Below are 72,089 nucleotides of genomic sequence, written 5' to 3'. Positions count from 1 at the left end.
ACAGCATAAAACCTCCCAAGATCCTAATGTGTGTAGTGATTCTGATATTCATCTACTAACCAGAAGCATTCAATAATATTCATTTAATTCCTTCATCATTTCATAATCTGAATAAATCCATGCCTTATTTGAACTTGATATACAACATTGGATTTGAGCTGTGCATTAAGCTGCGATTAAATTTCTATTTAAAACATTTGTCTTTGGTCTCCCTCAGAGTGTGTCTGTGTGTGTTTGTGTATGCACACACACTAACTCTGGTTTAATGACTCTGGAAGCTGTTTATCAGTGAAGGGTATACAATTCTCTGTTGTCAGTACTGTCCAAAAAAACACCCGGACAAAGAACACACACACACTCATATAGATGACGACGCTCTCTAAATTGTCCTTCACACGGCTCCCCCTGTATATTGACTGTGTGTCTTTTTTCTCAAGCTGACGTTATTGTCAAATTGTTTCTCAAACGGGACACAATTGAAAAGGCGGACAGTTGTTCAATGGCTCGAGTTCTACCATTGATTACCAATAGGGCCGTCTATTCGTCTGTCGGCTGGGGGAACGGATAGAAACTCTGCTCTGCGCTCGTCCCACCATCACCCGCCTTTTATTTCAACACACACATACACAGGTGCACCAGCATATACACACAAACACAGGTAGACACACACACACACACACACACACACACACACACACACACACACATCCCCTGTCATTTAAATATTGCCCCTGTCCCAGCACATTCTATTACTTGATACAGTATGATACCCACAGATCAATTGAAGCCAAGGAGACACCACACACACGTACACACACACACGCACACACACACCAGGCTGTGTGTAGCCTGCAGGCAGATGGTATCTGCAGTAGACGCTTGTTATTCTCAACAACTCTGATATGGAGATCATTAGCACAAGGAAAACACTAAAATACGTTGAAGCACCCGAAGCGTATAGACGAGATAAAACTTTTTACCTTAGAAATCAGCATATTAAAGCAGCCATGTGTGATTTTTATCTGTCATATATTGCTGTTAAATGATTGAACACACATGCTACAGCTAAAAACAACAGATATAGAGATTGTTTGGATGTGAAGAACATTTTAAAATGGGTGGAATATGACAAAAGAAAATTGCCTGCATAGAATATCTCCCATGATATTTCCCTTAACTTACATATTTAAAAATGTTGCTTTGCTTTCACACTTGTAGAATATGTTGCCATACTACATTTGTGACAGTTCTCTCTTAATTCCAGTACACAATTACAGAACAGTACCATTGTTATAATGTGCAAAGATGTCCTTGGAGGAGCCTGTCAGTAAATGTATGAATATAACTCGTGTACACAAGTATAGATGAGCAAATATGCAATATGACTTTCAGAGTGGAGGGTCATTAAGGATTAGGTGCCAGCAGAGGGCAAGGCAAGTTTTCAGTGATTTCATTTTTTACTTTCATATGTTCAGTCTGTTCAAACCAGTTGAAAAGGTGCAGATTTAGAAGCAAGCCTGCCTCATTTATGTGATTTTAACAGATCTTGTATTATATGTAGTATCAGCTGGACTGGATCTATGTGCATGTCTAGGGCCTCAGTGCTACGAGGGAGCATGGACAGAGGAGAGAACAAATGCCTATTTTGTAATAATGTTTAACATACAAATTGAAAAACATATTCTAGATATATATTATAAAAAATATATAAAATCTAGAAAAAATAAAAATAAACAAATCTCCTGTCTGCTGGCTTTATTTTTCTCATAAGACTTATTAATTGCATATGAATACCGAAATATAAATTGTTTAGCAAAAAGATATCCCAAAATAAATCAATGAATATAATAATAATCACGTAGGATTTTCTTTTTTTGTTGTTGTTGTTTTACTGTATCTTTAGCTGTGTTTATTTTCTGTGTTTTTGTTGAGCTGTCTTGCTGCAAAGAAAAGTTTTGAACTGGACTTGGACTGCAACGTGTGACATGCCCATAAACATTCAGTGATTGTTTGCACTTCCTGTAAAAGAAGCAAATTAACCAGTTACCAAAAGTTATCTAAAAGTAACATAAAGGGAAGAAAAGAGAGGATGATGATGGTAGAAAAAAAGGGAATGAAAGACGACAACTGAGGTGAAGAAGACGAGGATGAACATTATTTTTCTCCTTCTCTGTCCCTTTCTCCTTGGTGGCTCTTTCCAACAGTAAATAAATTAGACAATGGAAGTGTGTGTGTGTGTGTGTGTGTGTGTGTGTGTGTGTGTGTGTGTGTGTGTGTGTCTGACAGAGAGAGAGAGAGAGAGAGAGAGAGAGAGAGAGAGAGAGAGGAACACAGTGAGATCCAGATACATTAGGAGGCCCACAGTGTGTGTGTATATGTTTGTACTTGCAGCGCTCTCCTCTGTTCCTCCCTCTCTCTCTGTGTTTGTGAGTGTGTGTGAACGAGACAGTATCTGAGGGAGCGTGCGGTGCTAGATTGATGTGTACCGCCGGCGTGGCCGTTTCTGCTGAGAACGGCCACACTCCTCTGCCTAATGATGCCACATCCATCCTGGAGCGCCGAGTTGCTACGCGGGTAGGTGTGTGTGTGTGTGTGTGTGTGTGTGTGTGTCCACGAGGCGTCTATCCTGGGGGCTACAACGCAGCACCTTACACAGCCTCTGATCACTCTTTATTTGGCACTGAGCATGTGTGTGTCCATATGCGTGTGTGTGAGTGTGAGAGTGAAGGGTCCTATGCGCCCATTAATATTAAATATAGATACCCTTGTCAGTGAATTACATCCTCTGATCCCATATTCTCCTCTCAGGGAGGAGAGGTGAGGAGGGAGGAGACACAGGAGGTGAAGGAAGGGAGAGATAAAGTGGAGAGGAGGACAAGAGGTGAACTGGGGAAGGGAGAGGGATGGAGGTAGAGAGGGGGTGAGGAATGGTGATAGCATGGGAGGAGAGAGGGGGAGTAAGGAGAGAGGGAAGGGGGTGAGGGTGTAGAGGAGAAGCAGGAAAGGGCATGATGAGGAGTTTAAATGGGGGGGAGAGGAGTTGGAAGTCAGGGAAGGGAGGATTATCGAAGACTTGTCTTGTTAAGAGTGGCTCATAAATGTTTAACTTGACCAGAGTAAGTGAGAGGAAAGAAGATCAAGAAAAGGAGGAAGAAGAAGACGAAGTGATGAGATGGAGTTTAACGATATAGACTTGAAGAGAAGGAAGTGGATGCAGAGGTAAAGAGATGTAAAAGAGGGAGGGTACTGGAGGAAATCTGGGGAAAGAGGGACTACAGAGGGGACTAAGGGGTTTAGGGATGGATAGAGGGAGGGAGGAGGGGGCAGCTGATTGATTGTGCCGAGTGTTGGAGACTTGAGGAAAGAGGGATGAGGAGAGGGGGAAAGGGAAAAGAAAACAGAGGAGTGAATCCATCACTTGGAGGGAAGAAAAGAGAGGAAGGCACTGGCATGGAAAGACGGAAAAAGAGAGGTGGAGAAGAGCAGAAAGAGCGAAAAAAGATCGTAAGAATAAAGAAACAACATGAGGTGGAGGTGAGGGGAAGAGAGACAGACCAGACGGGTGGAGATGAAGAGAGACATCATCAGACGCGGAGATTTGTCGGATGAAGACGTCGGAGAGCGAGAAGTGATTGAGCGATGACGGATGGAGGAAAAACAACGGCGTGAACGGCGGCAGCTTTGACCTGTCATCTGTCTGTAACGAAGGAGAGGAGGGAGGAAGAGAGGAAAGGAGGAGTGACAGTTTGATTTTCCTAGCCGGGGCGTTCATTCCCATATTCCCTGGCAAGCTCTCACCTGATGGAAAGATGGCAGAAAATCAATAGTCCATGTGCGTAATGGAGTAATGACTCTGAGTGTATGTGTGTGTGTGTGTGTGGATAATGATAAGTGTGTGTGTATCTGCCCGATCCCTAAGCAATCACACACAGCTTAAGCCAGTCCCAAGGGGTGGGGGCCACTTTAACTAACAACTTCATTACTGCAGCCACACACACACACACACACACACACACACACACATTGAAGCATGCCCTAACACAAACACTGTTGATCACAGGCAGTTTTACAATGTGACTTCTGTCATTTGAGTTTTATTTTGAAATGACCTCACTGAGTGTTTTATATTGAAATATTTGATTTGAACCTTCATGTACAGAGTTGTCTCCACTAAGTGCAGTCACCAGAATAAAACACATACAATTCTTGTCATATCACGCTCATACTACATGTGTATGAGCTGACTTTCGTACGAAGTGGAGGGGACGGCGTCGTGAAAGAGAAGCAAGACAGCTGCCAAGCAAGAGACCGTTGGTTGAAATGGCGTCTCAACATTCGGAAGCAGGAAACCACTGAAGCCGGAACAGGAGGTTTATTTGCCAAACCCTAAACAGGCCTTATCACAGCGCTGTCGCGACAAAACCAAAGCAGAACCGAAAGTAACACAAAGTTGTGACATGAAGCGCCGTGGAGTGACAACACATCTGTGATCTGCAGAAACGCACATACAAAGATTTATTGTGACAACTGGGCTGACTCGCCGCGATTCACAGCTGTACTTTGGTGATGGGAATACTGCTTTAAAAAAATTTGATATTTCTTATTGGGCTTCAAATTCAGTCCAGGTGTATCAGCTTGGTGTCCCTTTGTGTGTGTGTGTGTGTGTGTCTGCATGTGTTTATCCAAACAGCTCTCAAAGTGTTTCCAGTCTCTGCCAAGTTTTTCTGAGGCTGTGAAAACATTCCCAGTTCTGGGAGCGCGAGGCCCTGGCATACACACACACGCAGAGATGCACCTCAATCAACCAATTAGGTCATCAAGGGGATCTCTCATCACAAAAACAGGCTCACTGCCATGTCCAAATGATGGGGTGCTGACGTGCAAACACACAAACGCGCGCACAAACACATCCGTGATCCTCGTTTGGCTCCAAACTCAAGAGACACTGATCCACAGTGCACACACAGTTGCATACACACCACCCCTCCCAGAAACACACACACACACACACACACACACACACACACACACACACAATTCAAACACACACGTGGCCCCAAACTCATTATGGGCCCACTGATCAAAAAGAATGATGCTCCACTTAACTATCTACCAGAGGAGGATGGAGAGAAAAGAGGAATTTGGACAAAAGGCGGCCCGATGTGGCTCGGCGGCGGCACAGACCGGCAGCTCATGGCGGCAGCCCCCTCTGTTTACTAGCGGCTAATTAATTCGCCACATATGCTGAGAACATCTGTCGCTAGTGACCTGCCGGGAGAGCAGAGGACGCACTGCTGCGACGGCCCGCTTCCCCCCACTCTCATTAGCACACACACATACAGTTTCATACACCCACAGACGCACGTACACATAGACGTGGATGAATGTATGTGCTTGCGTGTGCAGACACGCATAGCTTCACATACATGTAACTATGTTGAGACACATATGCAAAGTTAGATCTGTCATTAGTTCAGGACTTGTTTCCCTGCAAGAATTAGATTTAAAGGGTTGAACAACTCAAAACACATGACGGGACTGACTGAGGTGCATTTTGGTGCTGTTATCTACAAAATGAATAATGACTAAAAATGCTTGAACATGTACTTTATGTCATGAATGTAAAACTTTATTATAACTCCAGACTTAATCACAGATTTTGGGTAAGATTTCAAAAGCTTACCTCAACAAGCAGGTCCTGATTCTTTTTTTTTTTTTTTTTTTCTCAAGCTGTGTTTTTGGGATATTTATCCAAAAGGCATAACAACACTGCAGAGAAAGTATAAAAAGGAATTTCTTCTTCCAGAAACCAAACAAAGTAATATTGGTATTCTGCATAGGCATTCATCAAGGAGTAGTCAGTTGAAGGGCAGCCAACTTTCAAAGTTGTCAAAAATCTATCAGATGTGGGCAGATATTAGTGTAGAGGCAGATTCAAGGACTTTCAATGACACTGAGAGTTTTCACTGATTTTATCTTAATATCTAACACAAAATATAGAAAATAAATAAAACACCCGACAAAAATGTTGATCACAAAATAATATTTCTATGATTAAATACTCACATAGGTCACTTTTGTCTGTGTGTATTTGGAGAGTTGCAGCCAGAGATGAAGCACAATAAACACACACTCATCACTGAAAACACATTTATACAAGCTGTGCGGGTCTGTATGGAGGTAAAGATAAAATGTGTTTTATTATTTTGTTAGTTCACTTTAAAAGGCTCATTCAAATAGCAAATACCACAGTTAAATTGAGCAAAGTAAAATAAACAGACGAAATCTTGAAACATAATTTGGAACCACATTTTGTTCTATGCTTACAGGTGACATTGAGTTTGTGTTTAATTGTTTCTACATAGAATTTAAGTGTATGTCTCTGCATCTGTAATCCAGTCTCTACAGTGTTGAATCAAAGTCCCAGTCTATTCCACACCTTCAGTACAGTTTAACACACTTTTTGTCTGCTGCTCTGTCCTTCATGCCGCACTGTGCCGGAGCCAAAGTTGGCGAAATAAAAAAAGTGAAGCCCTGCGAGTGTGTAAACCGCAGCACCAGCAGAAAAACTCCCACCAGCCAATCAGATTCATTAACCTCTACTATCCCACAATCCCCCCGGGGGGACCTACACAGACAAAGACAAACCCTCTTCCCCTTGTGTCCTGTGCGTCCCCCTCCTTCTCCCCCTCCTTCTCCCCCTCTTTCCTCCGCCACACCCCTGAACACCCACCCGGTGCCTCCCCACCCTGCCTTGAGTGCCACCCAATACAGGAACAACTACAGACAACTTAATCAAAGTGAGAGAACTTATCACGACAAAATAAAGGATAGCTGATACTTCATGCCATGATTAATTCCATATAATGATATCTGAATTTCATGTTATTTATGTAAAGGCAGTTTAATCTGTCTCTGTTAATCTGCTGAGGAATCAATTAAAGCATTAACCTGCTCTCTGGGTTCCCCCTCACCTTCAGCTCCACTGAAGGCCTCTAATGCAGCCAGCCAGTCAGTGAACCAATCAGTCAGTCAATGACTCTCGCCGTCAACCGACTACCGAACGAGTCAACAAGTCAGCCACTCGGTGAGGAGGCCGACGGAGCATCCAGTCAGTCAAGCAGCCGTGCAGCCGGTGAGCCCCCCACCTGTCCCTGCTAATTTGGTGAGGAATCAATTAAGGCTGTGTTTGCTGAGTTCTCCTTGCCTTCAGCTCATCTGCTCCTCTCTAATGCAATTGTCCTGTGTGCTGCGTGCAGAGCGGCATAATAAAGTGATAAGGCTAATCAGGTTGGCTGCTCCTCTCCTCTCCCCATACGCACACTACACTTATTCTATTAGATGTGTAATGAGATTCTGCACTCCATCAACACGATGCCGCTATGTGTGTGTGCGTGTGTGTGCATGAGGAAAAGTGTGTGTGTGTGTGAAAGTATAAAAGTGTGTGTGTGTTTGAGCGGGAGAGCTTCTGTTCTTGCGGAGGAAATTTGCTCCATTTACATTCTATCATTAGCTTGAAACAAATGTGCCCTTGAGCTTAGCGCCCCTGTCTCTCTCGGCTGCAAACACTTTACTTTGGCAGGCGATCATAGTAACATGCTCGTGCACGGACAGACGCACACAGACACACACTCGCGTGAGAGAGACACTCCGGCGTATAATCGAATACAGAAAAAGCACAAACACACACTTAAATGAAACTAACGGCACAAAGTATTACTCAAATGAACTTGTAATGCTGCATGTGCGGGTGTGAGATCATTAGCTCGGGAATCATCTGACTTTTCATTATGTGAACGCACGCACGTAAGCAAATGCCCACTCAAACACACACACATTTTCACTTCTATCCATCCATCCATCCGTTCATTTATCCATCCATCTAACAACCACATCTCACCTATCACATACACACACCAGTCCATTCAAAACACCGCCCCACACACACACACACACACACACACACACACACACACACACTTGCACCCCCCATCCAGACAAGCAGAGAGTGATGGTCGAATAGATGTAGAGGACACGGGGCTCTATGATGTGTAGAACAGTTCTGGTCAATGGGCCAGATAATGAGTTGCCATAAACAGCAGCAGTCTTCCACTGTCCAGCTCAGCTCATTACCGTAGCTAGCATATGTAATCAGTGTGTTGCTGGGGCGTGTCTTAATGTACTCTACTCTGCTGTTTCTCAAAGACAGGGCTGGGCCCACAGGGTGGGTCATGAGAAGGTAAGAATGGATCAGTGGATCATCCTCGGGAAACACTGGTGATTGGTATTCAGTGCTGCGAACACCAGCAGAGTTATGGAGAAGGAGCCTTCTCAGTTCCTATAGATCTAATTTAGGCTAAATAAGCTACTAAAGAGCACATTATGTGGTGTGACTCAATCTGAATTGCAAAATGGGCTCCATATTAAAGTCCTTGTAGTAAGTGTTAGTTAATACAACACATCCTTACACCTTAATGACTGAGTAGGTCAATTGTTGGCACCTCCCAAAGCGACATGACGAGTGCATTGAAACAGACATGTAGCGCACCTTTGTCGTACGGTCACAGGTGGGTTAGGTTTACGCAAGAAAATTACTTGTTCAGGTTTAGAAAAACTTTGTGGTCAGAGTTCAAGTTACTATGCTACCTCTGTAACTCCAGTTACAAACGCAATACTCTACCTAATTAATTTGCTTCACAGCATGTATGTGACGTCACTTCACTACATTAGTAAGTTAAGAGAAACTCACTGTTGACTTCTCTCGACCGTCCATCCCGACCTTCTTCCTTCCAGGGATTTTTCACTCTTAATACTACTTCTCCTAACATCCTCCTTTGCAGATGTAATAATAACTACAACCACTAGAGTCTGTCGCCTAAAAACAAACGTATTTGGGTCGTAAAAAGCTGCTTTCATTTTTGACCTATATTGGCGTTTTTCTCACACCCGTTAATAGGTAATAATGCCCTTGTAAGATGCTCATTAGTACTAATAAGACTATATAAACATCTATCATGTCATCAAAAACATGTTTATTGTTATACGACAATAAAGAAGCACTTTAAACCTCTACTCAGCATTTTTTGTTACTTTTAGATTAACACATTTATTTATTATTTATTTTATACTTTATTATGCATTCATTAGCAGTTAACTACACACTCATTAACATGAAAGGGAGAACAGCGTTAGCGTTAATAGATACTTGATGTTACGTATTAAATAATAAAATGATTACATCTTAACTAACGTTTATAACATGAACCATAGACATCTATTTTTTTATAAAATACAAACTAAATTGAAAACAGTGTTGACGCATGAAGCCAATATGGCTGCTCGAGAAAAAACGTAAAGCCTCAGCTTATATATTCCCTCTTTAGTGGTTGACTTCATTAACATAAATCAGTGGGAAGACAAAACAACAGAGGGTATACTGTATATGGGTATTTTGGAGGCCAGAAAGCTGTCACAGAGACATAATTAGAAAACACACACACACACACACCGCCTCACACACACATACAAACACAATATCAAGCTGTGCACATCCTCATTAACTCCTCGAGTATGATAAAACACGATTCTCTCTCATCCCACCCAAGATTCCATAAAGAGGAGATAGTATTTCAAGCCGCCGACACTAAATCTCTAATTATAACTTTATTTGAAGAAAACAAGGGAGCACTTAATAAGCAAATGAGAGTGATAATAACTTGGAATATGGATTGGACCTAACAGACTAGATTATAGGGGGTGAACCCCTGCTGAGAGTGAGAGAGGGAAAGAGAGCGGGAGAGAGAGAGCTGTAAATAATGTGACAGAACGAGTAAATTGTGAGGCTAAATACTCAAAGCTGTAATTATGGCTTTTCTTTGAACAGACAGAGATGAGTGAGTGTGAGGATGATCGGATAAAAAAAGTCCTCCCTCATTTGCGCACATTCATGCACAGCAGACACTTGTTCTGAATCTCTATTCTGCTGCTCACTTCTCCTGTGTCGGTCTCAGGATCTCATCGTGTTCTGTGAGCCCAGATTTTAATAAGAGACAGTGCATAGATGTTTTTCCTGGTTTGATTTAAGCTCATTTTTAGGAGACCTCTACTGATTCTCCAGGTGAAGAGCAGTTTACTCATCATGAGGAGGACTACTGAGTGGAAACAGTTGCTCTGGCAAAGCTAAATTTGTCAAGTCTCATAAAATAACCTCAAGATGTCATCAGGGTTATCCTGGCTTAGAGAGCTTTACATTTTTAAGAGAAAGCCTGGTAAGGACTGTGGGTGTGGAGGCTCAGTCACGCCTTTACGCACAACATTAGATCTATCCGTTTCAACCTATATAACCGTCACTGCCAACATACTGCCATCACCATCTCCTTTTCCTTTGTTACTGTTTTTTTTTTTTTATCCTGCACATTTACCCACGTGGCGTTAGGTGTGCACATTTTGTTTTAATCTTTGCTCAAAGACACATGGGGCCATTTGAAGGCAAATTGTTATTCATTTCGACGGCCTGACAAAATGGCAAAGACCTCAAACCCGCAACATCATTAAATAATGTCATGTGTCTGAACCCACTGAGCTGTCTGAGATAATACCGATCCTATCTAATCTCGTGGTATGAGTCAGTCTGGTTGTAGTTACGAATCGGTGGTGCTGTTATGACTTTTCAACCCCAATTTAACACGCGATCCCGGCTCTCACCAAGGTCTCTCCCTCCCTCTTTGTCTATCACACTCACTCTCACTTCTTCGCTTTCTCACCGTAACCCTCCTTTCATTCCCCTCCGTCTTCCGTCTGTTTCCACGCTGCTCTCAAATCTCTTTAGATTTGTCTGCAGCTACAGGATATGAAATTGACTTGTAAAGAGGAGACAAGTATTCACAGAGGGTTTTGCCATTCAAGGTTGATTTCATTTTATTCGCTATCAGGGCTGTCTGTCTGTTTGCATGTTAAAGATATGAGCTGGGTGTGCGTATGTGTGTGTGTGTGTGTGTGTTGCTCTGCGCTTTGTGTCTCTGCCATTCAGCCAGCTGTACATGTGTCACACAATCTCACTTTCTTTACATGGTTATATTTGACATATGCTTAACGGGGGCCAGGGGGATCGCTTGCAGCACTGTGTGCTTATGCAGGTGTGTGTCTGTGTGTGTGTGTGTGTCCCTGAACAGCAGTCTGGTGCTCCTGTACCAATCCAATGAAGTTGTCTGAGAATGACAGCTTCATTATCTTGTATGAAAGTGGGACAAATGGAGGCTTGTCTCTCTATCACTCTGAGTGTAAGTATGGGGAGCTGAAAACACACACACACACACACACACACACGCACACACGCACACAGGCAAACAAACACACACATTTCCTTTTTCTTACTTGTAATTATTTGCTAACTTGAGGGTTTGTGGTCCAATGTCTATCTCATGCCGTCTTCAGATGAGCGTGTGTATGTGTTGTGAGTGTGTGTGTTGGCAGCTGGGATGGGTAAATGATGACTGTGGCTAAATGTTGATCACTGGGAGATGCTCTGTTGTTCTGAAATGAGGTGGTAGGGGAGATGTGTGTGTGTGTGTGTGCGTGTTTTGGGGGGTCGCTGGCAGATGTCAAACAGTTGAAGCCTCACACAGACGTGCTGACAACTCTCTTAGTAACTGGGCACCTTAGGGGGGCCAGACAGGTGTGTGTGTGTGTGTGTGTGTGTGTGTGTGAGAGAGAGCGAGAGAGCGAGAGAGAGAGAGAGGAAACAGACGTGACCTACCCCCCTCCATCCCTTCCCATCTGCATCCTGACATCTGACAGGGGCATCACACCAGGCCAATCCACCTATTCATGTCTATGTGTGTATGTGAGTGTGTGTGTGTGTGTGTGTGTGTGTGTGTGCATGTGTGTCATATCCAATAGAAAGGTAATAGTATGTAAATGACCCCACATATGTCATCCATGAGAAGATATGGATGGACACACACACACACTTTTCCCCCCTCTCTATTACACCCACCCACATACACACACTTTATGCCCTCAGGGTTGGGGGGTCTCGGCCCCTGTCTGATTTCTTTGGGTCAGTTTCTCACACTTCTGACAGGGTCACACACCTCTCCTCTCATTATTAACCTGCAGTAAAACGCCACGCGGCCAAACATTGAGTGCACATATCGGTGTGTGTGATTTAGAGAGAGGGAGAGAGTGTGTGTGTGTGTGTGTGTGTGTGTGTGTGGAGGGGAAAAATGACAAACTGTTCATGTGTACGTGGGATGGAGATTGAGACGGAGAAACTGAGGTGTGTGTAGGAGTGTATGGAGAGACAGATAGAGTCACTTGATTGTGTGTGTGTGTGTGTGTGTGTGTGTGTCCTCAGGGCATTACCTATCACATTAGCGATATGACAGACTGCCCAGCCTCCTCTCTCATTTCCTGTCAATCAAGCCCCGTACATCACATTCAGCCAACAATACCTCACTTTAAAGAGAAAAATCAGCCAATTACAGCTTTAACATGCGGCCCCGGTGCTTCAGGACAGTTTAATGTACATCTATGAACATTCAGCACCTCTTAGTAGCCTTTACCCCCACAGCTCCCATCTGCAGCCTTAACCCTGCAGCCATTTCCAGTCCAGGCAGCTTCCACTTTAATTTGCTTATAATGTTATGCAAGATTCCCCCGAGGGAGAGGAAGAATCATAAATATTTTGTGAAGAATAAAGGATGCAGTGAATATATAAGTTGTCACCTGTTATGGAGGCTTTTGTACAGATTGCAAACCGATCCAGGCAACAGACACAAGGGGATCAAAGTGACATGAAAACATATTGCGGAGAGAATAGAAACGAGAAGTGTGCAGGACCGTACTTTGCTCCCATGATTCACAGTGTGCTGCTAGATTTATAAAAAATTAAATCCCCTCTAAATTCCATCACAGTTACTGACAGGATTATAGTGTTGTGTGTGTGTATGTGTGATGTGACAGGTGATGAGAGAGTCCTGCTCTGTGGTCACTGCTGATACACAATAGGATTACAGCCGACACTACCTGTGTGTGCGTGTGTGTGTGAGTGGAGCAGTGACCAATGGCAGAGGCTCCTGCATGATAAACAGTGACTTCATCCGTCTTTGGTCCCTCTTTCTTCGTCTTTATCTATCACTCCATCTATCTCTCCAACCATCTGGACCCTCTGTCCATCCCCCCCACCACCACCACCACCACACCCCAACCCATCAGCCAGTCATCTCCTCTAACACACACACAAACACACGTGTGCATACATGTTGAGTGCTTCACATGAGTGAATATTCTACATATGTACTATTTTAATGGATCAATCTGCAGTTTATTAATTATTTGATTAATGTATTTGTTTAGTCAATAAAATGTCTAAAAAATTATAATTTTCATTTACTCTCATAAATGACAACAAAAAGCAGCCAATCCTCATATTTAAGAAGTTCATATAGCTGATTATCAGACAAAGACTTGACTACCTGTCAACTTCATACTCAACACACACAGTGGGCAGCATGTCACCAGACTAACCGCAAACTGCTATAAGCTTTAGTTGCAGTAAACTAGTTAGCTCGATTAGCCATGTATCCAGTGGTCCAGACAGGGGGCTATTTAACCAAAAATACAATCTGCCTGTTATGTTTACCAAATGATTTGAGTGTTTTGTGACTTAGATATGAACATTTTTCCTCCTCATGTTGAAAAAAAAAATAATTTAAGGGGCATTGTGTATAAACAGAAACATATTCCATAGCATTCAAACCTATTTTCTAGTGGTAGAGACTGTTGAGCGGAAACACATTAAACTGAGAGTGTGCAGAACAAGTTGGATAAGGTGCAGCTGTACAGGGATGCACATATAAAAGTAACGCCTCCCTCTCTCAAGGCAAAAGTGCCACTGCACGCCCAACCAAGAACAAATCAAGCCATGTGTTCACGAATGTGTAACACCATAATTAGTGTGAGCATGCATTGTTTCCATATATTGTTATGAAGACAATGTCTGCACATGTATGAAAGTGTAGCGAGGTGTGTGTGTGTTTGTGTGGGTGTGTGTCTGTGGCCCCCCAGGCTCACTCCATCAACCTCCCCTCACCACCAGCTGTCTCCCCTCATTTACATACTCTCTCCTCCCACTAATGGAATTAGCCACAAGTTTCCTGAGGTGAGGCAACACACACACACACACACACACACACACGCTCACAGAGACCTATAGACACAAGTGTGTGTACTGTATGTGTGTGCGTACAAGTTTGCTGGTGATGTGTGTGTATGTGTGTATTGGGGATGGGCTGCGAAGGTCAACCAGAAGACGCACAAAGATTGCGGCACAGCCCAAAACTACTCTGGCAAGACGGTGAGTAACTAAATACAGTGATTATCAGAGCTTCACTCCTTCATGATACCTTCCAGTGAAGAGCTTTCTGAGACCAGTAAGCCTAAAAAAACTTCATAAAAAACCCTCTGACAAATTACTCATTTCAGTAGAGGGTTACACTGGCCGTCTCTCTCACTCTAATGTTTTCATACCTCAAAGCCATGTTGATCCCCTGCTATAGTTTGCTGTAAATATTTATGTTCTCTGCCTCTTACAGCTCTGTCACTCTCCTACTTTCACTCATCTCAGTCAGGGCTCCTCACTGACCACACAAAGATGGAAAAACCCTTCCACTGAAGTCAGGACAGCAGAGGCACTGCTCATCTTTCTGCAGCATGCTGAAAACTCTTCATTTTCCCACACCCAAACATGCCTTGCTCGCTCTTGCTAACGTGTCATCTCATTTCATTTCATCCCATGCTTTACATGCAGTTTGAATGTACTTAGTCCTTTTCCATGGAGGACATAACCCAACAGGATGTTTCAGTCTCAGTGTCTCTGGTTCAGTGAAAAAACAAAGATCCAACAGTTGAAACAAGTGTTTCAATAGTGGTCTGTATTTGTGTGACTGAAGAAGATTAAACAGCATGCCCATAATTTCAAATGTTGTCCTTAATCAGCATAATTAGTTACAAATGAGCTAAAAAGTTGACTAGCAAAAAGAAAAAAATTGTCATACGCAATTATCAACTCTGTCGTCATACGATGCCCTCACACCACGTGGGCTAAAATCACATATACTGAAGACCATTTCAAAAGCGTTTAAGTGAATCCTTGGAAGATAAGACTGTTGGACCTATAAAGAAGATGTGGTTGCTTGATGGAGCTGAATGTGAACTGATTCAAACGTCGGCTTCCTTACCATGACCTTGAGAAAGTTTCATAGGTCCCAGTTAACATGCTCCCTCTGCCTTTGTTCCTCCTTCTCTTTGCCTTTTCCTCTGCCCCTCACCACCAAGGCGCTCAGTTTCCTTTTGTTTTGTCCTCCATCTCTCCGTCAGCAGGTCCCGTCCATCAATACAGAACTGTCAGTCACTGCAGTGACAATTGGCAGCTGTCGATACAGTGAACAGGGCCACCGGTCTGTATATGGGCTTCAGCTCCTAAAATGCTATGAGCTGCCAATACATAAACACACACGCACACAAGTACATGCACTGCTAAACATACACAGAAGAACACACAAACACACACACACACACACACACACACACACACACACACACACACACACACCTTATTCTCTTTGCATCCTCATCACACTGAATCATCGCTGACACAGGAAAATTTGGCTTGGTAGCAACGAGATCAGATCAGATGAGGAAACAAAGAACCACCTTCTGACTATTCAATCTTTGGCAGCACACGCACACACGCACGCACGCACACACGCATGCACGCACGCACACACACACACAATGTCTTACCGATGAAGGTCTATGAGTCACTGACACACGGCTCCCCCTACTGGAGACCTGTAAGACCTTTGGCAATGACATTCCAGCCCCTGGTTCCACTATCGCACATTAACATGCATTAATTGATTCAATCATCCATCTCTTCATTTAATCACTCCTCCCTCTCTCTGCCATCCTCCGTCTCTTCACTTTACAAACTTTCTTCTTCCTTCTAAAGGCTGACATCTTAGATTTATCAGTATCAGCGTATATATCAACAGAAAACTAATAACAGTGACAGTTCAGAAACGTAAAAAATATGTTTCAGGTGCGTAGAAACAGTGTTACCATGACATAGTCCTTCCGACTATGTTCATACCATGGTCACACAATTGGATCGCATTTCACAGTTCCTTATCAAAGTGCTGGTTTATGCTGTATCTTCGTGTAAAAGTTCATTTGGGATGATTTAACAGTCTTTAAAATAAAAGAAAAACTGACCATGAGTCGGTTTGGCTTTAGAAAACACGGTAGGTCAGGTCAACCAACTCGGACGCTGGTCTACAAACTGTGCTGAATGTTTACAGTTTCTCAAAGTGGGACACTGGTGACAAGGTTTTGACCCTGTATTGGATTAATACGCATTTAAGACTGGCAGTGTGACTCTGGAATAAACTTAAGCAAGCTGGACACAAACTCTCCCTGATGCAACAACACCTCCTGGCAGAGCCTGGAGATACACAACCCTGAATGAACTCATTTATGTAGAGGTGGTGCAGTGGTGTGGTTTTGTTGCTGTTCACTGTACGACGGTAATGTTAAAGACCTGAGTGCAGCAGAACCAGACAGACACAAACAGAACAAAGAAAACAGCAGAGGTAAAGAACATACTGACAGGACTTGGGAGGGGACATGCCTGCCTGTCTGCTTTCTCTCTTTTACGCACATGGCGTCCATCCGTATGAGAAATGTGATTACAAATGAGAGTGTGAGTGAGAGAGCGGAGTGCCACAGCTGGCATGGCATCTGGCTTGGCATATCGTTGCCCGGCCTCGCCCGCTGCCTGCGCGCTCTAATGTGGCTGTCGACAAGCCCATTAAGAAGCCATTACTAAATGCTCTGTCTCTGCTCCTCTTCCACGCCTTATAGCACAGGCCCGGGGGAATGCCAGCAACATGGAGGAGACGGAGAGGAGACGAGCAAAGAGACAGACAGACAGACAGACAGAGAGGAAACACAGGGGGAGGAAAGATGGATGGAAGTTTATCTTAGAGAATTAACAAGTAGATTTTTTATTAAACTTTTGTGTCAGCGACTGTTTCAGAGACAGAAAAGTGACGGAGAGGAGAGACTCTGAACTTACTTTGTACTTCACCATCAGAACAGACAACTACATGAGGAAGTTCTGCCTCAGGCTCCAGTGGATGGAGGTGTCAGATGAAGTCCCCACATCCAGACAAAGTTCAGTGCTGGTCTAAATAATTTACACTCACATTTTTAAATAAGGTACCAAAGTCCTTCAATAAGTGTCAGAATAAAGAAGATGGAACATTTGTGAAAGATATTGAAGTGTATTTCAGAGCTGAAAAAATGACTTGACGAACACAAGATTTAACCGTTCTTATAAGCAAACCTTAAAAACAAAAAACAAACAAAAAAAACCAAAAAGAAAAATCACTGGTTGCGGTTTATCAATGTTTATATTTTGTTTTCTTTATCTTCTCTGATTAAATTAAATAAAATTAAAAATGAATACAGGATGAGCACTAATCACAATTATGATTTTTGTCAGCACGAAACTTGACAACCTGTATCATATCATAAAGATATGACTCTTCTCATTTGGACCTGATTAAAAACAAGATCATCATAGAATTTGAATGTTTCTATACTATTTTGTTAACCTTCATAGTTGTGTTGACAAAAAAATTATTGTCAGATGTTTCCTGTAAGTGTCCTGTACATTTGTCACTCTTTTGTTCTGTCCTCCACGCAGGTTTATACCCCACCAGGAGCCTTTCAGGAGTGAAATGCCTGCCTGACATTGCTGACAGGCTCAGACTGTGTTTATTTTGTAATTTTTTGTTGATTTTTGTACCTCTGCTGTGGTTGACTTGGCTTTGCAGTGAAATGGTTTCACTGTATGTTTTAAGTGTGTTTATTGTTAATATATCCAACTATGTTATGCTGTGGAACGCGAGTCTGCACGGGGCTTTTTACTTAGAAAATTTACCGGATGCTCTATGCTGTTCCTGTGTCTGACTGACTGTCTGGCCTGACGTGCTCCGTGCAGCTTTATGCAGCCGATGTCTGCTTCTGTAAAAATAGTCTCAGTGCGTATTCACCACGCAGCAAAGCAGAAAGCTGCTTCTGAAACTTGCCCTGCTGTGGCTGGTGGAGCCACAAGGATTGTCCAGAATGGCAGTAATCAGCTCTGGCCGGCATGTCGCAACCGTAACCCAACGCATCTGGGAGCCGCAGAGGAGAAACACTGCTGCCATCAATGCAATCGAGTGTATTAGGTTGGTAGAACTGGAGACACTCACTGAGCAGCAACAATCGTCTTTTCAATTTCTCTCCAACATGTTACAAATGCCAACAACTCATGCCTAACAGCAACACACTACTTTCTGTTGGGGGGGGCCCTTTTAATCTCGATGTTGTCAGATGACTGTCAGCCATCGGCCCAACCCTAATACAGTACGTATCTTTTCCATTGCTGACACTGTCACTGCCTACAGGCACACACACTGTCTCTTAGAACGGGTCACCAGATTAGACCTGCTTGTGTTGCACATTCCCACTTGGTGACTCTGATTCACACATGTTCTGGACTACACAGCTGACATATTAGGCAGCAGATAAATGTGTTAGAAGTGTGTCAGGCTACCTGAGGTGAACCCCAACATGCCTGAGAATAGCGAACTGAAAGATTCGAGGAAGGTAGATCTCAGATAAACACATGAAATAAATACAATATAACAAAAGTACAATAATCAGTCTTTCTTTATTTGTATTTCCCTTTATCTTCCCAGGCCAAGAGGAGGTGTGTCACACAATGAGGACTGCCTCGGAGTACAGACAAGGAAACTTGTCAAAGGTGTTGTTGGTGGTTAACACTGTCTTGAGAAGCTGGAGTGGAGGAGAGGCAAGGCAAAGAGGAAACGAAGAAGAGGGATGGAGGGAAATGTTTAAAAATGGGGGGGAACAGAAGAGAGAAAAAAAATAAAGAAACATTTTACTTTTAATGTTTCCATACAGTCCATTTGCGATTAACTTGGAAGGATCCTCTTGAGCTAACAAATCACAGGTCATTGTGTCTTTTATTTACATGATTTACTTTAATTGGGGTTGTGCACCTTACCTGCAGGATCTGCATCTGGGTACATGCTGATTGATTCTAGTTAATTAAAGGCTCAATTTGGATTAGACTTGGCAGTATATGGTGTGCTATGATGGCATTTGATTACTGTCTTCACATACTTTTGAACAAAAATAACATCATCCCACAAAGATGGCTGAGGAACAGAGGCTGCCACGACAGTTTTAAAGCTTTCATAAATGGGGAAAAAGGTTTACATCCATCTGACATGATTCACAAATACACTCACCAAGACTGTGTGTAACTTCATGTTGTGTGTGTGTGTGTGTGTGTGTGTGTGTGGAGCGGTGAATTGCTCTTTTCATGAGTGACTGTGACAGGTTTCTCATCAGGCCCTGAAGCCTCTGCGCAGTTAGAGACCATGTACAGCACAGCCCCCGAACAACAAACACACACACACACACACACGCATGAACGCACGCTGAACTGGGCGATGGTGTAAAAGAGAGAGTTTCCTGTCAAACTACAGAGTACCAGAGATGTACTCGGTACCACACATGCATGCGTGTGTGTGTGTGTGTGTGTGTGTGTGTGTCTATGCGTCTGCACCGGCTGCTGGAACTAAGCGGGGCTCTTAATCACGGTTGTAACGGGCAACATTACCGGCAGCGGCAGCAGCCTAATGATGAATGCCCGAGTCTCCGTTCAAACCCTGACCTCCTTTTCTGCTGCGATGCACAAAAAAGCTTGCGCTCTCTCACCAAAACACACATACACCTGCATTCTTATACACTCACACACAAACAGGCATTAGTTTGCATCAACACACACGCCCCGAAGAAAAACACTGCCGAAGCAAGCGGACACACACAGATACGCTCACACGCTCAGAGACTACACTGTGCATGTTAGCAGGCATGTGTGTGTGTGTGTGTATGCGTGTGTAGGTATGAGATAATACAACCTTTTCTACATTGTATTCTTTTAACCAATCACACATTACTTAGAGAGCAGCATGATGTCACCCAAAAAACTCAAAACATATCCTATGCTTGGCACAGTAAGACGACAGTGAGAAAAACTGTGAAGTAATTGAGAGAGACGGAGAAGGAGGGGGAGGTATAAGAGTATGAAACGAAATGTAAATGGGAGGCAAAGAGCTGGAGAAATAGAAATAAAAGAGAGAAAGAGAGATCAGGACATGAGAGAGACAGATGGTGAAAAAAGGGAAAGTAAATGGGAGAGATTTTGCAACAGAGGGAGTGAGTAGTTCTCAACGAGTGTAAAGTTTTGATGAAGGACAAACTAATGTCAGGGACTGGGGCGGTGCGGGCTTCCTGCTCCCCGGCTACCACATGTGATCCCGCCTGTCACTCACACTCCATCGCCATGACAATCATCGTAATGCCGACGCCTGGAGGCGGGGACAAGCCTGTCCTTGTAACAAACAGAACCCCTCCGCGGTCTGACGCCAGCAACTGCCGAGAATCTCTCACACACACACACACGACGGTGATGCCACACAAATAGAAACTCCTGCACACAAAAGTTGAAGTGAATTCCAGTTTAAATGCAGCTCCGCTTTTCCGCAAACAGTGATGTGATGTGATGTGTTACCGTCACAGTGTCCAGAGAGTGCTGCGTGTTTTGTCAAATGCCTTCACTGTGTAATATGCAGCTGCTTGTGCATCTGGATGGATACATGTGTGCGCCTGTGTGTGTGCTTATACATTTATTCATTGTATGCATTCATACAGTCCATGTGAGCTTGTGATTGGTGTGTTCACATATCATATATTTGGGTGAGAGATGATTGAGAGAGAGACAGAGACTGTGTGTGTGTGTGTGTGTGTGTGCGCGCGCACTAGCCATGGGGTAGGGAGCAGGGACTTGTCAGGCTGAGGAAGAGATGGCAAACTGGATGGTGATGCCAGCCCCGTGTGACAGCTCCTTCACACACATATGCACACACTTGCACGCACATGTATACACACATGCTGTAACCCCCGAAACCTACCCTAGCCCGCACTCTAGAGCTGTGAAAGCTGGGACGCAGAAAGAAAACGAGACTGGTGGAACCTCCTTTAACCTGGAGGCTGATCAGTGTGTGTGTTTGGGTGTGTTTGTGGGAGGTGGTGGGCTAGCGGGGAGCAATGGGGGAGAGGGGGTTCAAAGTGTCACATCAATTTGTGGCTGTGCTGTTTCTGAAAGAGGCTAACCCCACTGCCACTTAGGCTTAACACAACAGTGAACAGCACACTGGCCGACAGGACACATACATACAATATGCCCATGTATGTACACACACACACACACACACACACACACACACACACACACACAGAGTTTTAAACAGATTTCCAGTCACATTTCAAATCCCTCACAAGGTGTTAACGTACCTTTGTCATTTTATTTCATTTATTTTTTTTGACAGGGCTTGTTAGCTGTACCAGAGTTAGATATAAGCTAATTTACATCCGCCCTGAGCAAGAGACAAGAGGTAACGTCGCTGTTGGGAAAATTCCGAACACAGTGACGAGACAAAACATTTTCACCATACAACGACAACATCAGCAATCACAACAAGACTTCACTGCATCAAACAGCAAGATTTCATGAGATTAAGACACACACACACACAGTTGGCATTTATGCATTACAGGTACACGATTGGGTTTAGTTGAGCCATGATTTCATCCTGAATTTAAAATCAAAGTATTCTCTTATATAACTTTGTACTGAGTTCCAAAGTACATGTTGCTCTCACAAAGAGGGCTGATTTTCAATATTGACTGCAGTACAGTCACTGAACAGGCTGTGGATGCATTTCAAGACTTCATCACACACACACACAAGCATTTTTTTGAGTTGAATGTCATTTTCTGCAAATCTATCAAAGCCTGAAATTGTATTTCTGGTGGGATGCGCCAATGTGCCTCCGAGTCCAGAGCGCAAGCAGCCACCGGAGGTGAGGTTGCTGGTTAAAAACCCCCAGGGGTGACCTGGCCAGGGCCCCAGACCACTTTAACCACTCGTCTCCATTAACAGGCTCCCAGATATCATTATGCTCCCTGGGGACCAGGCGTGCTCTAACCAACCATTTACCCTCTCTCCTCTATTTCTCTCTCGCATCTCTCCCTCGCTCTGCCACGATGTTGCTCAATGAAAAAAGACAGCGGGGAGAAAAAATATGAGATTGATTTATTTGCTTCAGTGTTCTTTGGGATGGAGTCCTCTCCCTCTTTTTCTTTGCTGTTGCACTCTCTCTCTCCCTCTTTCTCTGCAAACTGAAACCAATTAGTGAGCAGAGCACTTGTAGCGGGGAATGTAGGGCAAGCGAGGAGTAATAAAAAAGTATTGACTTTTCTGTGACTGTACGCGGCGTGAAAGGGGTGCCGCGGCCTTGTCCGACATGAAAGGAGCTCCATTAATTTCACTTATTTCACCCAGGCCCCTGTCAGGAGGCCCTAATGCGTCCCAGGCGCACTTCTCACATGCAGGCACTCAGACAGCGCAACGCCGCTCTAGCCTGGTTACCAAATGAGTTTACATTATATATCAGAGCGAGTGAGAGAGGGGAGTGCAAGAGAAAGGAGTAATTTCTAATTCCCTGGTTGAGACACAAAGCGAGGCCTTTCACACGTAGCTAATTTTGCCCCAGCCTCACCTCCTCATCCTCCTCCTGCCTCGCTTTCTCCCTCTCTCTCTCTCTCTCTCTCTCTGTCTCTCGTTCTGCATCATGTAAAAGCCACAATTCCAGGAAAATGACCCACAGTACAATAACAGGACCATGACAGGAGCGCAACAAATCAGCCTGAGAATGTGACAGTAAAATAATTTGGTTCCAGTATACTAGTGATCACTCAGGCCTCAAGAAAGGTAAAGTAAAGCAAAAGTAGACTGCATGTTCAATAAACATCTGCTGCAAAAGCGTAAACGGCCTGATGTAAAAACAGTAACAAAAAAAAAACTTGAAGAAACTTGTCAGAAGCCTGCTACTTCCTGCTTTATCATCTATATTGTTTAGAGATTAGAGACAAAACTAGAGCAAACAATCCTTAAAATCATCTGTGGACAGTCATATTAGCATCAAACAAGCATTCCACTCTAGTCTCAGTGTCTGTATCTGTAGAATATGTCACAGAGATTACTTTAGATACAACAGGCAAAGGCAGCATTTCTCTCTCTCTCTCTCTCTGCCTAGAGTTCATCTTGCATGGGGATCACAGAAAGCACAGTGCCTTTCAACATGTTCCACACCATGAGAACTCAGTTGTCATAACTGAATTATTACAAAAGTACTCAGTATTCATGAGTCTGGCCACATCCATCTTAAAACTCAGTGTTTAGTTTTATCTTGACTACACAGAAGTTTTGTGACTGAGACCAACAAACACTTGGCAGTATACTCAAAATCACTTCTGTGTCAGTTCTCATACATGGACTCACAAACTGGAAAAATCATCAACAGAAAATGGCGCAACTTGTAGTTAGCTTTATGAACCATTATCAAAGGCGAACTTCGTGCAGAGAGAGCACAGAGCTGGCAGTCACTGCACCACACACAGACAGTGTGTGAGGCGCAGCAGTCATGAGCTGGTCACGCAAGTAGTGTGGCCCAGGCGTTAGAAGAAAACACACAAATCTATTTTATCATCTAGACCCATCTAGATCATCTCAACCCAAATCCACGTGATATACAATTTGTTCTTGGAGGTCTTCAGCGAATTTGCCACAGTTTTACCAGCATTCTTTGGAAGATGATCTCCTGATTAAGTAAAACCAGTTAGCGTTGAGAGGCTCGGCGAACATTTCTCATCTGGCTCTTGGGGCTGGCCCACAGTCGCAATTTACCTGGAATTTTAGCAGCGTTGTGTATGAGCCCGTGTTTGTACGAGCACGCATGCATGCATGTGTGTGGCAGAGATAGACGCACCCCGTGAGTGTGTGTGTGTGTATGTGTGTGTGTGTGTGTGTGTGTGTGTGTGTGAACAAGAGCAAAGAGTGAGAGGCTATCTGCAGACAGAAACTAATCAGTGTGTGTGAGATAAGAAAGCAGCCTTTATGGTGTATGGTAATCAGCCCCCCCTCGGCCTGCCACCGCCATGCATAATCACCACGACTTATTCACATGATTGATGAAATATGCGTCTGTGAAATCCGAGCTGCTTTTGTTATCATCCTGTTTTCCCCCCCCACCCCCACCCCCCCTCCCCCCACTTCTCTTTCCTTTTTCTCTCAATCTTTTTTTTTGTCTTGTTCAACCTCTCTGTCTCTCTAAATATCTCCTCTCGCCTCTGCAGTGGCCGGAGATGTTTGGAACCGTGTACAAACAGGAAATTACACACACGGCATGGGGTCCCCTCTTGAAAAAACTATGTACATGCACACACGCGTACACTCTTTCCACACATACTTTTCTCTCAAAAGGCAGTAACATGATGCACGAGAAAAGCAACAATCGTATGAAGAGGAATACGAAGAAAGGCAGATGGGGAAAAAAAGAGAGGAAGAGAAAAGAGGAAGAGAGAGCGAGTAAACGAGGGGACACATTAATTGTTCTCTCCTGCAGAGAGAAGTGTTGGCTGGATTAGAGGTGGATGAGAGAGAGAGAGAGAGAGAGAGAGAGAGAGAGAGAGATGGGGTGATAGATGGAATTAGATGGATAGATGCTTCAGAGAGCCTCTTGTCATTGACACTCGATCGCATTAATCAGGGAACGGATGCAGAATTTGCAACTAACGCAACGCGAAGAAACAAATAGAGAGCATTTAAACTACAAAGCAGCAGCGAGTCCATACGAGGACACAGCTACGGGATTGAGTGACTACATTCCGACATGTGTCTGTATTGGTGTTTCAATACTGGACGATGCTATCGGCGACGGCTGACAATCGACTACTGAGCCCTGTACCATCATAACATTGTGACTTAGAAGGGCTCCCAGCAGGCTGCACAAAAAAGTAGTGTGTCCGCCCAGTTAGGAGAACCCAAAACAATCAGTTACACTAGAGGCCGCAACGTTTATTTACTCCTGGTCACTGTTCGGGCATTTCTCTCAACCATGCCATTGTTATTTGAGTTTTCTTCATTTTCTTAGGATTAGGTAGGCGACAAACTTTGTGTCAAGCTTCTGAGGGTGAACACAGCTAACTTACGACCATGTGGAGCGGAGGAGTCGCATGAAGACACTCTTAAACCCAGCACAGGGATGCATGTCGATGGTGACAGGAGAAAGGTTTCTCAGCTGGATGGGTGGACATGTGTCAGTTTGGTGGACAGCACCCAACTCTAGTCTGAACATGCTGACAAAAAAAAAACAAAACTATACATATATACACCTACACATATATACGTACATGAACCACCACCACTAAGAAACATCTTTACTGACATCACTGTTGTGAGTCTCGAGGTGTCTCTTGAGTTTTACAGAGGTCTTCCCAGTGAAGCTTGCTCTTTCAACAGCACCATAGGTGCGTTTGGTACTGAATTCTGGCCCATGGTTTACCTGCCAAACAACTTGCAGGGCTTAGGTTAACATGCAATGCAGGATAGTGAGGGAGAGACACTGTTCGAGAAGAAGGCTGGGACTAGCACTGATTTGGGTTGAGAGTAGGCGCTGGGGAAAGGTGGGGGCTGAGACTGAGGGTAAGATTAAGACTGGGGCTGGGGCTGGTGAATTAAGCCCCCAAGCCTCGGGGTGCTATTACACATCTATAATGAGAAACGGCGAAGAGGGGGGCTTGTCTTTGCACCTTGGCACACCTTAGATTAAATATGCACAATTCCCATGCAAAATGGGCCAGGAACAGCCGAGACCAGCGTTGCTGTCTAATCCCCTGTGCTGGAGTTGTTTCAGCCAGGGTTAACAGGCTCATCAGTCAACACAGGCTGCTTAGCACAGGACATCAAGGCCATTTGCAGGTTTAAGTGTTTGTGATTGCTTCCCTTTCCTGATCCCGCCGCCACCCCAACCCCCCGCACATGCTCCCTGTGCTGGCTAGCGAGCATATGAGGCCGCAATAAGACATACACACATATATCACACACGCACGTATATCAACCATGCAATAGCAGAAGTAAAGGTGTTGCTTTCACAACAGCCCAAAAGATAGATAGATAGATAGATAGATAGATAGATAGATAGATAGATAGATAGATAGATAGATAGATAGATAGATAGGTAGATACCGTAGGTAGATAGATGGATAGAGAATAAAACAAAAACAATGGGCAATAGAATTCCTCAGGAGAAAAAGAACATGTAAAATGTGAATCAAAACATATTTTCTACCAGCTATTAGAAAATGTATTCTTTCTTTTGTTTGACGGAAAACACACATGTAGGTCTATGTCTGCTGTCTGTCCACACCGTAGCTTCATCACAATCCATTTACATTTCACAGCCGGGGTTGACTTCTATCACCAACGCACTGCTGTATGAGAGGGCTGTCATGTTCTTCAAGTATGTCTGTGTGTGTGTGTGTGCGCGTGTGTGTGTGTGTGTGTTGTGTGTGTGTTGTTCATTCAGCTATTTGATAGCACACAACAACACATTGGTTGTGAGAAAGGCGGTGAGGGGGGAGGAAGCGGCAAAAAAAGTTGCAGCCAGGTACTGTAGATGAAGAGGATGGAGAAAAGAGAGAACAAGTGTGCAAATAAATAAGACAGCAAGGGAAAGAGAGAGTGATGGCAGGAGATAGAGATCGAGATAGGCAGTTATTATACCACACTACGTACAGTATGGTTCAGTGGAGCATATCTGCACAGGGACAGGCGGTCCATTAAAAGCACCGACATCCTTATCCTGCTTGTCTGCCCGCTTTCTCTTACATCCACGTATACATGGAGAAGAAACTCTAAATGAACCTGAGAGCGATCGTGCTTTTGCCTCAGAATAACCATGATGACAATGCACTTTATACAGTATACCTACTGTATAAAGTGCATCTTGTGATGTTGTGTTTCCTGAAATTATATATATATATACACACACACACACACACACACACACACACACATTTTGTCTCTCTCAATCTTTCAGAATGGTCCATCTAAATTACCTTTGAATTGTTTCCTCCTGAAATGTAATGTAATTAAGTTTTGCTTAACTGATGTTATAAAGACTGCCTCTACATGAGAGATTATTTGTGTAACACTGCCACGTTGCTATGTTAACAGTAACACAAATGCTATGTGGAGTAAACACAATTTAACAAAAATTACTTGAAAATAACTAAATACTTCCTTTGCTTTGTTTTTTTATTTTCACCTTGCAGACTATAAATTTGTATCAGACTTGCTGTGTAAGGCCTTGATTTACTGGAGGCCTGAAGGTTACATTCAGGCCAAAAGAAGAAAAAAATCTGAACCTGCCACTGAATCTTTCTCAAGGCATAAGTTGTGAATATTTTCAATGATAAATTGCCAACACCATGTTATTTATTAGTTTTAAACAGCAGCTTGACACAAATTCACACAATTAAGTTTAAAAAAATTGGCCTTAAGTGACCCGAGTTAATCCGGTCAAGTCGGGCCCAACAGCTCTGAACATAAATAATAAAGTCTAATGTCATTCATTCTCTTAAGTCACACCAAAATATGATTGCTAATCATTTAATTGAGATTGTCCATTTAATATCATGCTGTGTGCGCTCGGCCCTCGTCGTTACTCTGTGTGCAGGCCTCGCGGTGCAAAATGCCACCGTAATGGAAGCGAAGTGTTGGGTTAATTGATAAATCTGAGGTCCTGAGTAGGAAGGAGTGTGGCAGAGGGAATGTTTTATGGCTGTGCAAATGAAGGGGCTGCAGAGTTTTACACACGCCGTAAAATGGTTATGGAGAATTAGCGTTCTTTCTTTCTCACCGCAGTAACCTGGACACTAATGCAGCAGAGCCGGAGAGATGGATGGACACGATAACATCGGAAATACATACACGGACAGACGTGAATAAAAGGTCGACACATATGAGTTCAGGCATCGGCTGCCCCAGCCCCACCTAATTCCATTGTCTCTACTGGTGGCCTATTTCAGTTGAGGTATTAATTGCTGATGAATACTGTTCCCATTAAAAATATCCCTCATACATCAGTTGTGTGCATCATGGTGATACATTACGGCTGAGGCCATTAAGAGAGAGCCCAAATGTGTGTGTATGTGTGTAGACACACTTTATCTGTCCCCGTTGCCTGAAGCTTTGCACCCACAATATAAAAATGACAATAATAAAGCTACACCACAGCAGTTTGGAGGACACTATAGTGTGTCGAGGTGTGTGTGATGTGGCGTGAGGCGGTAACGAGGACAGCGCTGGGGCAACATCAAGGTGTACGTGCGGTTGGGCTATCGGCAAATGTCTGTGTATATGCATGTATTTATGTGCATACATGTGATTGTATATGTCTGTGTGCATGTGTTCCGGAAAGCAGTGATGCCTGTGCAAACGCATGTTCTGGTGTACCAGTGTGTGTTGGTTCTGATCAGACGCTAGGTTTTTAAAGTTGTGATGGGTGTCAGTCTAATGCGAGAGGAAGGAAAAGCTCGGAGCGCAGACAGACACAGACGTGACCACTCACTGTAGTGTACTTGATTAGCACGTAGCCTCCTAATTAGCTGTCCTCCATGGTTACAGGCAGTACTGCTGGTGACATGGCTAATAACACAACCACAAAATTAGCATGGACAGAGAGGGCTTTCCCATATCTGCATTTGAAATTAGTTGTTGCTGGTGCAGAAGCTTAAAAACATTTGAGAATTTTATCTCACAATGAATGTTACAGAGCTGGCTGCATTTAAATTTCAAACTTTGAGAGGTTTAGGCACTGTACGCTCACAAAACCTAGCCTTTCGCGAGAGATGGGAGATGTGGACTGAGCTACAGTGGAAAAACTGAGGTCTATGGAGCTGATCTTTCGTGAGGAACCTGGCAAGTCATGGCAAGGGCGCAAGAGGAGCTGGAGAAAGGGCAACCATTACAGCCCTTGGTCGCAGTTGTGGTCACTGAGATCCTGAAGAGGTGGGCGATAGCAACAATGTGATTATGCGAGGATGTTTGTGTGTCCCTAGATTTTCTTACTGTGACACAGATGTAGAAGGTAAATAAAGTTCCAGGAGTCAGGGGCTATTTCTAGACTTTGGTTCGGACTGGGGATGCTGTGTGCTGTACTGCCAAGAGCTGTGGTGGTCAAGCCAGAGAGCAGTGTTTGGGAACTAGAAAAAACTGGGCTATGTTAATGATGAGGCTTCAGGCTGTGTAGAGGGCTGAAGCAAGGCTTAGGGTGATGATTACAAGCAGGGCTAGGTAATGTGGCAGAGGCTGGGTGAGAGGGCTGTGGCTGGGGTTGGAAAATAATTAGGAGCATGGCTGGATAGCATAGCTAGATAATGTGGCTGGGGGCAGGCTGGCTGGGCACGGTATGAAGATGATGAGTACCAGGGTTGAGCTGTCCACTCCATTGGCCCTCTGAGCTGTGACAAGAAGCTCTGCTGGCTGCTGCTGTAGCTGGGGGTGATGCCAACGATAGGACTAATGCACTAATTACCACAGAGCGAGAGAAGAGAGAGAGAGTAAACAGAGGTAGAGAGGGATGCAGAAAGATGGAGCATCCGACAGAGAGACGAAAGAGGGCGAAAATCTGAGGTTCTGTTGAGCTCTGAGTGACAGCAGTATGACACGACTGGGCTGTGAGCAGGCGCCGCTATCTTCATCATCTTCTTCAACAACATCCTACACAGCAGCAATGTTATCACAGAGAGAAGGGGGGTCAAGTCTGGCCAAAACAAACGACTGTCTGGGAGGCGTGAGTGTGTCTCTATGCACGCATGCGTGTGTGCATGTGCTAGTGTGTATGTGTTCGATATTGTTTAGGCAAGTAGCAAAGCCTTCATTTTGCAGCTTCAGTCAGAGAGACAGTTAGCTGATAGGGATAATGTATATATGTGCGGATTGCAAACACACAGAGACAAACATTTATATACTCACATAACTTATTGATGCAGAGTTACACTTTTAGACTAGTGTTGAGGTGGGGGGCTATTTTAAGAATTGACTGTATAAGGTATGGCCTGTGCTTTCTGGTCTCAGTGTCTTAGACCTGCATTCTTTCAAATGACCAGCAGAGTTCGGCTGGTTTCGAAATTAAGATTTTGATTAAGATTTGGTACCCTTGTAAATAGTTAACCAATGGCTGCATTAGCTCAATTTTAATAAAAAAAAAAAAAAAGGTTTACACTTAAAGCAATATTATTTGTATCTCAGAGAGTACTAGCAAGCACATGCACACCATGAGCATAAAGGGGTGACATGATGACATCACTGCAGCTGTATTTTTAGTCAGTGACTAATCCCATAATGTAGACGAACAGTCAGTTACTCACAGGACTTTTATCAGAACTTCGTCACCCAATAACTACGATCTGTTCTCGTCAAAAAGGTCTCAACAAGGAAAGGATTAACTGTTTAACCCAACTTGGTTCACAGACTTGCCATACAAACATCAGTTTGCTGCATCTCAGATGAATGTTTTGAACTCAGATGAATTGTTTTACAGGCATGTGGACCAGTAGTTTTGATAGCTGACTGCTCAATCTTCATGTGAAACCCTGAATATATCACCATACTGTCTAGCCACAAACCAGTTTTTGTTGCAAATTGGGATTCAATGACGGCTCATGCCTTGACCTACGGCCTTCGTCGACTTTAGCAAACATCTGTCTGTGTGTGTGTAGGGTAACTGCTATATTTAGCAGCGTCAGTGAAAACCTTCATTTACCACAAATGCTCAAAGACCCTGCGAGCTTTCCATCAACAGTATTCTACGAATAAAGCATACATCGATGCGCCAAGCAAAACTGATCCCGCTCCCCTGGCCCCTGCTGTCAGCTGCCGGAGACCCCATTCACCCGCCCACTCACTCCCCATACTTATTTATCTCCACTTCCTGAGGCCGTGTTAGTTCATTCCCCTGTCGCTGCTCTCTCCTTCCCTTGCTCCTCTCTCTCTCTTGTTTCGCTTCTCGTTTCCAGGCAATTGGGTCTGGGTGCTGGTGGTGGGGGGTAAGAGGTTGGGGTGGAGCTGCTGGGAACTTTGAGTGTGTGTGTATGTGTGCGTGTGTGTGCTGGGAAGTGAGCTAATAAAGGACGGTGATCCATGAAAGGCCTTGAGCAAAGACACAGTCAATTACCTAATGCCTGGACCAGACCGCAGGGCCCACGCACACACATTCTCTCTCTAACAGACTCACACTCACACACCCATGCATGCACCTCATTTACGTATACATGGAGAGGGGGCAGTGGAGGGCATAACTGGGAATTGTGTGCATGTGTGTGGGTGGGTGTGCATATGCGTGTGATGGAGAGCGGCGATTTATTAAATTGCTGTCACTTTTGACAAATTTGTGCAACTCAAGTTGAAAGGGTTAGGCTGCATTGCTTCTCTGTTTTTCCTCTTTTCTTTTAGAGGAGAATAATACCTCTCATGCCAAAAACCCAGGCCACCCTTGGATAAACGTGTGCCTGCCATCAGTCTGTAGAGGCTGACAAGAATCGTCTGACCTGGGTTCAAGTCCAAGTTCTAGACCTGAGTTAAACATTAGTTTGACATTGACTGACTTTGATCATATAGGTTGAGCGCGGGTTTATAAAAGAACGGTACGATCACCATAAAATTATAACAGGGATACTTTAAACCTATCGCAGAGACCAGATGTTCTTTTACCTTTCAATCATACATTTTGAAAGACCTCTTGATTATACAGTTAAGGTTGTTGCACTGACATGACACAATCTACCAAAAATATTGCAGCAGCATCTTTAAGGACTGAGTGAGTGATTCTAGACAAAGATAGTTGATTGTTGAATCTTATTCCCCGGTTGTCAAATACCACTGGCCTGGGAACGAGACTCAGCAATCAATTGTCTTTCTCCAGAATTGTTCAATACACCTTTAAACAAAGTGAAATATTGATAACTCTAATACATTTATACATGGTCTTGTCATGGGTGTAAATATGTAAATCCATATTGCCCATATCTCATGTACCGTATTTTGATTGTTTGGAAGTTGTTGTTCGTCAATGTGTTACATGAGTAAGTACAAATTGATGTGGTTGATATGAGATATCTTGTCCTGATTTATGTGAGCTAATTTATGTAAAGGGGAGATAAGCAAAAAATTTGGTGAAAAAATATCAATTAAAAATAAATTAATACATGGTCGTGTGTAATTGTGTTTCAGTATTTGGTGAACAACACATTTGATTGAGGTTAACAACATCTTCAACATCCTCTGTAACACACAAGATTTGTATGTGAAAGTGATTTAAGAATGGGTTTTTCTGCTTAATGGATTCTGTGTGAAGCATGGCTAGCCCAATGGCTTGGTGGACGTTTGGCATCCAACACTGACTTTGGTGCATAGTGCATAAAGGTATAATAATGACAATAAAATCAGTGTTGCTTGTTTTCGACCTACCTCCTCTTGGAGTCAGCATGTGATCTTCTATCTTATGCTCTTGGGGAAGGCCGGCTGAGAAAAAGAATTGTTGCTGTGGCTCAGATGGTGGAGCGAACTTCCTGTTCCTCTGAAACAACAACAATATGTTTTGTGTCATAAAGCTTGTAGTTGAGCTCAGGTCAGTCTTTACTAAAATATAAAACTAGGATGAGTGAGAATTGACGATGAAGCAAGTTAAATGAATAGTTGAAAAGTTAAAAACACAGCTTTGCAAGTTGTGTTGTTAAAAAAAAAAAAAAGAAATGTTGGTCATTTGATTTCAGTGAGACGAAAGACTGGACGAGGAAAAGGAAAGAAAATTGGGTGGTCTTCTACTGTAGGCAGGCAAATTATTGTGTGAGACAGATCAAACAGAGGGTTAATAACAGTACTTCAAACACATTCACACAACTAAGTAGATTAGCCCGTGAGTGGTAATGAGGTTATAGTCAAGTGTTTTAGCAAAGACACGTACACACACATGCACGATTCCTAATTAAAACTAATACAAGCCTTGAAATAAAGCAGGGGAGAGACTGTTTATAATAAACCCCCGGTCTGAAGCAGTCTTCAAATAATCTCCAGGGATACACCCATTAGTTTTCATAATAAGGATGTGTCCATTTGCTACTTAATGTTGCATGAATCTGCTTGTGGCTGTGTTGAGTGCATACAATATACATGTGCTCACTCAAGTATGTGTTCACACGCATGTATTCCTTGGTGTATATGACAGAAAAAATGACATAATTAGGGGGAAACCTACGTGTAACCTTTTTGTGTGTGGGTTTGTTTTTGCGTGTTATTCTCACAGAGTATCCCTGTAGAGTCTCGCAGACTTGTGTTGTCGTAACTGATGCTGGGCCTCCTCCAGGAGTGTGTGAGAGGTCTGCAGACGCAACGTCAGGTCAGGACAGTGCACGTGCTGCTCCCACACTTCCCCTGGCTCTATGAACAGACCCTGGAATAACCACAACCGCCACCACCACACACACAGACACAGACACACACACACCAGACTCAGATAATGATCACTGTATCTTTCTGTTTCAGACCTCCGCCTCTTTCTTTCTCTGATCCCTCTCCCACAGGTAGTGATGGCTTACTGCTAAAACCAGAGGCCAATCCTCTTCATCTCTCCTCCTGTGACACAGAGACCGAGAGAGAGCAAAAGAGGAGGGAGGAGTAAAACCAAGCATGCCTGAGTAAAAGTGAGGGACAGAGAAATGGAAGCGAAGCAACAGAATTAAAAAAAAAACACACACACTTATTCCACTGCACATTTAGTATGTTGTCTGATTAACCTCAGAGACACTTGTGGTTTAAAAAGGCTTTATCTTCCCATTCTCTCAATGATATTATCTCTTATTTGCATTTTTCTGCATTTACGGGTTTCTTTTCTTTTCTATGGGAAATCTCTAATTTCTTTGGGATTTGTTCAATGTGTCGTGGCAACATCATCACAGCACTGAAGCCTTCGAAAAAAAAACACCTTAATAGAACAAAAGTAGATTTCACTGCAACTGAAATCTGACTTTGTCATCAATGTTGTAAACCAATATCACAGGACAAAGGAAATGCTATCAGAGGACAAAAGGAAAAGAAGAAAAGAAGGTAGTTTCTTCAAGGCAAACGATGAAAACAATGAACATTTTCTTATTTACCATTTTTAGCATTTTTTGATAAGACTGAAGGTCTGTAGAACCGAGAAATAACATATCTCAGACAACACTGATGGTGCAACTCAAAGGTTGAATATTTTTTTGGTTTTAAACTTATCTAGGAATTTGTGTATTAAGAAAAAATAACAGGACAAAGGAATGCCATTGTTTTCCTTTAAATTCTCCTTAAAGTGCTTGAAGTTGCATAAAATGCCTTCTTTTCTCTCCAGCTTTATTCATCCAACTGTTTTTTGGAGGCAGATCTCACAAACAAGTCATATAAACTTAAAACAGCTGTCCGTCAATTTCATTCCTTGTACATCTTCTTGACATTGTGGCTCCTACCCTGGGGTGATGGGGTTCTGGTGTCTACTGACATATCAAAGTTGCGAAGACAAAGAAAATTCGCTGTTAGCAATAAGTTTTCATGCTGTTCCCTGTCTAACCTCACTTCCCCCTCACATCCCCTGGAGACTGCATCATGTCTATCACACAAAAGGCATCGGATACATTTAGATACAATTGTCTTTATTTTACAGGTCAGCTTTCAACATTTCTAAAAGCACAAGCAGTACTTTTATAAGAAATTGCAGGAGGATGGTGCGTTTATTAGTGATACGGAAATTTCATTTTTCAGATCTCAACACTTGTTGTTTATTTATTGTAGTTTTTGTTGATTTAGATGCAGAATTACATTAATCATGTAATTTAAAAAAAAAAACCCTGTCCTATACAAATACGAAACAAATGTTCAAAGTTTTACATGTAGGTGAAGAAAAATAAAGTGCAACCTTTTAAAGATATAGCATGAAACTGTACAGTAGTGCTCTTTATTGAGAGAAGCCTCTAAACTTTGTGCAGCGCAGATTAACTTAAATGTTGTTGCTTTGTTTGAGGTGACCTTCAGTTGTTGTTTGGTGTTACAAAAAAGGAGGGAGGATGAGAGGGGAGAGATAGAGGGAGGAACGAGGACCCTGTCCTTGCTCCTATCACCACGGGATCGGTGGCCTGGCCTGACCACTTCCACAGCCAGCACCTCAACCTTATCCATCACCACTAGATAGTTATCACACCAGGGAGGGAGGGGGTGTGGGGTGTAGGCGTGAGTGAAAAAGAAAGAAAGGGGGACTTCCTGCACTAATCACACACACACACACACACACCAAATAGATAAACACAGAGATGTGTATAAATATAGATAAATAATGTGTTCTTCTCTATGTCAGCACCAGGAGACTATCCTGACACCATAAATGAACTCACCTTAACTACAGCCAGCCGGAGACATGTCTGTGTGTGTGTGTGTGTGTGTGTGTGTGTGTGTGTGTGTGTGTGTGTGTGTGTGTGTTTGCAGCTAATAAAATGAGACGGATCCACGGCTCATTTCTGCTCACTTATGTTATACATTACTAGAAACTAATAATAGGAAAAGCACTTTGCCATAAAGAGCTACAGAGCGTAAATAACACAAATGGTGAAACGGCTCCTCATCAGATCATCAGCATACACACAATCAAATGAGTACATAGACACGTGCACAGGAAGATAAACTGTAGAAAGATACATTCTCAATCGATAAGCAGCTGAAAAATTCACCTGTTGTATTGCTTTAAAGCTCCATTTATGGGTGCCATTTTGACCGGCCATTGTTGGAAAACACTGCCGTTACAAATTATATTAGTTATGTCTCAGTTCTATTTTAGAGTTGGCCAGGACAGCATGACAGTGAACTTGTATGCACAACAACAAGAGAAATCCAATGGTTTCCCCATGTTTTGGCTGACTGTGTAAGAAGGCATGAGGTTTAGCCATAATAACTTGACAACCTGATGATATTAGCTTATACTTGTGTGCTTCCGTGTCTTGTCTTTTTCAAAAATTGCTGATGCATACTATATATGCATATAGTAACACGGAAGTCCATAGTAACAAAACAAAAGTTTGTACTTTAGTTATATCTATCTCTTTGATGCATATAACATTCAAGGTTTTATCTTCCAGTGACCCAGTGATTCCAGTGATTATTTTTAAAAAATATATTATATAACACAATGAATCTTCAGGACCAGAAATATCAGATGGGAGTTCTCAGTTTGGCAATGTAGTGGACACAATATGTCACATATTCTATATCAAAGTACATTTACAAATAAATCCTTGCCTGACTGTCACAGCATCCATATATTGGTTAAACGAGCCACATTGAGTTAATGGGGTACAGAAAGATTTGATAGTAGCACGTAGCCACACACTCAGACATATATTCACTGAAAGACAGACACTAAGCGGCTCTGTGCAGTAGCCCCCATGAGAGCTGTCTGCCACGTTTTAATGATGTCATTCTTCTTTAAAAGGAGTTTTAAAGGATCTTTGCTTTCATCAAGAACCATCTCCAATGAGACAAAGACGGGGTGTTGGGGGCTCTTACAATAAGTAGGATACTTATAAAACACTCGCTTTCACCTTTTTTTAATGCTTTATTTTTCTAATTTTTCCTCTTAATAATCTGCATCTCTTCTATATTCTCCAATATGTTGTTGCCCTCCATTTTTCTGTCTTCAGTGTCTGTCATGGTCTCAGCTTTTACCATCTCACCTGCTGTCTCTTGCTGGCAATAGGGGGTAGTATGGGCCTGGAGGAGCACAAAGTCCTACTGGTTTTCATCCATGGGGATCTGGGAGTCCCGGGGAAACTGGGGGCTTCTGGGCCAGGCATGCCCAAGAGACAAGCCCTGCCCCTGGAGGGGGCCTGGTACTTGACCTGCCTCAGCAGTTGTTCCATCTCATGGGGGGCTGGCCTGAAGGGAGAGTTGAAGACCCCTGGGCACTGATGAAAAAGAGGGAGAGAGAGGTTAACTATATATTACAGAGAACATGATAGATTTAGAGAGACAGTATCACTATCAGCAATGTGATATTGCATGTGAGCATTCCTGATTTACGAGAAAATTACTATGATTTAATGCTTCAAGTTGTTTTCTTTTTTACTATTACTGTAGTGCAACTGAAAATATCAGGTCTGAGAGGATATTATGCAAGACAAGTGCCAAGCGGGATTTAAATCAAGGATGATGCGGATGGATTATTCGTTAGATTATAATGAAGGGACCAGGATATCCTGAGTATTTTACTTCTCAAACATTATAATGTATTAAGATAAATTTGGAGGTGGAAAAACCAAATATATATATATATTAATATATATATTATATATATATATTCTGAATTAATGTGAAACATCTGTTTTGTTGAAAACTTAAAACTTTTGGAGTTGGATGGATGGATGGATGGATGGTGGATGGATGGATGCATGACATTACACAAAATAAAAATTAAAAAAAATAACTAAAAAGACTACAGGGACAACCTTGCGGTATGTGTATTAAATGTGGCATTATACAAGTCTTGCATCTTGTTGTTCACTAGAACACGTGCACAAATACACATGCACACACATACAAAACTTTGCCTCCCCTGTTCTGAAGTGGGGTAGAGATTTGCCACAGACGGCCTCAGTAATAATTATTCAAATCACAGTGATCCTTTTGCCTGTGTGTTAATTACCAGACCAAAGCTTTGAGTTGGAGGACTCTGTATCTACTCTATATGCTAATAACACCGCTTGCTATTTAGGCCACTCTAAAAGACTGGGACAACGGAGAGAGAGGAGAGAGAAAGGGCATAAGTGGGAAATTGCTCCCACTATGTCGACTCAAACCTCATTCTTTTTAAAATAACATATTAACAGAGTGGTTAATTAGTAAATGTTTCATTATTAGAGCATGAGTACTTTGGATGTAAATGTCAAGTGAGTCAGAACGAATAGAGAGAAATTAATTCAACTTCGCCGACCCTGATATCTCTAGACATGGATTGGAGACACGACTGGGTAACAGCAGATATTTGACTGATGAGTCTCTATCTTGATGCAGTTTTTTTTGTTGCAGCACAAATGCTGACAATCAAGCAAATGCATTACCTTTTGTTGGGTCAAAATGGGTCAATCGCCTCCTCAAACTAAAGCAATTCTCTTGATTCTAGTTAGCAGAGGCACACATACATAAAAAATAAAATGTCGCAACTGGTTTACATTAATGGGGGTTTCTTTCCAATTCGCCATTCCACAGTTACTTGCGGAAAGTTAAAAAAAGAGAAGGACCTCAGGCAACATACACCACCAAGAATGTAATTATTATAAGTTCTCAATTTATGTAATCATGTAAGTGGCCAGAACATTCGATATCGGTAGTTGCATCATTATTGTTGGCATGTACACCCAAATAAGACTGATGCAAAACAACACAAACAGTAAATGAAATAACATAGGCCATGGTTACTATTATATAATTAAAAACAAATACAAGTACACCCCACTACTATTAACTGTATTTAACTTTTTGTCTTCTAAAATACCTTAGAAGAACTCATTGTTTACTCAAGCATCAGCTTAACTTCAACTAAAAAATTGGATGTATTTTGTCCTTGAAAGAACATTTTTGGTGCTGTACTACTCCTACGAATGTAGTGCAGTAATAATCCGTAGGAGGAGTGCAGGACCTAATAAAAGGTCCCAATTCTTTAAAAAAATCACAACAAAATGGCAAAAAAGAATCATTTTTAAACTAGATTTACTTGACTATTGTTAAAAAAAAATACAACAAAGTTTGTTGACTGAATAAAATATAAGCACAACAGACCACTGAGCAATATCTTATGAAGTTTCCTGTACTCAAAATATTTGAAAAACTAACCCAAATCATAACGCACGATCATCATTTTCTGTGGTTCCAACGACATTTCTTCAGTGTTCATTATCAGTCCATAAAATCAGGGATGAGCGTACCCAGCTAACTCAAACCGGAAGGGACAGAAGGCTGGGGACACTCAAACACACAGACAAGCGTAATCCTCTCCACTCCTAAAGACACACACACTTACACACAGACTCACAAACGCACATACAAGCCCAAAAGTACCAACCTAGCTACGGGAAGAGCAATGATGTTGACCCTAGGAACACACCATCTCTGTCTCTGTCACAGGGACTTGGGGCCTTTTGGTAAGCTGTGTGTGTGTGTGTGTGTGTGTGTGTGTGTGTGTGTGTGTGTGTGTGTGTGTGTGTGTGTGTGTGTGTGTGTGTGTGTGTGTGCGTGCGTGTGTGTGGGCTGGGGTCCGAGAAGTGAGGAAGGATGAACTGTGTGGGAGAGCCATCTATTCACTGCTGACAAGGTCAGAGCTACGAAGGGAAAGAGTCCCCTGCCATATGCAGAGAAAGAGAGAGAGAGAGATATATAGAGAGAAGGAGATGGACAGAGGGCGGGGAAGAGCACACAAACTTTTCTTTGCTTTCTTTCCCTCTTGCTTATTCATTAAATATGCAATATAGTTATACATAAAATAATACAAGATTGTGGGTAGACAGTCAATCCAAACATCTGAAGAGTCAAACATGATCTGACAAAATAAAAAAAGGACTTGACGGCACTACAGCTTACATCTCCTTCACAATAAAATATTTGGAAGTTGTGTGAATGTGAGCATCTTTGGCAAACACAGGATGCCTGCAGGAAGTAGGTAGTAAGCCAGATGATGACAATGCTGGTCGTACAAGCATGAAGGAGTGGGCGAGAGAGAGGGAGAGAGAGAGACAGAGAGAGAGAGACAGAGAGCACAGGAGAGAGGAGTAGTGGTGCTGAATCAACAGTGACCACTGTGCTTTGTCTTCATTATGATCCCAGTGGGGAGTCACAAAGATACGTAGATGCCACACACACACACAAATACGTGCACACCTGTGCCAGGGGAAGGACTAAAATACTCCACTCAGCACATCAGAAGAGCCATGAGGACACGTACTACTTACTAAGGTGCACGCACGCACACACACACACGCACACATCTCAGCTCCCCTCAGCCCACCTGTGTTAACGAAGGAAGGAAAGAAAGTGAGATCTTCCCTCTTGTCTCTGCAGCCTGTTTCTGGAGGAACATCCCCGTCTGAAACGCTCATTGTTTCTGTGGGTCGCTGCAGCTTTAGCTGTGAGAGAGTGTGCACGTGTGCCTAATGTGTGCACCAATTTCCTGAATGCAAAGTTTCTAGTGAATCGGTGATGTTCCCTGTATATTATCCTGTATAGAATGTACATTTCAGACAAACACTAGACAATGAGGAATTTGCTATAAGTGTAAATGGGTTAGAATATTTATAGGTAGAATATTTTTATGTAGGAAACACAATCTAATATCATCATACCTATGTCAAATTGTGCAAGACTGTGTGTGTGTTTATATATCCTGTAGACAAACCTGCTTTGTACTGAGGAGGTGGTGTAAGCGGTGAGCTTGGTGGACCCTGGCTGTCTGCTCTTTCACCAGCTCCAGACAGTCACTCTCTCTCTTCTGGAGTTCCTCGACTTCATCCAGCTCCCTCCTGTAGTGCACACACACCATACACAGTTATTTTCACGGCTGAAATTTCAAACTGAACTTTCATGATGTGTATTTGAAAAGGATCACAGTCCGTTTATAAATATGATGAACACATACTGTGCAATGAATAAAATAGTATGATGAATAATGTATTTATTTACCATTTTCTATGATGCCATTTCATTGCTTAAGTAGTCAAATCAATCTACATCATGCGGGTTTCAATAGTTCATCATACTCTTTCGCTCATGTACATTTGCTCAATGACATTGACCGACTGTATACTGCTCCTACATATATAATTTGACAAGATTAATGACTTGATGATACCTTTTCCTGACCACGTTAGGTTACACATTTTCCAGAGATTCAACTAACATTACAGCTTAACACGTAATAAAGAAAATAAACGTATAAACTTCAAGTGACTACATTTGTACAAATGTATTTGTATTTACAACACAGTCCTCTGTTGTAAAGGCTGACTCTTCCCTGAAGTGTCCTTCAGATGGATAAAAAAACAAAACACCTAATGATAAGAGAAAGACTGGGACAGATACGGAAAGACAGAGGAGCTGTGGGAGAAAAAAAACCCAGAATGACTGTGCTTGGACAGAAAAAAGCAAAGTGAGAGCGCAAGAGGCTATAAGTGGGAGGATGATGGATATATTTCATCACTGCAGCCAGGACAGGTCTGTCTGTGACATCTGTTAAGCGGAGCTGGCTAAATGGAATGCATTAAAAGCCCATACACAGCAATTTCATTCTGCAATCACACAGCCTTATTGTTACAAGGGGGTAATAACTTAAAAACGGAATTGGAAACAATTACTAAAACACACATGCCATGATAATGTGGAGACGTGCACACACACTCAGAGCTGAGCGCGAAGCTGTAGCTCTTTCCACAATCCTTTATTTCTTTTCTCTTTTCCTGTCCTTCTCTACTGCCTCTCTCACTACCCAGCTTCTGTTTTCAATTACAAGCCTCCACAGAGGAATCAGAATATTCATAGTGTGTCTGTAATGTGAGGTTAACACATTCTGCAGCTACTGACATTTAAAAAGAAATCACAACACCGTCTCCATTGCCTTTGCATTCTGATTCCTTCCTCAGGACCAGATTAAATTACAAAATAAATGAAATATGCAGAGCATTGCGTGTGAGTGTGTGTGTGTGTGTGTGGTAAGAATGAGTGCAAGTCTAAATGTGTGTATTTATGTAATATAAAGCACAGTAATTTAACATTTTGTGTATGGATGTGTGTCTATATGTGCTTGTGTGTGCACGTGCCCACACGTGTGTTTGTGTGTGTGTGTGTGTGTGTGTTTGTGAGAAAGAGAGGATATAGAGGTTGCTTGGCCCCTATTTGTCCACCTGGCTAACATGGATATTACTTATTAATATGAAAAATAAAGTTTTGGTTTATTGTGGGACAGTTTGGTTCATAAACCGATCAGTGCATGTGTGTGTATTACTGTTCATTCAAGCACTAATAAAACTGACTGCCAATGTTTTCAGGGGTCAGGACCTGTTCTCATATGTCTGTGTGTGTCCGAGCTGCGAGTGTGTATCAGTGTTCATACTATGTGTTCACAGAGTTTTGCTTGTATGCGTGTCCATATGTGGTTTTTTTGTGTGTATGTGTGTGCGCGTGCATGTGTGTGTGTGTGTCAGGCTGGATGGGTGACCTTTGCTTCCCTGCCCCCAGCCCCAGTGTTATTAATTGCTGTGTAGTGGACAAAAGCCAAACAGATTTGTAACGGCTGAAGGCACCTCGATCTGTGTCGACCCAACCAGCCGCCACAACATACAACCCTCATTAGCCCTGTTCGGCACGCAGCACGTGCACCGTTGCACCCTGTGTCTGTGCGTGTGTGTGTTTGACAGAAAGAAAGAAAGAAAGAAAGAAAGAAAGAAAGACAGAAAGAGAGAAAGATTGTATCTGGTTCATTAAGCTTAATTTATGCCATGGTAGGAATCATCTTGGTTGATTTCTGTAAATAAAAAAATTCATAGGGAAAAAATATTTGCAGTATTTCCTTGTGAGTCATCCTTAAGGCTATAACTTTTCCGTTAAACATTGTATTGCCATCAACAATATACTTTCATGTCATTCACATGTTGTATAGTTTCATGCTATATAATTGTCACTAGCATACTCCATTATAATAATTACTGGATTCTTATAATGTGCTTAGCATGCCATATAATGCAGAGCAGTCACTTGGATTACAGATTACTTTTGCTGGCTGCTGAACTGTGACACAACTAGTCAAGCATGCTTTCAAATAACTGAAACTCTGACTGACATTTTCACCCTAGAGTGAACTTATTTAAATGGCTAATATAGTACAGCTAAATTTCTTATTTCTCCCTCAATTATTTACTCCCCGGTTCACCAAGGGGCAACAAGGGCTGATGGGATATCAGAGAGTGAGGCATTATGGGACGGCAGGCCACATCTGCGGTCGTCCAGGCCAGCACCAGAGCAGCTAATTGGCCAAGTTCTAAATATTTAATGGAGGCTTGACCTGATTGGCTGATTTAATTGCTCCAATTAAATGATTCAATAGCTGGCAAGGACGTGGTAGTCAGCTAGTCGATTCAGACAATGACCAGCTCAATGTATTGAGCCTTCAACATCCTCATAACACAGCCTGTCCATTTAAGTGACTGACTGATTGATTAACTGATTCACTAAAAGTAGTTAAACACTAAAAGGTGTGGGCGCAAACAAACACTATAGTCTCGAAGTTATCTCCAATAAATATTCCTAATTTTAGAAAATGAAAACTTTATACATTTTCCATACTTTCTTACATTGCTTAACTTGCAAATGTTATACCCTAAAGAGGCAGGGAGAGCACAGCACTCAGATTGCACCTCAACACACACATACACACACAGAATATACAAATCCAATCAGACTGAAGGAGTGAACTTGTCTCCACCCAAACTGGATCAGAATGAAAGAGCAGCAAAAGAAAGACTGACGCATAGAAGCGGAGACTGATCGTAGGGCAGGCGTGCAGGCAGGCCCGCACTCTCTCCACCATAGCAGCTCTCCTTTCATGAATGTCCTTGAGAGGGACACGAGAGAGGGAGGACTGAAAAAGGCAGCAGTAAAGAGAGACAGGGAAAAAGTAGAGAAGAAGAGAGACAGCATAGCAAAAAAAAAAAAAAAAACCTAGTGCTGCTCAGCCTAGCAACACCAAGCTCATAAATTCTCCCCCGTTCTCTTTAGGATAAGTTAAAAGATTTTGCCGTGTCGTCAACATCACAGCGAGAATTATTTATCTGATTATCGCAGTAATAATTACCCAGCTGTTTATTGCAGATAGAGGAATAATTCATGCAGTCAACAGGCCGTGTTGGTGGCAGTGCCGGCGATGACACCAGCACATTTAGTAAATATGCAAAGCGGGCTTGCTCTGCTTTCCTAATTGCCCCCATCGTCCCACCGCATGCCCTTATTAAAGTCCAGGAACTTTAAGTGTCTTCCTGACAAAGTGATAAATTGTTGGGGTATCAAGGAAAAACTGTGGCAGAGTGGGGACTGTGCCGGGGTCCTGACTTCATTAGGCTATGCAGAAGGAGAGGAAGGATGAATGAGGATGGACACTGGAGCACAGTGAACAGGCGGCTGAGAGAAAAGGAGAGAAAGATACTGAGCAAAATAGATTGAGAAAGAGAAGGAGAAAGAGAGAGGAGATTGAAGGAGGGAGGCGGAGTGAGGGCAGAAGATAGAAGAGGGTAGTGCAAGTAGCGTGTATTAGCTGGATGCTGTACCTAATGAAATGACACAGATGGTTTCGTGCAGGGGAGATCTGTCATGAGCGAGAAAGAGGGGACTGAAACAGAGAGTCAGAGAGAAGAGAGAGAGGTTCGGCAGTCTATGTATAACTCCTATATCATTACCATGCGCAGCCGATCAGCCCACACTAAATGGGGACCATTAGTCCAACTTTGAATAATTTATGCAGCAGGTTGGATGGACAGACAGACTTACAAGAGGGAGGGAGCAGGTGGATTAAAAAGCGGACCTTTGTGGGGTGAGTGATCAGGCAGCGTGCGATCCGAGGGCTCAGCAGCTAACACAGAAAGGATATTTTAAATAAATGCCAGCACGGCGTTAATTGATCGTGACCCCGCCAGCACTAAATAAACATGTGATTAACTGGAGAGAAAGTGACCTCAACACCCCAAACCACTGTGGAGGAGGGGCTGTGTTTGCGTGTGTGTCACACAGTTGATAATGAAACAGTAAGACCAAACAGTAAGATAATATCAAATCTTGTGCTCCTTGAATATACTTTATGTTCAAAAATCTTTACTTCCACATTTTTTCTGCTCTTATTTGACTTTGCTCTTTCTATTACATTTTAAGGAAAGGAATAATGGAAAACATAAAATGTTGGGATGCTGTGTAAAAAACAAATAAATACAGATCAAAATGATTTGCAAACCCCTTTTGACCTATCCACGTGTTACCCTGAGAGGTCTGGGGAAATCATTATGGGTTTGCACACTTCTGGTGCTTGGTGGAACTAGCGTAAGTTAAGTGGGCTAAGAAATAATAATAGTATTAGTAGTATTTACTCAATAAAGTCGCAAAACCTTTATTTTCATGAACAAATGAAAAGGCCTACCAATCACTCTAAGTGCACGGTTTAAAGACAAGGTACATGAGGGCTAGAAATAAGGTGGATATTCAAATGTATATAAAATACAAGATATCAAAGTTGAATCTGATAAACATATATACAATAATACATTTGACACCAAGTCAGAAGAACAGCCTTGTCTCTTTCTCTACATGTTCAATCACTGTCAGTGTCAACAACACTTAACAAAGTTGTGTGTGTTTATATGCGTATGTCTTTGTGTGTTGCTCAAAAAGGCAACACTCCCTTAATGGACTTTAACTGCCTGGTTCCCCCTACCTCTAAAAGGGCCAAGGAATGCGGAGGAAAGGTGAAGCGCTGGTGGGGAAGTGAGGGGTGAAGTCAGTGATCCAAGGAGCACTTTAACAAATTTACATTTAATTTTAGCAGAAGCCTAAAGATATTTTCCGGTAAAATATATTAGCAACATTAAAAATGTGACTATTAGCTAAACGTGATGGGGTTTTTTTTGTCAAAAATAAAAGATGGCGTATCTCTAGCAGTAAGCCCCGGAGCATGGGATGTTTTATTAATGCGCGAGCTGCGGTTCAAATCAGAGGCTAATTTTTAATTTCTTCACATCGTTCACTTCTCTCCCTCTCTCTCTCTCTCTCTCTTAGCCTCAAGCGCTTTAGAGGACTTCTCTCTTTCTCTCTTACTCTCTCTCACTCTCTTCCTCTTCTATCCTTTCTCACTCTGCCTATTTCATTCTCTTCCTCTGAGGTAACAGCAACGCATGTATACATCTTACCGACACTTCTCCCTCCCTCTCTTCTTTTTTTCTCACTCTCTCTCACACACACACACTTTAAGGTTATGGGTACACAAGAGCACCTTTTAACCGACTGCCTTTTCACTAATCAAATCAATTCATCTTGACTGATGCATAGCATCTGACTCCCTTTGCGGCCCTGTAGTGGTCCCTGAGAAAGAATATGTTTTACCACAACACATAAAGTGTAAATGTAACAAAATTATAGTGAGGCAGAGAGTGAGTGAGGCAGAGAAGAGAGATGGAAAAAGATAGGGAGAGTAATCAAGCATTGTGTTGTAATTGTGAATTCCTTTCCAACACCTTTACAAAACTTATCCTTAAAAATAAAAAAATATATTCAAAAACAACAGAACTGGATGTGGGTTGCATAGAAGAGTCAGTATGATATAAATGGGCTACCACTGAAAAAGGTTAAGGTGAATGAGGAGCAGGCATCGCCTGCTCTCTTGAGCCTTGTATGCAGCACTATTTGTTTCAGTTGTTTTTACCTGACAAGTTCATTTTTCCTACTGACTCCTTCCAGATAGGTCTTGCGTGCATAGAAATTATGAACATACTTCCTCACAAAGAACCCTCTCCATCGACGCTGGATCTGTGAGGGATTAAAGCATGACAGAGTGTTTTCATAAGAAGTTTTTCCAACAACACAGGGAAATGTTGAGAGTTGGTAAACGTTGCAACTTTGAATCTTAACTGTTAGAGACATCAAGGAATTAATGTTTCTCAGAGCAATTTTGTTAATTACTAAAACTGAATAGGTTTGCTCTTCACAGACAGTATGGTAATGTTTTATGGCAGGTCAAGGTGACAAATGTTTTTTCAGGTCTTAATTTTAAACCCTTTTAAACCACGTATGACCACATGTGCAGTTTTATTCCCTGTAGGGATGGAGGGACAATCCAGGGGGGTACAGGCAGCTGTCACAGCTCCATACATTTACCTGTATCAGTCCACATTGATTGTGGAGGCTGTAGATTAGCTAGCACACACACACACACCCACACACACCAGTGGACCATTTTAAAGCAAGGGGGCGGATGTCCTTCAGACTAATTAGGAGATTAAAACAATGGCAGGTAAAAGAATAATCACACTATGAGAACAGGGGAGAGGAGAGGAGAGGAGAAGTGGAGGATGGGGAAAAACAACAAAGAGCAAAATGAGAATTAGCATTGATCTGCCAGTCAATAGATAATTTTAAATAAAGTAATTGCCGCCTCCCGAGTTCTTGCTGACCTTTGTTGACTAGTGAAATCGATGCTGTTGAATCTAATACAAATCCGAGGTGCGGCATGTAAACACTGGTTTCTATTACGGCCCTAATACATTATCCTCTGTTAGCTATCATGCCGTGATAAAGACAACAGGAGGGGAGAGAAAAAGAAAAGAATCAAAATTGATTCAAAGAAAGTGTCACAAGGGGACTCTGAGATGATTGTTTCTCCCTTTTACTCATTCTCTCTTTCTCTCTATCTACACACTGAATATTTCTTTGGTAAACGATGGCCTGTGAGTACAGATGTCCTTCACTCATTTATTTGTGTACATGGATTTCTCTCTATTTCAGTTTCATACACATGAACAAACAAGGCCAAAGCATAAGAAAACATTGTGAGATTATAGTGTAGTGCTCACAGTCCTGCCAGTATTTTGCAGGATATATGAAATTTAAGAAATCCTTATATACTGTTACTGTACCTTTACATCTGGTGCGCAGGGTAAAAAAATAATGTTGGAAGGTCTATGTGTTTGTTATACATAGTTCCTATATCTTTGACCATTTTAAAATTACACTTGAGCAATCAACCGATTTGTCTCTGCTTTCACCCCATGATATCTTTAGGAGCCGTGAGCAGCACTCAGGGACAAACTCCACTTCTGAGGCCACAGACTTGGCCAAGGGCAGTGGCAGGAATATTCCCAACACCTTCACAAATCTCTCTTGGGGTGAGAGAAACCAGAGAAAACCCAGACAAACACAAAAGAATAAAATAGCTCAGTTCAGAAAAGCGTCATTTGGCCCTAGTGGGGTTCAAAACCCAGGACCTCCTTGAATTCCTAGCTGCTGAGCCCTTTCACACATATATTTCACTTTCTATTAAAATTCCTATTGCTTCCTTTAGGAAACCCTGGTTATTTTATATGGGTAATAAAGGTCCCCTTTCTCTAACTTCAGAAGCTTCTGCTCTGCTCTACATGGTGACATCACCCCTAACCTTTCGCCCCATGACCTAAAACCGCTAGGTCAAATACTACTCCTGGATCTATGTCTCTCCTATCATGTGACATTTATTGAAACAGCAAGGTGGTCGGCTTTATTTGTTTGGGTTTCTATTAAGTGTAAAACTTGAAGCCTCAATTTCCAGGCTTTTGCACCAATATGAAAATATTGCAACCCTCTCTGTCTCGCTGAAGACCGACACACCCTCTTCAATAAACACTAGTGGATTTTTTTGTTGGCCTGTAAATCCCTTTTAATGGTTCAGGCAGAATGAAGCTGTTAGCCAAAACATTAGGCTATATAGAATTGTAAAAATATAAGGTTTCTGCGCAATATCCTTGTGTAAAAGTGCCAAAGCATCAGTCACAGTCACGGTGTGATGATTTATGGGATGAACAGTAGTAGCTGCTGAGGGGGATGCATTTGATGCGTATGAGCACTAAGGAAAAAATAAAATAAAATACAATAAAAGCCAAATACTGAGATAAAGTATAGAGCATTCAGAAAATACTGCACTGTGCATAAATAAGATAAGGTTTAAGTTTTTATATGAAAAGTAGATAATGCTGTCAAGCTAACGTGTGATATATCAAAACACAATTATGTCATTTGAAAAAAAGAATAATAGCATACTGGTAATTATATATTTTGTATATTATACCTGATTCTAATAGGCCAGAATTATGCATCAAACCAAGTTAATATATGTAAACTGGATACCAAGAAATAAAAGAACCCAGGCAATATATAAAAAAAAGTTGCAATGATGGACAATTTCTTTGCACAGAAGTGCTTACAGGCTGCTTATTCATGGGGCCTCCCATTCGCGGCACACACAGCGAAACAGAGTGTCCCCCCACCAAGACACTCCATTTGCTAAAACAAGACACTGTGGAGATATTTACCCTGACCGCCATCTCCTCGTAGAAATTCATCTTCATGATAAAATATGCCGCCTGTGAACACAAAGGAAAAGATGGCGTTACATCTTGTCTCCCAGCCCTCTGATCTGTCCACAGCAGGCGTCAAAGATAAAGAGCTCTTTATACATAATACATTGCACAGAGGCAGCACAGATAGGGCCACTGTAGAGGAGGGGGTGGAGGAGGGAATGGGGCAGAAAAGGAGAGAGCAAGGAAGAGAGACAAGAGGAGCAAGAGGGAAGAGAGAGAAAGAGACAGAGAGAGAGAGAGAGAGAGAGAGAGAGAGAGCGAGAGAGAGAGAGAGAGAGAGAGAGAGAGAGTGTCTATGTGTAGTTAGCAGGACTTTGTATCAAGGGGAGGACGGTACTCTCTTAATACACCAACGCAGACAAGGGCCAAGAAAATCTATGGTAGTCAAGCAGCGAGCTAATGGAGATGTATGACGGCCAAACGCTCTCCTCTGGATTTCATAATCAATGACAGCTCTGCCAGAAGTGACAAACAAAAGGCCAGAGAATATTCAGCGGCGCACTCAACGAGCCGTCGCGGCACCAAACGTGGCGGCCGACCACTGGGGGCACATTTCAGGAGCAAACTGGAGAGCGGGCCATAAAAGGGATTCATATCTCAACACGTCTTTTTTAATAATGACAGGGAAGAGAGGGAGGAGAGGAAGGGGAGGCAAGACAAAGACTTGAAAGAGGGTTGTAAATTCAGCTTGATGTTTTGAGATGAGGCTTTGTGCACGTCACATTACACATGATAAGGTCTGCAAGAGTGAGAGGGGAAAAGACAGAGAGAGGCAGAGAGAGAGAAAGTGGAGAGGAAGAAGAGAATCTCTCTGGGCTAATTCAAAATAGTGCACTGTGGCAATTTTAAGTGATTCAAATTAGCGCTCGTCTGTTTCCAAATGAGACCAAACAGCCTCTTTTTTAGCCCATATGTGTGTAGTGACACATCCTTCATCGTTTATTTCAACACCCCTCAACGCCAACCACCACAACCCCCCCCCCCTTTCCATTTCTTGAACGTCTCCCAAACGGCGGCTGGCAGTTATGCTTTAGCAAACAGTCAATTTACAGGCATGATAAATAGCTTGTTGTGATACGTTTACAAAACTCAATCCAGGGGAAAATTATACGTGAGAGCGCTGGGTATTGGATCCGGTATCAACAATCTGTTCAATTAAGAAGCAGTTGGAGGCAATATGCTGAAAATGGGGCTTGTTCTACTAAAGCACGCGTGCACGCACACACACGCACTACACACAGACACGCACATTCACACACACACCCTCTTCTACTCTTTCCTTCTCTCTATTCCTCTCCACACTCTTTCTATCTACATCCCAGGAGTTGAGATATAGATGGAATTCCTTATCATATTGCATCATATTTCCTAAGTGCTAATTTCCCAATGTGTAATGAGTGAATTATATCTCTTAAGGTCAGACGCAGGGACTTAGGAATATAGCAATTGAATTCTAATGCATGCTATCATAACATAATCAATATATCTATAGCCGTTCCAGGCGCTAGCTTACCTTCACCATTTGTCTGAAACGTGCCCTTGCTGTGAAGCCCCGCCATATCGTCTGTATTATGATTGCCTTCTTGTGCAAATGCCTGTAAAAGAAGTCATTTTCAGAAAGGATTGGAGGTGGAGTTTTCAGGAGTTGAAATGAAGGAAAAAACTGAAAAAAGTTATCCAGATACACAGAAAGGTGGGAAATTAAATTGAAGATTTGTTTTTTTGGTCTCTATTTAGACTGTTCATGCTCAGAAATGATCTAATGAGTGCAAAAAAAACAACTTAGAACCTGAAGAGCAAAAGAATTGATGAGGGAACGACACAATAAATACTAAAAGCTTAACTAAATCAGAAAAATTCCCTCGAATCACTATACCTTTAATAAACTGTGATCACTTTTTTTAAACATACAGAAAAGAGGGGTTTTGTTTACTGCATACAAATGTTAGGATGTAAAGGACTTCAATTAAAAGGTCAGGGAAACATTACACTTACAAACACACACTCTCACAAAGACACACACATAGAACACTTCTGCTCCTCCAGGCTTTTCGATCATGTCTGATGAGCCTTCCACCCCCTTTAGTCGGCAGAACACATTTGTATTCATCTTCAAACATACTCTAAATGCAAGTCCACTGCAATTCTCTGCCTCCAATGAGGCCATCAATTTCCAAAAGGCCATTCATATGCCCAGAAAATCAATGCTTATAGTGGGGATAGCACAACCCTGGAGTTGCACTTAGGCAGCTAAAATTGTTGCTAATTATCCACTTAACGCATTGATCAATTAACTAAAGTAATCTGAATTAACCTACTGTCTGGAAGTTTGTCTGCTGACCCTGCAGAATGGTGCTGGGGTCACAGTATAGGAACAAGCACAGAGAGAGAGACATTCATTTCTCTATGTGTGAAAGGAGCACAGAGTGCAAGCGACATTTATTCCTCCAGGCCATTTGCAAAGCACTAGAAGTGAGATAATTATGAGAGTGAGCTAGTATCAGGGTTTCCCTTGAAATTAACTCTTAGAGTACTGTCGGAATGTTTTTCAACGCCTGAGGGAAAAAACAAGCCACAAATTGGTATATAAAATATTAAGGCTTGTATTCTTTTTTGCCTATGGCATATAAAGGGGTACCGAAAGGCTATTTTTCTGGTTTACAAATTAAAATTGGTCCAACACATACACACTCACCAGACATACACATACCTGAGGTAGGCCTGCACCTTGCAGGCCCTGAACCAGCTCTGAATCTGGGTGGCGGCCTGGTTTTCTTCCTGCCTGCTCTCCTCAGCTTGGCTAAAGCACAGACACATTAATGTAACAGGTAACTACATTATCTCACTGTGATGTTGTATTTTAACTTCTGCAAAATTCCATGCAAACAATACTGATATTTGTAATTTCAAGCGCTGTGGGTACCATGTGTTATTTGCTCTTCAGCAGGTGCTTCAGAGTGTCATTCTCGTTGTAACGACACCAGAACCAATTGGTACAAGTTACATTATATTAACTGGTAGACCCAGATTGTGGACTAAAACGTCAGTCTTTACCAAAACACAAGAAAAACTCTCTGCTGACTACATTAACACAGCCGTAATTGTAACAAGCAACCCCGTGAGAGCTAACGTGTGACGCTGACGTTTGTTGACATCCTGAGTAATGTAAGCTAGCTAGCTAAACTCTAATTTGTGTAACGTCAACTCTTTGGCTTTGACTGTCAACACAACAGCTACAACGGTCTGGAATATCTGAATCAAAAGTGCCCATATACCTTTACAACACATACTTGTTTCTGTAGACGTATTCTTTATGGAACTCCTCTACTTCACTTTTTATTTTCAGCAGCTCGGCCATGTCTGCTCCGGGCAGAGTTTACCTGTTGTCCTGACAACGACGTGCCAAAGGTAGTGGAGATGCGTTCAAAGCATCTAGAAAAAGTTGGAATTTTCTCGACTTCACAATTGATCGCGCTTACTTCGCGGTACCTATCGTAACACAATACATAGGTCCTCTCTCAGTATATGTGTCTATACTTATTGAGACTGGTTAGATTGGAGGTGTACTCTTCAGGATTTGAAATGAGGGAAAACGCTGACAAAAAGATATTCGGATACAAAAAAGGGAAAATGAGTTGTGGATTACTTTTTTTGGTCTTTATTTAGTCTGTTTATGTTCAGAAATTACTTAATGAGTGCAACCCCCCAAAACTTGAAAAGCAAACCATTCAAAATGCCTAGAAATATGAGGGAGCAACACATAAACAAACAAATGCTAAACATTGACCATTGACTACAATGTTTTGTTTACAGCTATTCTTGAGCACGGGATCAGCATTGTAAGCAACACTTTTTTAGAACTGGAAAAATGTGTATAGAGGAAGCTTTGTTTGCTAGTCTCAGTCGCCATAATAAATTAGAAAACCCCTAAATTTAAAAAGGTATTTGACGTGCTGTCCTACTTAATGAAATGCATTAGATGCCATTTTGTTTATTTGTTCCACTGTCCCTTCTTCAATCGTATTTAAGGCAGAAATATAGTGTAAATAATATAAAATTGGGGGAAAGAGGGGGAAAAAAGATCCCAGACAAGACATTAATAAAATGCCTCCTCTCTGGATGCAGATTGTGGATCCGAGTATTGATCTGCCAGCTGCCTCATTTCTTCCATCCATCCCACCATCCATTTCCCTCCTTTCCTGACGTTATCACCCTTCATCATACAGTTATCAGTTTATTTCTACCCGCACTCACTTCCTTCCTTATTTCCCCTCCCCGTCACTCCTCCTGAGCCATATTCACCTGTCAAAATGATCACCTCAGCAGGGTGTGTGTGTGTGTGTGTGTGTGCGCCTGTGTGTGTGCACTTGTGCTTCTGTGCTTGGAAAGATATCTGTCTGGCCGATGGTCAGAGGAAAAGATTGTCTGTATTATAAATGACTCCTTGGAGACAGGCAAACGACAAATAGTGAAAGTGAATGAGTGTGTGTGTATCTGTCTCTGTGCTCTTTCATGTCTGAGCGCCGGCATTCCTGCTTCTCTGTGAGCCAGGCGGTGAGCTTGTTTAAGTATCTTTTTCCATCTCTCCGTCTTTCTCTCGGGCCAATTTGCTGTCTGAGGGCCACCACAGTGGTGAAGAGCGGTAGGCAGACGTCCTAGGTAGAGTTATGGCTGGAGGGGCGAACCCATGGTGGCTCAGCCCATCCATCGTGGGGCGGCAGGAGGGCGGCCACCCTGGTAATTACCAGAGAAATGTTGTTGTGACAAGACGGTATGAGCAGCGCGTATGAGTGAGAGAGACGGAGGGATTTTTAGGGAAGTGTTGTTTTTGACAAGACTGTAAGGACGGCTGGAAGCCATTTGTCCTGCCACAACACTGATTAGGTGTCAGCAGTAGTGTATCTGTGAGAGAACAACACAAAAAGGAGAGTGGGAGCACTTCATAAAAAGACATGCTGTTTACACACTGCCTAATGACCCACTTCTAGACCCAGCCGGGCCATCATCTCACCACCTCCGTCCCTCTCCTCTTGTAATACACCCTTACATAAAGTTCCTCTTTGGATATCTTCCCCCATTTGTCTCTCGTCTTCTGCACCTTTACCTGCTCTCTTCACTTTTCCCACATCCTCTGTCCCCTCTCAATCAAAACATTTTTGTTGCTCAGTGAGGCGATAATCCCTTATCCAGGATTACCCATGTATACCCTCTCTCTGCCTCTCGTTCTCCCTCTCTGTCTCTCGCTCCATCTCTCCATACGGGGCATGTCATCTAACATGCCTCCAGTCACCTCTCACAGTCAGGAAGCTCATCCAACCAGTCATTCTCCATGCCCATTGTTCCTAAATGAGGGCCATATGCGCTGTGGCCAGCACTGGTCATAAAGACACACGCACACACACACACACATATGCCAGTGGTGATACTACTGTCTGTGGGTGTGTGTGCGTGTGTGTCACACATTGCTCTGCACAGTGTGTGTATGAATCATTATTGTGCATGTCAGTGTATGAGTGATTATATGCGAGCGTCCGTGTATGTGGGCCTGTCTGTGTGTGTGTTTCTGCGTGTGTGTCTGTGTGTGTGTTCCTACGGCCACAGTAGGGTGCGGCGGATGGAATGTGTGTTTCTCGGCAGGACCAGTTCGGCCATTATTATTAAACATCTGTCCGCAGCACATTAATTCCCCCACTCTGACGCATCCCTCTCTGCCCAGGGATCACTTAATTGAAATCCATAATGACTCTTTCTTCTCTTCCTCTCCCACACTGAGCAAAGTGAGGCTGGGAAATGTATTTTTAGAGAAAAGGGGAATCTTCTTATCAACTGTTATCAAATCATTTATCACTTCTTATCTTGTTTGTTTTTTTTTGTTTGTTTTTTTTCTGACAGCTGACACACTTTAAAGGCACCATATGAAATCTTGATTTGGTGAAACATTTCACTAGTAGATCAAATTAATGTGCTAAAATTGTTTCATTTTGTTGCCTGTTAGTTTAAAAATAAATAAATAAGGAAATTACACAGAAATAAACAAAATGATTACACTTACTATGATAATCTATTAGATTGAAGCATAGCAGAAAATAACATGTTGAGCTCAGACAGATGATTGTATATTATTTTGGTCTTGGCCAGTTAAGAGCGTCAGCGAACGAGGATAAATACAGGGCCTCGGTTTTTCCTTTGCACAAAGCGTATTTGTTTCTTTAAAGCGTAGCTCCCCTGATGGCACCTGCACACCAGCTCAACGTTTCTCAGTTTTACAGCTCCATATTTCCACAGAATCTGCATGAAATTATTAGGATGGTTTTCTTTTTTATAACATACGAGCTTCAACTAACTAAATATATCAGTTTTAACGGGACTGTGGATAGTTCTGTCTTTTTTATTTGGGGAAAAATATTAATTTTACATATCAAATCAGTATTACTTTTGTTAAGTGCTCTCATTCTGATTCTATACAGGAACTTTTCTCTAGAGGGGCAGTTAAGGGCAAGAAACAAATATGTGGATCGTTAAATAAATTATACTGAGATTTTAAACTTTAAGACCACAACAAATACAAAAGAGGGCTATTTGTCCAAAACAGATTAAATGATTTAATAACCTACTGACATTGTTTTGTTCAAAGTTATATTTTCTACGTGGGCCTTATTTTCACAGTGTTTGTCTTACAGGCAATTACAAATCCTCATTAAATATTCAAGAAAGTGATTAAATCATCTCTATTTTAAGCTGATGCAATTGTGTGACACTCAAATGTTGGAGAAAACATACAGGCGGCCCTCATACCAAAAGCTCACCTTGGGCCTGAAAAGGCCCGAGGCAGGCCCTGGTCTTCTTAACGAAACTATGCAAATTGCTCCTTCATATTTCCTACTGGGGGCTGCTGTTACTTTTTACAGTGGCAATGCTTTTAAACCAATTTGAAGCCATCGCTTTTTCCCTCTCCATCCCATCCCCTCCCTCCCACCTTTCCTCATTCCCCATCCTAATATCCTACTAATGGATAAAAACTATGATTGTGCCGGTAGAGGAGAAATATCATACCTTTATTAGCTCACCTATACCCGCAGAGAGAGAGAGAGAGAGAGGGGGAGAGAGAGAGGGAGAGAGAGAGAGAGAGAGAGAGAGAGAGAGAGAGAGAGAGGAGGGGGGAGAGAAGTAATGAATTGAGCATTGTGTAAAATAGTTTAATGCAGGGGTGGTTCATCATTATTTGTGGCGGATTGCGTGCAGACAGGGGTGATCCATTAGTGTGGTCGTTTCCATCTGTGTATGCGTGTCTCAGTTTGTGTGTGTGTGTGTGTGTATGTTTCAGTGTGTGTCCCACCCAGAAGGACATTCGCTGCTGCCGGCCCCACTGTCACAATGAGAGATTCATCACCACACACACACACACACACACACACACACACACACACACACACACACACACACACACACACACACACACACACACACAGAGGCTACAGTACACATGTGGCATTATTGTTCCATCATTACTCCTCTCATTCTTCTTTGCAACAATTTGTCATTTTGCTGTCTGTGTTGACACACATACACACACACACGCACACAGATTCATGTGGCAGCATGTTTTCTGTGTAGGCAGTCAAGGCCAGAATTACAAATATTATATATCTGTTAAATCAAAATGTAATGAAGTCAAAATAGAAATTATGAGCAAAAGACATTTTAATAGTCTAAAACTTCCCAAACTTTCCCTGTAGTTTGGTGGAAAAATATGTTTTGCAAAATGTATAATATTGATTATTACTTAGAATTTTTTTTTAAGGGAATGCAACAACTGTAGTGCAGTTGAGCTCAAACTCATGTTTAATTTGAAAGCATCTCCTCAGTCAACTTTGTTCTTATAAAATTGTCAGATATTCTCTTCCTGACAACAACTTCGCCTAGTGCAGAATTTTTCACCAAATGTTCAGCGTCTTTTCCAATGCGATCCACAGTTTCACCTTATGATATCTTTTCCTGTTGTTTCAAATTCTCAAATGTATAGGCAAAAGGAATCATGCAATTCAAAAAATACAGAGTGTTTCAGATGTTTGCAAAAGTTTGCAAAGTAACATGACCACAGACACGTAGTACACATCAGAAAAAGAGGCTTGGTGAATGTGTCTGCAAGAGTTTCTCATAAGTTTCTCTCTCTTTTTTTTTTTTATTATATCTGTGTATTCAGTACACTTTCCACAGAAAGGAGAAGAAAAGAGAGGAGCAATCAAAGGGGAGAGAAAGAGAATAAGGATAAGGACAGACATTTTTAGTTTCATGATTGCCACATCTGATGGCCATTCCTTTCCCCCCACACATCCACACACCCACAATCACATTCTCCTTTCAAAATAAAACCCTCAGTAGTTTAATGGAATGTAGATTTTTTTTTTCTTTTTCCCGGGACTCAATATTGGAGCTGGAAAATAAATCATCCAGCGCGTACTCTGATCATGGCAGGGTGTAGGCATGCATCTGAGGATTCTCCATCTTCTCCCCCCCTCTGTAGCACTTCACCACTTACACTTCACTTGTTCTTTTCATCTGCCCCTACCCATCCACTTTTACGCTCATCTCTTGCTCTCTTGTTCTGATACGCGTCTGTCTTTCGCTTGCTCTGTCTGGTTTGCATTACCTACCAGCTTTATCATTGTCTGCCTGGTCTTTTTTAATTTCTCGCACGCGACTGTCTCCCTTTGTCTCCCGCTTTTTTCCTTCTCCTTTTTTGGTTGTTATTTCTCACTCTCCCCTACTGCATCGAATTCTTAATCGCTTCTTAGAAATAGACATGCTGCATCCATCTGTCACTTAAAGCACAAATGACACATTTCATGTTAACAGTGAAGGCAACAACCTCGGCAACTATGCTTACAGGAGTATTGGTCATAGATTTCAGGTTCATGTATTCTAAAAATCACACAATCTCTCAACACCTGAGAAATTCCATGGAACCTCCTGACAAGAGAAAATGCCACAGCCACACCTGTTCTGATCTCTCTTTGCTCTGCTATTTCTGCTGCATAACTTTGTCTCCAAAACACCAACTTGTTTTTGGTTCAGTAATAAAACTCTATGAAACCTTTAGCATGCATGCGTGCATGTCTGTATATACAGTATATCCCCTGTCACCACGGGAGCTGGTCGGTTTCTCTTTGCTCCCAGCTAATTGTTTGGACTGTGAGAGAGACATACTGGAGAGGTGGCTGCAGACCTGACAGTTTGTGTGTGTGTGTGTGTGTGTGTGTGTGTGTGTGTGTGTGTGTGTGTGTGTGTGTGTGTGTCAGATGTCCTCTGGCATGCCTCAGAGAGCTAATCATAACCACACTGCAGAGATTAATGAAGTCAAGAGCAATCAGCCCTGACACACAAACAGGGACACACACATGCACACACACACACGTACACACACACAAACGTGCATGCACACAGGAATGTATAACGGTTCTGGCTCAGATACACTGGACCTTGTTCAGTTGAAGCGGTGACATGTGGAGTGACTTAATGATTAATTGAATCTCTGCTTGTGTGAACATCTGTACCTACATATGTTGCTATTGTCAAAGTTCCTTTTTGCATGCTCGCTTAACTCGTGCTCAGCCCCTCTGGAGAAGTTTTTTTTTTATTATACTGTGCGGGGAAATGCAGAGGATGCAAGCTAATTGTGGATCCTGGACATATGCAGGGTTGAGGAACTTCTGATGCTATATGAAAGCTGAACAGCTTGATGCTTGATGTTGCTATCATTACACAACTTATCTAATAACCTAATGCGTTCTCTTAACCATGACAGGTGGACAATGGGATACCTAATATAAGCCTGAGCAGGGAATTGAGTGGTTGATCATCAATGATGCTTAAACTTAAGTGCAGACATGTGCTAGTTTGCCAATTTACTGTGGAGATCTATGCCTTCTCTTTAACATAATGGAACTAGGTGGCAATCAGCTTGTGCTGCTTAAAGAAAAAAAAAAACTACATCAACATCTTCAGAGTGGGAAACTTGCCCCTGACAGCGAGCAGGCTAGAGAAGAAAATTGTCCCTACATGAAGCTGCCAGCAAGGATCTTGAGTTACCTGGTAAAGAATTGGGGAAAGAGATGGTGACGTTGAGTTTTTAAACTGTATCAAGTGTTTTTGGTGCTTTTAGTGCCAAAAGAGCACCAATACATGTTTAATTTTATTTTCCTCTTGTAGATAAATTTAGGAATCTCAAAGCCTGGGGGGTGAAGCTGCTCTGAAGACTGTTGGTATGACAGCGGATACTCCTGTACCATTTGCGAGGGGACAGTGGGGTGAACAGTGGCTGGGCAGGGTGTTGTCTTTTAGTATCCTTTGGGCTCTGTGCAGACATCTTATTTCATCGACATCTGTACCAGTGATGTTCTGTGCGATATTAATCACATGCTATCGACCCTTCCTGTCCTGGGCCGGATGCTTTCTATTGCTCCTCTGTAAAAGTTGACAAGAACATGGCTCTGAAATTTAGATGTCTTAAGTTTCCTTACCAAATAGATGTGGAGTGCCTTCTGATCCTGTTATATTGCAGAGAAGGCACACGTACGTGGCACTTCAGGTAAGAGGAAAACATAACCTGTCCGTGTAACCTTCTTAAATACTGTCTCCTGAGCGGGATCTCCCTTCCAAGCAAGCTCAGTCATGGGACTGGTCAACAGCACAAGTTGAAAATAAAGCTCCAACAATCAGAAGCCGTGCCAGCTATTTTAAACTCCTCACATCATTTTTAAGTCTGGACTTCAGGCAGGTAGTAATGGCAGTGGACCGATCTAGCTGGGGGCACACCTGCCTTTGGGCCAGGAGGTTCCCAGGACACTGACTCCCACCCCCCCGCCCAATTACACACTTTTTAGGGGTTGGCCGTGAATCCTGCCTTGGGGACTCCAGGACCACAGTCACCATCTGCAGACCCTGCTCCTAGTTGTCAGCCACAATGATCACATCATCTATGTCGGCTGAAGAGAACACCTTGTGGTGAAGTTATTTTTCCAGAGACAGATGACCAGGCAGGCCATCTCTACAACTGGGCTCACTTTCTTCTGGGGTTGTGCACCAGGCTTGAATTATTAAACAGTTACTTGTTTCTGGATCCTAGAGGTGTGCCGAGGACATGAGGGTTCAGAGGAGAACACACTTCCAGCCTCTCAGCGACACGGATGAATAGACGTGAGTGCTCATTACCAACGGACGGCAGCAGTGACTATAACACCACACCAGCCACTACCTCAAATCCCAGACTGGTACCAAAACTATACCCCACTGCAACAGCAACCATCATCCCTGTGGATGGACCAAGCTTTTGTCTTCCTAATTCATCTTGTAATTGCTCTGGTCCTAGCTAAACAGAAAAAAGAGAAACAGAAGAGAAAAGGAGGGGGCAAAACGTACATTACATTCTCATGTATCAGAGCATGGGGCTTTCAGCTCCTCATAAAGACCTTGACCTTTGGCCCTGTGGGCCTGTGTGCATGATTCATGGGCTACAGAGGCCCCTGATCCCATTTATCTGTTTGTGGGGTGTGTGGGTGGGGTTATGGTGTGTGCACATTTGGGAGTGTACATTACATGTTTGGTTCTTTAAGTGTGCATCTGATGTTAGTATGTGTGTTTGTGTGCAGGACCAGAGTCATTTTCACCTGTGCAATGTGTGGCCACGCGCAATACTTCACAAGGCCTTTAGCAAACTAATAAACTTGTCTAGTGTCTGGCACATTAAGCAAAAAACACACCCACTCATCCATGAGGAGGGATAAACATAAAAAGAGACAAAGATTTTTTGATCCTTGATTGTGAATGTGTTACATGAACGTGAGTGTACCTGGTTTTTATTCCAGTATGTTTATAATATGAGACAAGGTATGGTTGTGGCCACATGATGCTGGCTTTTACACTGTCTGTACTTGACTCTGGTCGTGCTTTTGAATGTAAAGTGCTTACTGGTTGCCAGTGACCACTCTATAACACGCATCAGCACGCTTGCATTTGTGGTTCACTATGTGTGTCCAAAGAACTTTGACTGGCTTTGGCCTTTGGCCATTATCCCCACTGATAGATTTGTTTTCTCACTCCCATTTACCGCTAGCTGACTGCCACTTTTGGACTATTACTTTGAAATGTTTTCGTTAAGTATGTCGAATAAATGTAAAGGTAGTCTGCTGAACTAGACAAATGAAATATCTCATATAATCATCATCATCTTAATATACTTTTTTTCTGATTTGTTTTTACCTGCAACATTTATTTAAATTTTTCTGGCATTTTAAAACCAGTATTCCAACTTTTGTTTCATGCATTACCTATCTCAGAAAACTCTAATAGTGAACACAATGTAATCAGATTACTGTAATATATTTATATAGTCCATTACACTCTCACTCTGCCCACTTGCAGAACCAATCTAACTTTTAAATCAACAGAAATCAGCCCTGGCCACAGGTGACTGGCCTGGCCAAATAGCCTTCTATTACATGCGTGCGTGTGTGTGCGCGCACCGTGCACGTGTGTGTGGCATAGCAGTTGGTATTTTCACTTTGAGATTGACATTTTACATTGCTAGTGTGTTGGAACCTGCATACTGTCTTACCTTCATTCCACTACTCTCACGCTGGACCCACATCCTGCCATGCACCCACCCACATGACCTCCAAGATACCTGGCCGAGATTTGCACTCTACTGATGGCACTCACTGAGTTACAGAAATGAACACTATAAACACCATAGAAGTCAAGGACAGCATTACTGTTATTGTGTGTGTTATAACAACTTCCTAGAAAGCAGACATGCTGATTAGTGGATCATACAGATCCAGACAACTTTTCAGATTCCCCACTCTACGTGTTTCCCTGTGGAATTACTGTTGGTGCTGCCATTACAAAGACAGCAACAGCGATATGAGTAACACTAACAGCCTGGCTGCATCAACGGTAAGAATCCCAATGTGACCTAGAAACCCTGATCTCAAAAGGTAACCTTAGGTTGCTCTGTATTAATAAGTAGGCAGATTCTGTTATTTACTTTATTATCTTACTCAGTTTTGCAGTGATGCAAGTCCTTGCTGGTTTGGGGAAACCCATATCAGTGGGGAAACAGACTTTGACACAACACATCGAGTGAGTGCCCGTCCGTTTACTCTTGTTTTACCTCGGCTCTCCCTCTTCACCTTCTTTGCCTCCTCCATCATCAAGAGCCTTCTTGTTTTGCAATGTGAAGTTTCCACAGTTATTTCCAGTTGTTCCACCATTACATGGGGATAGTGACCAGGGAAAACAAAGCCTCTTCCTGTTTTGGTTGTGCAAAGACGTGCTTCCTTTGAGCTGTAATTCGACCTTTGTTGTCACACAGTGAGCAACCAGTATTTTCTTCAGAGTGATAGGTTAAAGCAAAAAGGTTGTCTATTGTGAATTGTGTATTCTAACTAAACATAGGAGGGTTTGATTTGAAATGGTTAAAAATGGTACTAAAACAGACCAGGCAAGATACAGCAAAACGTGTTCATGAAAAGAAACCAACCCATGAAAAATGACGATATAGCTTTAAATAGACAGTGACAGCAAGAGAGATAAAAAAAAACAGCAAAAGTTAAAACACCTCAAGAGACCAGGACAGCTAAACCATGAGCTAGACAGAGCAGAAACCAAGCAGTTGGTACTAAGGCAAACAGTACATCATTGACAGGCATTACCATACCAACTGATAGCAGAGTGAATGTGTAAAGCTGATGATGATGGGCTTGTCTCTTCACATGTCAGAGGCAGCAGCAAAGGTCACTGAGCACAGAGGAAGTATGGGGCTTTTAGGGAGGAGGAAAACACTAAATACTCCTAATCCCCCGTTTATTTGCCGCATGGATGGTTAAAAGCTACTCTCGGCCTCATAAAATTAAAACCAAGCGTGCACTGAGCTGTGGAGAAGAGGCATGGATATGGAAAGACGGCGAGAAAAAGGGAAGGGGAAGAGAGGAAAAGACTAAGATGATGAGGCGAGAAAGATAGTGAGATGGAGAGGGTAGGAGAGAGGGCGGCGGGGAAAGTGTGAAGAAGAAAGGGGAATTGAGAAGCGGTGATGTGCAGCTCCAAAACATTCTTTAGCAGAATGAGCTGTCACCTGTACCTCCTTTTCCTGGCGATCTATGGTTCACACCGGCTGCCTTTGATTAATACATCCTACCTAAATCATCGAAAGTTCCCCTCTCCTTCTTACCCATAAAATGCAATACACAACACAAATCAGCCCCTTAAACAGTGGAGCCGGATAACAATCGGAAAATAATGCATCTTACCCGGGCCATCCTGATAAATTGTTCCTTATAACACCCTCCCTTAAACCAAAATCAATTCATCCGCCTCCAATTTTTATTAAAATCCTCAGTAATAAATCTTCCCCCAATGTTTGTTCATCTGTTTTTTGATACATTTATATCACTTTCAGTTCTGCTCCAGTGTTTCCCCTGCCTCTGCAGCGTAAAATGGGAAAATCTATTCGGGGCCAATAGAATAGTTAAAGGGGTGTTATGGGTGCCTGTTCTTGTGGTGAAAATGGGTGTCAATGTGTGTCTGCGTGTGTGTGCGGTGTGTGTGTGTGTGTGTGTGTGTATGTGCGCACACTTGTGTGTAAATGGAATCGATAAATGTGGCAGTGTGGTGAGTAGAAAGCACCCTTCCCCTTGCCTTTCTGATTAACCCACACCACTGAAAACCTGACAGCAATATAACAATATTAGAGGTGTGTGTGTGTGTGTGTGTGTGTGTGAAGGTGTTTGTAGATGCACGTGTCTGTAGTCTGTTTAAAATACACCTTTGTCTTCTATAAAACCAAACACAGCCACGTTTACAGGTATGAGTGCGGTGACTGTTTGTGTGTGAGTGCGGTGTTACACTTATCTACTTATGTGTTTGTGTGACGGTGCTTCTCAATATCAACATAAAGAGCAGGGGACATTACACGCGTCTGAGCTGCGGTAATAAAAAAAAAGGGGGAAATTAGGCAAAACGCAAGACACAAGTGATCTATAGCAGTTTAAGATAAACAATATAATACAGTGATTCTACAAAAATGTGCCTTATATTTGACCCTTAATCACCAAAAATGCATCAGTCTGTTTAAATTCCACCTTCAAACAGTATTCGTTTCTGTATATCAACATCACTTTAAACTCATACAACGCCTCTCCTTCAGCCGGAGTGGCATTACTGCTGAGTTACAGTAATTATGATCTGAAGTGTGAAACGTACAAATTTGCACATATGAGGGGTTTTCTAATTGAATTGTTTTCTTGTTAATGTCATTGTTTCACCCTTGTTTCCATTTAATCAAAAGCTGAATGTTATTTTACACAACCAGGCAAAAAAACCCAAACATTTGAGGTAGGAAATGATCCCAACCCATAAGATGAAATAAACACTTCGAGGCCCTGTTTTCTGCTGTCTGATGATACCAACCCATAGCCATGTAGTCAGTGCAAGGCCATGTTATATCTTATCTGTAAGTAAGTAAGTTAGTAAGTAAATCTTTATTTGTGTTACACCTGTTTAACACAGATTACAGAGCGTTTCACATCAATTACAATAGAAGTAAAGGACAGGATAAAATGAAAATAGGAAGCAGTATCTGATACAATAAATAGTCGAAAGTAGTCAAACATCACCTTCATGCAGTGAACTCTATGCAAAGTAACTTGAGAAACAATCAAGAATGAAACAGTGATGTTCGCAAACCAACGACAATCTCATCGCAATGAAAAAAAAAACCTCACATTGTGTTGATTCACTCACAAACACAAACACAAACACCGTGATTAATCTCAGTTATGATCTGCCATGACTCAGAGCAGAGTATTACAATGCATTATGGCTTCATTGTCTAATCTGAATGATCTGTTATTAAATCAATTAAGGAGAACAGACAGAAACTAAAGCTAAACCTAACTTGATCTCGCTTATCACACTGACACCATTGTATCACTTGCTGAGCCTCGACGTGGCAGCTGTTTGAAAAAGAGGAACGCAGGACTTCAGCATCTGCTGACCTCGTGGTGCCAGTGACGTGAAGAAGTACTCAGATCTTTGGCTTAAAAATAAAGTACAAATACATTACTGGAAAAAAACACTGCATCAAAAGTACTGAATTCAAACTACAGCTCAGTAAAAAATTGACAGATATACAATTATATGTAAAATGTATCATTTCTACATATACACATGTCTCAGCATTGTATTAAAGTTCTTTGCTTGAATCTTTAACATTAAATTTCCTCGAAGTGAAACATGCTGAACAAATAAAGTTTTTCCATCTCGCGCTCTGTCCGGACATTTACACATTTTGTCTATACGTAGTTCTAATCACAATCTATCTGTCTGTGGCAGCGTAATGATGGACGATGCAAGAATTCAGACGGCACAATACAATAGGAATACAATACAATAAGCCTCATCGCCCTGCATTGTCTCATTTGTTGGGTGATCAATGAATGCATAGTGCAGAGTGCCTGATCGGTCGGTGCGGAGAAACGGAGCGATGTGTCGTGATTTATTCTGGGTGTTAAAAAATAATTTGTTTGGATTGATTAACGTTAATTAATTATGCTAATTGAGCAGGATGAAAACAGATGTTGAAAGTGCCCTCCTACTCATCCCTGGGTATAACTGGTCCTTTAATTACAGACACTATTGGTTTATCTAAAAATAACTTATATGACATGCAAGTGTTTGCCAACAGTGCACACATGGACACGGCAGCAGGCGCGCTGGCATCACTGACACAATTCAGTACACAAGAGACATGAGAGGTTTAGATTTGACTTGAAATTATTTGGTATCATCATGCCATTATTTTTAAATGAGAAGACATCTAACTTTGAACTTTGATCTGTTCTTTCTTTTTTCAAATGTCTTTTTTCACCACTAGGGGTCTCTCGGAATGAGATAAAACAGAGGATAAGTTGCGTGGGATCATGGGAGGCGCTGTCTTCATTGAAAAACAGTCATGATTGCAGCTGAAAAATCCATCTGCATGAGTCAGTTATTTTCATGGACAGGGTAATGCATTACAATTATGTTTAATCTCGTTCTCTGACTTCCTTCCTCACTCGCTGAGTCCGAAGTTATAGTAACAGGCATCCAAATGAAACGTAGCCTAGCCTTCAATAAAATGACTTACTTCTCTGTGTTTGAACAATACTGGAACATTGGGGATGATGTAAAATGTATCGAGTTAGACATTTTATGCAGAAATTTTAAAATGATTTTTCAACAATGTTATTTTCTGTGTAACTTTTTACAGTATACTTCTTTACTTTGCAGAATCCTTTAAGCAAAATCCACCTGTATACCTGTATCGGTCTGTAAATGAGCTGGTAAAAGGCTCATCAGAAACATTTAGATGGCATTTCAAAACATATTAAGCTGAGCAAATTTTTTTTTAGATCTGTTTCTGTGTGTTGAGGGATGTTCTCACTGCCTTGTTAAACGTGTGTGTTTCTGTGTATGCGGCCGTGTGTGTTTGTGCTGTGACCAAGCGGATTGAGTTGCTATCTTTCTCAACCAAACCCTTTGTGTGTGTGTGTGTGTGTGTGTACATGTATGTGCAAGTATCTGGGAGCTGGGATGGGGCAAGAGGCTGCGCTGAGCTGCATGGATTTGCTGCTAAAGTTTGAACAGTTTTAAATTAAAATGTATTGCCCATTCTCAATCTATTGATCCCAGGCCCAGCTGTGTCAATACGCCGCCCCGGCTATTTTTCCAATAACTTATAAAGATCTGCCAGCCAGGCATAAATTCATTACATAGCTCTGAGTTTATATTCTCTCTCTTTTTTTTCTCCCTTCCTCTCCCATCTCTTCCTCCCCTCCCCTACTCTTTTCTCCGTCTCTCTTACTCCTTTTCACATTTTCTTCACCGTCTTCCTCTTCTTTTTCTTGTCGTCATGGCCCAAGTGTTAACTCACGAGGCCTTTTTTTTTTTCTGCTGTTTCAGGTGTGATGGTTATCGACCACGAGCGCTCCCCGTCGGGATTACGCTGTTGCAAAAAAAAAAAAAAAAACAAGCATTAAGGGAGTCCACCAAACACGAAAGCCAAGGTGAAAACAAGCTCTGATCACTGATGTTTGAGCGTGAGGTGTCCCAAAAATATTATATTACATTTTGTCTATCAAATTCCCTTTGTAAATTTTGAAGTATGAATGCACCAAGAACTTTTCTGTGTAAAATTATTAAGTTGTTTGTCCCTTAGTATCTTTCACAGGAAATTGTAATTTAAATCACTAAAACCTTGCATCACTAGCCAAACTTTTTCCTCACTCTTCTTGCCGCTCTGATTACATTTCCTCTCATCCAGCTCTCCTCTTCCTCCCATCGTTATTTCTTCTCTGGCACTATTTTCTCGCCATTCCCTTTCTGCGCTCTACTCCGCTTCTCTCGTCTCTTCCTCTTTTCTCCTACCCGCCCTCCTCCTCCTCCTCCTCCTTCCTCTACTCGCTCCTTCTCTCTCCCTAATCTCCCTCCACCTCCTCTCATTGTCAATACCTATCTAATTCCACTTTAGCACCAGTAATTGGCTGATGGATAGAAGCTATGGATTGGCCTCTTCCTGATGACTGCATGACATTTTTCCCCCTCCCCTACAGCTGGTAATACTAATAGAATTCCAAATCCGCGGCACTGGGATCCTGTCATGAGTAGGTCAACCGCTGTGTCAAGGTCCTATTGGAAAGCCGGCATCTAACATCTTAATTTAGACTTAGCCTTTTTTCTCTCCCTCTCCGCCTTGCTGGATGATCACTGTGTATTTCTGTGTCTCTGTTTCTGCAGTTTGTGCCGGCGGTGCATTTCTGTAATGTCATCCTATTATGTTTTCAAATATTCTTATCGTCAGACAGTTCGGATAATTTGATCAATTTCCGTCAGCTAACTGATGAAGATTTGTTCCTCTTTCATTTTCTTTTAATTTGTAACATTTCAAAAGTTTTTATAAAAGTTTTCCTGACAGTCGAATGGAAACGTAATCTCTGTTTGTGATTCTGTCATAACTAACATGCAAAATATTGTATTTCAGTTAAGACTTCAGTCGACCTGCCGACACGTCTGGCAGGTTTTTAAATTCAGCAGACGATTTCTAATCTGAGTATAAATCTTCTTATTGTAATATCTAAGTAAACACCATGAAAAAACAGTTTTCTCTAAACAGTTCTTTCACCTTTCAGCTGACATGTTTGTTAGAAGGTTTAGAGTGAAGAAAGATCCCCACTTGCTACATTTCTTCGCAGCGGTTTGGTAGCAAGCTCGCCAGTTGTTTACTTGTTTACTTTGCTTCTGGAGTTGGAATCCAGAGGCAGGCTTTGGCAGGCAGAGAGCGCAAGCATGTTGTATCTGGTATGTGTGTATGAGAATAAAACAGACTAAAAGAAAGTTGACCCCCAAAACATGAACCTGCTGAACACTTTCACCTGCTTGTTCAATTTTATTTTAGTGCATATCACAATTAAAGTGATAAAAAACAGAAAGCCGAGAGAAAAAGAAGTCAGTAACGCTTCATGTATTTCACTTGTTCTGTAGATACCGATATCTCATCCTCCGGCAGGGTCGACCTGCACGTGTGTGCACAGCATGTGTTTGTAAGTATTTAACTGATGTTTTTTCATTTGATGTTTTGCCGTCTCTTCGCACCCCGCTGGACGCTTTGTTCAGCCACACACAGACATAACTTTGTAAGTGTGTATAGACTTCTGAGTGTGTTTGTGTATGCGTGTACTTGCGCACAATATGTATATATCGAGGCACACACACTTCTGGCAGCGCAGCTCATTTATATCTGTCTATAGACTTTGAATTGAATTTCTGATCAATGAAGAGGACACGTCGTTCCCTCTGTGGACTATGAACTTCAGCAGCTGCCAACAAACACAAGAAAGTTTATTGGATTAAATACCTCTGGGCATGATGCACCTCTGCTCTATCTATCTATCTATCTATCTATCTATCTATCTATCTATCTGTCTGTCTGTCTGTCTATCTATCTATCTGTCTGTCTGTCTATCTATCTATCTATCTATCTATCTATCTATCTATCTATCTGTCTGTCTGTCTGTCTGTCTTATGTTTCTAGACCCAATTACAACCACATTTTTGCACTATAGTAGTCTGTGTGTGTGTATGTGTGTGTGTGTATGTGTGTGCGCGCACGTGCTATAGTGATGAATTGGAGAGAAGAGGTTGGCTAAATCGGGTTGTCATGCTAATTCAGCCAGCTGACTGCATAATGCAATGCATCAGGGAGACGGACTGAACTTGACCCTGTTAAACCTGACCTTGGCCTCCCCTCTCTCTCGCGCCTCTCCCTCTCACATATGTGGGTGCAGGGGTCGGTGAATTAAGCCAATAAATCTGTTTTGTGTGTTTGGAGCTTCAGGGGTTACGCAAGGTGTTTCACGATATAAAAACAGTGCAAAAAAAGTGCACCATACATAAATATTCCGATAAGACTGAATATTTAAAACACAGTGGTGTACTCGAGCTTTGTTTTTATATAATGTACTGCTTCTCTTTTTTAATCTACTTTAATTTGGAGCACTGAAGCTGTATATGGTCATTTAGTTGGTTGACTGATTTTGTTGACTTGGCATTTTGTTTTGCATGTCTTTAGTTGCTCCTTTGGCCGACACGTTAAATGAAGCAGGTCAATAGACTGCCATTTGGTCATCAGTAACGTCAGTATTGGCCCTGCAGGAATTGATTTTGTGAACTCACTTAAAAAAAAAGAGCACAATATGGTGAAACCTCGGCTCCACATAAAGAGCCTTCTTCCAGTGTGACTCATGAGAAATTATGTCTAGAAAGATTGTACAGAACTCGGTGGGGAGGGACAAATACATCTTTGATCCCATTTGAATTGTGCCATGACTTACTCATCTGATGTCTAACGATTTAAAGTGCTGTGGATAAGAAGCGGGCTACCAAGAGTGTCCGTTTACTTTTCTTCAGGTTCTTTAATCAACACCATAACAGCATGAACGTGTACATCCAACTCGATGCTCGCAACACTCTGTGGCACACCTTACTCTGCCCGGTTACACCTCAACCTGTCCCCATGCAAACAACACCAGGTAGGAACCAATATTCTCTCTAAGCAAGAGGACATTAAAAAATGGGATACGGAGGTTCTATGGTTGAGAAAATGTAGTGCCAAAAGACAGGCCGGTCTGACGCCGATGTAAAGCAGTGTGAATTTTCTCTGTACAACGTAGACTTGAACTGTTACAGGTTTTTTTAGGTGAGCCTTGTTTTAGGTGGTTAAATTTCACTTTTTTCATCGTTAAATTTCACTTTATATGACCCCACTACAAATAACATGAACTATCCCTTTAACAGTGTTGGTTAGCATACGTAACGTTAGCCAGCGCACAAACTTGCAACCACTTTAGATGGAAGAAGATTCAGACAACAGCGGTGTTCTCAGATAGGATGCCACATTTAATGGCTGACTGTGATCAGTAACACCTTTAGGTGACTCTTGGGTGTCCAGTCTTTCTAATAATGTACTTTCTTTTATTTGATTAGTTTTATGGCAGATTGACTTTGTCAAGTTTAAACTAAATACATCTGATTTGACCAGCATGATGTGTTTAGTTCAAGGCACAATTCAAATTAGATAAAAATTTAATCTGTCTCTTCATTCACTTCCATGCATATTGTTTCTAAGACCTCATTGTCATTCACTGGAATGAGCGTGATTTTGTCTCTCTGTATGCACAAGATCATTTGGTGGTTTTTAATTTTTGTTTTAGTGTTTGATTTAATATTGTACCAGAAAAGGTGATAATTGTCCACTTTTACAGTAATAAGACTTTAGTTGCACATTTACGCACATAGGGTTGTGTTTTAAACCCACACACATCTCTGCCTCTGACCTTCAGATCTGCAAAAAGCCTGATTAGAAAAACAAATGACCCTGTTGAATATCTTATACTTCCGATAAAAACTCTGTCATGTATGAAAAAACAAATGAAATTATAAATAACTTAAAAAATAATAAAAGCTGAAAAATGCACAATCAACAAATGGCTGTGAATCAGCCATTCACCTGAAGTCAAGAGTAACATTTGTTTATCTTAGCCCGCTGTTAGAAGGTGGGGTTACAAGCCTGTGTGGAATGTCCCTTTAAATTATTCAGCGCCCAATCAGGTGTCTTTTTCTCCTCTGATCTAAAGATGGGTATCAGAGGTCATCCATTCTTCCTCCCAGGGTCACCTTTACCACTTTTCCTTTTAGCACTGACACTCTCACGCACTTCCACTCCCTATCTCTTTCACTAATGTTACACAGGACGCTGTCATGGTCACATGCTGGTACATATGTGCATGCACACAGACATTAAGAAACAAAGCAGCCGTGTGCATATATGCACGCGCACAGACGCCCAGGGACGCATGCATGGCATGCACACGCACACATGCGCGCGCACACACACACACACACACACACACACACACACACACACACACACACACACACACACACACATTGAATAGGCCTTCCTGACTGCAGTGAGTTCCATTGTGTGTGTCAGGACATTGTTCATTCTCCTTCTGTGTTTCCATGTATCTGAATACCTCCTGACCTTCTCATAGACTGCAAGGATGTGAAACATTATTGCTCTTCATGCAACTTGCTTTTGTGTGCTACCGACAATAGGTGACAAAGGTGGATGGCAGAGTGTGGAGAGGCAGGAGGGGGAGGAGGAGGAGGTTAGGATACTGTTAAGATTT

General features: G+C 42.2%; 1 protein-coding gene and 1 long non-coding RNA gene across 3 annotated transcripts; one reads left to right on the top strand and one right to left on the bottom strand.

Annotated features, from left to right (window-relative positions):
* The first annotated feature begins 16,863 nt into the window (after nucleotides 1-16,863).
* Nucleotides 16,864-19,205, top strand: LOC119017948. Its single transcript, XR_005074613.1, has 2 exons — nucleotides 16,864-18,296; nucleotides 18,810-19,205. It is a non-coding gene; the product is annotated as an uncharacterized LOC119017948 (long non-coding RNA).
* On the bottom strand, nucleotides 18,763-52,724 carry spata17 (spermatogenesis associated 17). Of its 2 annotated transcripts, XM_037095153.1 has the most exons (10): nucleotides 52,593-52,724; nucleotides 52,013-52,102; nucleotides 50,816-50,897; nucleotides 49,255-49,305; nucleotides 46,617-46,720; nucleotides 40,563-40,686; nucleotides 36,853-37,083; nucleotides 33,409-33,557; nucleotides 32,576-32,684; nucleotides 18,763-18,906 (listed from the first exon to the last, which is right to left on the bottom strand). In XM_037095153.1, exons 1-9 carry the CDS (start codon nucleotides 52,658-52,660, stop codon nucleotides 32,603-32,605), a joined length of 981 nt encoding a protein of 326 aa, XP_036951048.1. In that variant the 5' UTR covers nucleotides 52,661-52,724; the 3' UTR covers nucleotides 18,763-18,906; nucleotides 32,576-32,602. The 2 variants fall into 2 exon arrangements, with proteins under 2 accessions (XP_036951048.1, XP_036951052.1); XM_037095157.1 differs by lacking the exons at nucleotides 18,763-18,906; nucleotides 32,576-32,684 and adding an exon at nucleotides 33,703-33,739 and having other exon boundaries at nucleotides 33,468-33,557.
* Between the last annotated feature and the right edge of the window lie 19,365 nt (nucleotides 52,725-72,089).

Source organism: Acanthopagrus latus, chromosome 4 (assembly GCF_904848185.1).
Source record: "Acanthopagrus latus isolate v.2019 chromosome 4, fAcaLat1.1, whole genome shotgun sequence".
Lineage (NCBI taxonomy): Eukaryota > Metazoa > Chordata > Actinopteri > Spariformes > Sparidae > Acanthopagrus > Acanthopagrus latus.
The sequence above is the reverse complement of the archived record's forward strand: the minus strand, read 5'-3'. Positions and strand labels throughout refer to the sequence as shown.

Coding starts and splice junctions, on each gene's coding strand:
- spata17 (XM_037095153.1), bottom strand. CDS start 52,660: ATGGCCGAGCTGCTGAAAATAAAAAGTGAAGTAGAGGAGTTCCATAAA. Junction 50,898..52,012: donor AAGGTGCAGGCCTACCTCAG/GTATGTGTATGT, acceptor CTTCTTTTACAG/GCATTTGCACAAGAAGGCAA. Junction 46,721..49,254: donor ACGAGGAGATGGCGGTCAGG/GTAAATATCTCC, acceptor AATCCCTCACAG/ATCCAGCGTCGATGGAGAGG.